Source organism: Lagopus muta, chromosome 2, assembly GCF_023343835.1.
Source record: "Lagopus muta isolate bLagMut1 chromosome 2, bLagMut1 primary, whole genome shotgun sequence".
Lineage (NCBI taxonomy): Eukaryota > Metazoa > Chordata > Aves > Galliformes > Phasianidae > Lagopus > Lagopus muta.
This window is the reverse complement of record NC_064434.1, coordinates 54,683,214-54,744,609: the sequence shown is the minus strand read 5'-3', so window position 1 is coordinate 54,744,609 and position 61,396 is coordinate 54,683,214. Positions and strand designations below refer to the sequence as shown.

The 61,396-nt window shown below is 39.3% G+C and overlaps 1 long non-coding RNA gene across 1 annotated transcript; it reads left to right on the top strand.

Moving 5' to 3' along the window:
* Positions 1–3,416: 3,416 nt before the first annotated feature.
* On the top strand, positions 3,417–55,266 carry LOC125689516 (uncharacterized). The gene is made up of 5 exons (XR_007375317.1): positions 3,417–5,113; positions 13,378–13,513; positions 15,433–15,496; positions 15,606–41,135; positions 44,214–55,266. It is a non-coding gene; the product is annotated as an uncharacterized LOC125689516 (long non-coding RNA).
* The last annotated feature ends 6,130 nt before the right edge of the window (positions 55,267–61,396 follow it).

The window sequence follows — 61,396 nt, the reverse complement described above, 5'->3', positions numbered from 1 at the left end:
CTGTGCTTAATCTTTCTCTTCCTCTTAATATTTGGTAATGAGCAGTGCACTTAAATTCTCTTGCTGTTTTGCTACAAGATATGATTTCTCACTAGTGTTAGTTACTGATATAAATTATTTAATGAGTATAGTTGTGCTTCAGAAACAGCATTTTTAGCTGGGCTTTTATGCTCTTGGACAGAAAAAAGGATCACTTTCTGAGGAAGCAGTTGGAAATATTCTATATTTAAACACCAAAATTGTAAGACTGGAATGTGGAAGAAAATGTCATTGTGTTCTAGCAGTATTTACTCTAATGTCCCATTTGAATTGCCTGTCAACGATACATAGTGAAATCTCACCTCCGACTGAGATACAGCTCAGAAATACCAGCTTGTAAAGAATCCCCGAGGTTTCAAGTAAAACTTTGATGAATAATCCTATGATTGGACTATATTTTTTTTTTTCTGGCATACTTTTTCTCTGTAACATCTACCTGCTTTTATACCAGAAAAGATGAATACTGGTTATCTGCTTTTTGAACTTCATTCAGAGGACTTCCCGTCTTCAAAGCAGTATATCAAATTTAGCTAATTAAGCCTTTGCACATTTTACATCTAGAAGTGTGAAGCACTTTTCAGTTTGCTGCCAAAGCAATTTACAGACAGAATATAATTTAATACCTGCAAGGCATACTCTTCAAAGGCTAGCAAGGTTGGTTTTTTGCCTTGTGCAGCCCTATCCTGAAGGGCTTGGGTAGCCTCATCAGAGAAGACAATCTCTTTGGAGGGGGAGGCTGAAGAATTCCATCTTAGGTAATCCTGCTCATTCCTTCCTTTGGTTGTAATGTGATTTATGTGCCACCAAGCACCCTGGAAAATGCTCACTGCTGGAACTCAGGGCTGAGTTGTTACCTTGGTTGCTGTGCCTCTGATATGTATGAGTTGAAGCGGAGCTGAGATATGAAAAGCAAGAGTGAAAGTTTTCGGTGTGTATTATTGGGAGGACAAACTTCTTTAATTTAGGCTCTATCTGGGTAGCTCTTTTTTTGCTACAGGTGGTTCTTGTAGGTCTATTTGTACCTCAAAACCATAAAGCACAGGTAACAGTATTTATGCACATTCATAGATGTAAAGAAGACAGAATTTAAGTGAGTAGTGAGAGTTAGACTGAGGAAACTCAGAAGAAAAATTACAAAAAAAAAAAAAAAAGGAAATAAAGGTTTTGCAGGTTTTGGTAATTTTTGCCTTTGAAAGTGTTCAAATCAACAGTAAAGTATTACCTGAATACAGAGAAAATGTAAAAGCTGACTTTCTTCCAGGCCTGGGACAGAAAAATCTCTGAAATCCACAGCAATATAGCAATATTCTGAGGTGTATTGAATTTTCAGTTGAACTTCAATGCCTTTAGTGGTGCTGTTTATTTTGCTTAAGGAAGCAGCCACTAAGGGCTGGATTTATACTTCACAGAACTGCCATAGGGATACTGTCAGATTTTGATTGCTTTTGCAAAAGCTCTTTTCCTTGAATCTAAGTCAGATAATTTTGGTGACTAATTCATAGTATTACACTACTTAGTTGTTCTCCTGGTTAAATTTAAGAAATGAGATTGTCCTCAAAGCAGTGACTGTGCATGGACTAATCCCTTCCTGGTTAGAACAGCAGGAGCTTTAGGCATGCCAAATCAGGATTGTGCTCTCTTATCTGGCCTGGAAGTTGCTCAGTGTTTCACAGACCTTGTGTGAAATCTGTTTTCTTTTTGTAGGTGGCACTGAGCAGTTTGTAATATTTTGAAAGTAAGATAGAATCACAATATCTCAAGTCAGAAGCAGCCCACATGGATCACTGAGACTTGGCTACACACATGATTACCTGACACATAGAGGTTTCATTTCTGAGCCTGCAGACCATACAAAATGGAAAAGACCTCCATTTGAAATGATAAGAATGAGAGTAACTCTTATTTCTATGTATGGGAGACTGATCTGTATTTATACATTTTTAATGGGTAAGTGTAAAGGAGGAAAGTATTCTCCAGTTCTAGGAAGGACTTTGCAGTCTTGTCTTCCTCCAACATTAATGGATGTCTCTCTACTGCTAGGGACAGTGCTGCTCTGATTGAAGGAACAGAATCCCATAACTCAGACTGACCCCACAGAACTGGAGGCACTCAGCCTATTCTCATTACTTTTCCTTCGATCATCACTATACGAAGTTTGGCTGAGCACAAATTAAATCTGCAGCTCCAGCTTTTAGCTCTTCACTGAGTGATAATTCTCCACTGCAGGTGAGTGGGGACAAAAGTATAAAGACAGTCATTAGATGTTGTGACCAAAGTATTGCTTAAAGGTGACAGTATTTGCAAGATCAATGTCTGCCTCATTTTCCCCTTTGCTTCCACAAGGTTAATGCAGTTCATGTTTTCAGGCAACGGCCAGAAAGCACAGCTCTGCAGCCTTTCCTCAGGATATATTCAGTGCAGGGTAATCTTTCTAAATACTGTGTCCTGAACTGGGAGGTGGGGGTCACGTTGCCAAACATGGAAATGAGAAACCTTTCCCTGCACTTCTTGTAAACGTCAAAACTAAGTGATGAGCTTTGCAAGAGGTGAGGGGAATCTCCCCATCCTGCTGGTGGACCTTTTGGCACCTCATTGTGCAGCACAAAGCCCGTTCTGCTTTGTGTGATAAAAGGAATGCTTCTATTTCTGCCTCTTGGCACCACTGTCCCCCTGTCACAGGTTCACAGTGATAAAAGGGCTGTCAGCTCCTTAAACTGGGTGGCTGTGGCCGCAACTGCTCTTTGTCCCATTGTTGTAAGGCAGAGGTGGCAGTCCGGGAATGAGGAGTGGCTCTACTTGGTGGCAACTTATTCGTGATGTGTTCCCATCTGTTCTTGAGAAGAAATGTGAGTAGGGTCATAGACTCCTTCCTCAACAACACCCTGATTACCTTGAAATTACAGTTTCCAAAGGGGCACTGCTCTTGTTCTGTGTAATTCAAGATGTATTGCTCTATGCTATTTTTAGGGTGGTACTTTCTATTGTAAAATGTTTCCTCCACCCATAATTCTGAGTTAGATGTGGAGTGGTTACAAAGAAATGCTGGCAAAGCTAACATCCTGGGGGATCTGAATGTGCTCTCCTGCAAATGGAGGCAGATCAGGCCATGACTTCAACTGTAGGGCCTCCTCTCTGCCATGCTAGGGCTGGAGAGAAGAAATTCATTCTCAGTGTGGACAGAAACTGCCAGGAAAAGCACCAGCAGTTGTGTTGTTGCCAAGAACCAGTTGTCTACCTTATCCACTTTGTTTTACTCTAGAGAAAGGCACCAGACAGCATCAGTTTTTGGCTTATGACGCTGCTGTGGTCCACGCCTGCTTCAGTAGCATGGCCAACAGAAGGCTCTGCAGCCTGTGACTAGCTCTGAGGTACTTGGGAAGGCAAAAGAAAATCTCTTTTGTCACTGTGATAGGAATTACATGGGCACACAGGCAATCATTCTATACCGCATGATTGTACTAGGGTCTTTGCAGTCTACGTTTTGAAAAGGAAACTGCTTTAACACCTGAAACACTGTATCTTTTGCTAGAACTTGTGATGGTGGTTAACCACTGAAGTGTGCGTATAAACACTTGTACTTTTCCTCAAATCCCACTATCTGGCAATTTTCCAGAGTACTCTGGGCCTCATTTCATGCTGCTTTAGCTCCTCTGAGAGTTCAGAGGTAGCAGCTTGTAAGTAAACAAAATCCCTGATTTTTTCTACCCTATTGAGAAGCTCCCTGGGAACACAAGCCTGTCTCATAATAAGCACATTTATCCTATAATCCAGTAAAAAAAAACAGTAAATATGAATATTGCTTTCCTATGAGCCCATCATAGTTTACTGTGTCCCCATCCACCTTCAGTCATGTATGGGGTGGTAGGGGTTTGAACCACAGATGGTACCTTTTGGCAGAGTTTCCTTAGCTTACACTGCCATGCTGGCTCGTCTATGTTCTTTGGGGTAGAACAGAAAGGGTCCAACCAGGATGCAAGCACTCCTTTTAATGCCCTGACTTAGACTTTTGTGCCTGCTGGCACTTTTGAAGCTGAATGGACTCACAGGTTCATACTCATCAAAGGCTATAGATGGACAAGGCAAGATGTTAATTCTAGCAGCTTCTTACATCACCTTTTGCAAATACCCGCTTAGCCACCATGTAAACCTGTAGTCTCCAAAGGCCCACTGTCCTCTCTGCATTTAACATCAAAGTATTCCAGGTCCCTCAAACCTTCTTTGCGTGCCTAGAAGTACTGCTACTTTATACTTATATCTTAAAAGAAAATTATACAAAAATTGTATGAATGTCCCTGATAAAATTTTAATTTACTCGTGTTTCCTAAAGGTGAACTGTGACAGAGCAGTAGAGCTCAGTGCACAGAACTCTGATTTTCTTGCTCCTAGGACTGCACGTATCTAACTGGACATAAATGCACTTTTTAATAGAAATCTCTGCAGTTGTCAGAGTAGGAATCCAGACCGGCTCTTCTCCTGTGCTGAGTAGTTTTGTTCAGTTTCTCTAGACTATTAACGTATACTCAGGACCACAGGCTTTGCTTAGGGAGTAGGCATCTAGGAGCAGGGAGTTATTTTGCTTCCACAGCGCAGGACTGTAGGTCTTTGCGTGACTTCTTGAATGTTTTTTTGAAATGTTAAAGCTGAAAGGAGAAAATGGTGTTATTATCAAGGGAAGGGAAGATCACACTTTTCCTATCACTGTGTATCTGATTGCCTGCTCTCTTCTTCCTCTGCCCTGCCCAGACTATGAATAGGAGGTGTTTCCTGCAGGCCAGCTACAGCATCGCTATTAGAAAGCCTCAGCCACAAGTGAAGAATACAGGCCAGACTGAAAGCAATGACTTGCTGGTGACTGATCTCAGCTGATGGGGGAAAAAATGACTCCTCAGTGAACTGGGCTAGCTCCCAGAAAAAGAATCCATTGCTTTGGAAAAGAGATTAATGAAGTACATTCAGCAGATCTGCTGGCCACTGGACAGCAGTTTGTACTGCAGCCACCGGATGAGGCATTTTGTTGTGTCACTGGATTATTTATATCTTCCGTTGACTAGCACATTGGTTTCCCTAAAACAGAGTGAGTGTATGATTTGCTATTTTTTATTCTTTATTAACTTCTAAATATAAATTCAGCCATGAAGGACACGTAGAGCTGACTGATTTGTGTGGGATGGGAGGAGGCAGGGGGAGCTCCCCAGCAGAGATCTCCTCTGCATCCCACCTTTCACAGATTTGTGAACCAGCAATGAATTTTTCTTTCTGCCTGATTGATGTTTATTCAAGGAATACTTTTCCTTAGTTTGCAGAATTAAGACCATTTGGTACCACTCAAGCACCACAAAAATTTTTACCCGTAAAAGCATTTGCAGTGTTGTGCATGTTCCAGATTTTTGCTTGAGCAAGCATATATTCTGATATTTATAACCTTCTTTGGCAGTAAGTAAGTGAGAGGGGAGACCTAAGATTATGGGATATTTTGGTAGTGTTGAACTGCAAAGAGAAAACTTCTTGAACAAAATGTGTTGATAGTTAAGTAAAACTTATTGGGAGAGGGAAGATACCATTTTCTTTCAGTCTTGTATTAAGTTATATGTTCTTATTCAATTTTCTTTGTTTGTTCAAATTTACATGTGCATAAATATAGTGTTTATACCAAAAAAAAAAAAAGGGATGAAACAGTTCTGCTACTTCTGTAGAAGTTGATTGATGTTAATGGTTAATGTTAAAACAAAAGGGAACACTAAGTTTTCATTGTGGTTGTATATGCCCATTTAAACTGTGCTAAGTGTATGGCTGGAGAGCCCCCTTAACTTTAATCCATGATCTATGAAAAATTATGTTCTGAGTCTTTCCTGTGCTGCTACCAAAGGTGTTTTCCAAGCAAAGAATTCTCTGATTTTTATCTGGATAAAGAGGAGATACATGTTTCCATCTCGTATCCCACTGATTTTCATCAGACCACTGGAATCAGTGTCCTCTGCTAAAGACAGTGAAAGACAATGTTTTAAAATCATAAATAATTAGAAATTTAAAATAGTTACCTAAAACTCAACAATTTCTTGAACCATATTCTAGTGTCCAAAATTTTCTTCTTAGATTTTTATCACGTTATTCCTGTACCCTTTAATTTGCCTCTGCAAATTTGAAATAGAAGTACTGAAACTCTAGCAGGAAAGTTGCTTCCATGGGGGACCATGTCCCTGAAGTTTTAGTTTGGTTTTAGAACAGATCCAGATGTGATATAATTTGAAACACCATAGTTTTGGAAAATTGCCTGTAACCTCTAAGTGAAAAATCATAATTTTATTATGTGGTGGCGTTGTTTTTTTTTTTGTTTTTTTTTGTTTTTTTTTTTTTACCCTAGCCTCCCCTGGATGAGATGAGAATTAAACTAGTGTCATTTCAGGGGAAGATATATGATACAGTCATATAAGACTTCACTAGTATAGAATTGGACTCTGGACTATCAGGCTTACAGATTGGCTGGAGAAAGGCAAGCTTATATACTGTAAGTAAAAGAAGCACAGCAGTATGAAAGAGGAATGTAGGGAAAAAGCAATAGACATTTTATCTGCTGAAAACAGAGGAAGACTACAAGTTACAATTGATTTAAAAGAATATGTTTCATTAGCAGAGCTAAAACAGTTTTCCACTCATGTGTGCCCATTTGAAAGCTTTCAAAGATAGCTTAGTTCAGAAGAGTTAAACTGGTGTTTTGGAACCACTGTGAAGTAGAGTTATTAAAATGGTTCAGTCTTTTTACTTATTTATTTTATATTATTAAAAAGGATATTTTCTTCTACATGGAAATCACTGAAGAAAATACTGATCCACCTAGGAAAAGACTATATACAGTGCATACTGTTTTTTCCAGCTATACTCTTGGTATATTTCTTGCTGTTGGGTGTCAAGGAAAGACATCTGACACTCTTCTACCAGGCATGGTCACTGAAAGGGATGAGATAGTTGGAAAGTGCAAAAGCCCAAACACACTCCAGCTCAGTAATAGAGACACACTACTGAGGAAGAGTTTTCCTTCCAAATTCCAGAAAAATGTAGCATTTCTGAAGGAGGCAATTTAGAAAGGCTGAGATTTCTGAATACAGCGAAATAATCTTTGTATGATGTAAGCTTGCCGGTGACATTCAAGCCAGACAATAATTTCTTCTCTCCTATTTTTCATTTATTCTTTCCCACATACCTATTTTTTTTTTTTTTCTTCTGGCTAGCTGAGGTTACTTCTCTGGTTTCATTGGACAAGATGATGCTATTTTTGTTCCACAGGGCTCTGATAGAAACTGAATTCATGTTGTGCACATGCAGTAAACTATAGGCTTATAAGGATGAATTAGATAACCTGATTGTCATTAACATTTGCACAATACAGTCTATTAGGTGTTAAGTTTCAAAGGGGATGAGATTTCCTTACCAAAGTAAAGATGGTAGATTTGTATCATAAGTATTTGCCCCATTGTGTCATCTTTGGGCTAGTGTACAGGAAGGCAATCTCTTGTTTATTCTGCAATGCTAAGCTGTTTGTTAGAGCATGCTGTAGACTCACTGCTTTTGTGCTGCTTATCAGAGCTAATAAAGACTTGGTGCAGTCTGCTGAGCAAACAGAAGGAGCATTAGCTCTTAGTAAAACAATTTAATTCTGAAGCTTTGAATCTTCATTTAACAATCAAAGCACACTGCCTTTCACCAGGAGCACTGCGCTACTGATTGTTGCCATAGCAGCTATATTGTATTAGAAAAATAAGTTTGTATACTGAGTTAACCACAAATTTATTTTTAAACAATATTCTGACTGACCTCAGAGGACAGTTTGAATGTTTTAATTCAAGTATGTGCCTAAATATCTCATTGGAGTCAAACAGTGAAGTCTCAGAGATGCTATTATGCCTTAAGACAAAATCTTCAATTTCGCTGAATTGAGGTGCCTTTTCAATAGTCTGTGCCAATAAAGAATGACAGTCATAATCTGGCATATAAAATAATATCCTGAAGTTAATGATTGCTTCTTTTGGTATTGCATATAGAAACAGTAGGAAATCAGGAGACGTGCTAGAATACAAATGTAAAGCCACAGTTGCCATACATTATATGAAAAATAGTGAAATATTGCACAATTCAAGAAAGAGCATAACAGTTGTTTTCATAGAAAAGTCTTCTTTGTCCTTATCAACTTTGGGCATATGAATAATTTAATCATGGTAAGTAATGTTGTCCTGGGTTTAAGCCATTGATAGTTTGAAAATGATGAAACCCTGCCCAGATGGCCTTGATGAATTAGTGGTCATTGCCTCACATTTTCAAATACCTTTTTCCTAGTACACAGGGTACTTACATACAAGCAAATATTAGCAGTTAATTTGTTCATTATTTGAGCCTAGGATTTCATTGTCTATTACTTCAGAAGTCTCAGTTCATCTTGGCCTTGTCTTCATGCTGAGCTGAATAAGCATTTCTTTATTAGTTCCTGGCTTATCTTTTTTCTGCTCTGTTCACCTGGATCCAACATTTTTCTTCAAAAGTGGATTGAACAGGAAAATACCACTGTTTCTTCTGAAAGTGTTAAATGTAGGCACTTCCAAGTGTAGTACTCTGTAACACTTGTGCAGATTGGTAGCCTGTGCATTTTCATTTTCCCTTGGGTAGAGGGCAATAGAAGGTCCTTCTCAGTATGTAAATTGACTTAAAGCTGGTCTACTGCCCGCCTTAGAAATGTCTAAATGCTCCTGTACGGAAAAAAAATGTCAAGAGATGTACAAACAGGCAGCCTGGCTTTTTGGAAAGTGTTGGGCAAGCAATTTCCCTCAAGATAGGATGCAAGTGCAGCAATAAAGGTACCTATTGGAAAGTGTCTGTTGTGTTGGTAAGAGTCAGGCAACCCAGAGACAAGGAGAGAAAGTGGGAGCTGCTCCTGCTGAGACTTCTGGGAGAAATATTGCTGGATTTCAGTACGGACAGTTGTGCTGGATGAATATGCTTATCTAGAAATAAAACCCGGTTTTCCAAGTAATTTTTTTTTCCTATCAGAAGTCCAATATGTGGGAATTAATTTCTAAAATAAGGATTGGAGTATCAGCTATGATCTAATTTAATAACTTGAGGATATGCAAAGCACCCTACAAATGTTAATGAACTAATCACCCAGCAGACTTCTGGGGTGAGAAAAATGTGATCTCTATGTTACAAATGGGAAACTGGGGCACAGAAAAGATCAAAGATTTAGATTAGCCCTTTAGTTCTGTTCATAATTAATACACTTACCATGTACAAAATTAGCCAGTTAAAAAAAGAAAATGATGTAGAACTGTTAGCTGCAGAAGTCAGGGAAACTATTTTATTAAGCAATTATATAGATCTCCAAACCTTTCACCTCTGAGCATAAATCACGATTTAGGGGCATCAAATCAACTTCTTTTCCTTGTGGCTAATATTATTTTCCATCCTCTTACACTTCTCAGGTGCCAAAATAATGAAGTGGTGATACTGTTTTCGTTACAAAATCCTGAAGAGAACAGAAAAAAAAAACTAATGTGCTCAAAATAAATCTTGACATTACCATGTGTTACATTAAAATTGATTAGATTAAGGATCTTGCACATCATTTTCATGGTCTTTACAGCAGCTTAATTCCACTGCCTTTAGCCTAGTACCTCCTGATTTATACTAGTGTGTGTGAAGTTGGGCTGTACTTGTAATTTGATTCCATGTATGCAGCTTTCAACTGCAATTTTTCACACCCTTCATGAAGGTTACACATAATCCTGGCTGCCACCATCCAAGTGGGAGCTTACCAGAATAGAATAGGGCAAAGGATGACTTTGTGTAGCTCATGGAATCCAGTCTGTAGTTACTTGGTACGGTATTTTTCTTTATGATTACATGACAATGCTGAATAAAGATTTGATCTGAAATATTTCAGCCTTTAGGGTCCTTTTTTTTGTTGTTTGAGAAGCCTTTTCCCCCTTGTTCTCAAAAGACCTTCTAGATACCTTGTGACCATGCAGTTATTAAGGCCCAGTACACAAACTATAGTTTTCCAGAAAGAATTTGCAGTTCAATGGAAAAATGTTTAGTAATGGGATAAAATTAATGTTGCATCAGTGAGGAAAAATGAGATCAAACACAAATGTGCGCTAGTTCCTACCTGGTTATGCATTAGCAATTTTATTTGTCCTGAGATGTTTTCATTTCTAGCTAAAATAATGTGGGATAACAGTTACTGCTAATCCTTTCAAAAATATATTCCTTCCTTACCAGCACTCCCTTTACAATGAGAATTTCCCTGTTTCCCTGGAGATTCTCCTCTCATCCGTGCTGTGGGGTTAATCCTGGAATCCTCATTCAGGGGAAAAAAAAAAAAAAAAAAAAAGAAGCATTAACCTTCCTGGAATATTTCCCCGGGCTTTGAGAAAAGTCTGAGGATCTAGCTTTTAAGTTTATAGGGAATCTTTCCTCTTTCATTTACAATGGTGCTGTATTAGCATGTCTTAGTAATGCTTAACTTCAATGCTTTGACTTTTAATTTGAAACATGGCTATTAGGGTGATAAAGAAAGGTACTGCTAGTTTTCTGGAATGTCCTCAATAGTTTTGAGAGGTATTACATTTCTCCAGTGTTGAGTATTTTAGTGCTCTCCCATTAATTTTTATCTCCAAACATAAAAATGAACTCTTTCTGATGTGAATCGTGAAGAATATGGATATTATATACTCTTTATACATTGATTTTTCAGTTTCTGTTCTGTTATCAGGATATTTCTGTTACCCATTTTGGTTTTATGGTGCTATTTTTGAAGTTATGACTTTATCATTGCAATTTCAAATGGTACATTCAGGACAACTGAGCAAAAATAAACAATCCTGTTCTGATCCTGATTGCATCCGAACCTGCTGCAGTCTCTGATTCTACAGGGCTGGCAGTACTTCCCTTCAAGTGCAGGTTGCATGCTAAGTACATCTTTGTGGGATTCAGTGACTGGTAGGACCAGCTCTCAGCATCCTCTGTTATTCACAGGAAACCCACAGGGAAGATCTAGTTACATATTTCTTGAATTTCAAGTAGGTAGGAACACCCTGGTTAAAGGCATGTTTTTCACTCAAGCTATTATTTTATATATATTAGATGTATACAGTATATCAGATTATCTGTATAAGTATCAGGTAACTACTCCTGCTTTGCTGGTGGAACAACTTATTTGCCGTGGCAAGTACAGCTGTCTTTTAGCCTTCGAACCAGATTAGGACTTCAGTGCCTTGGTTGCTATTTGGTTATCTTATTCCCTTGGCTGGCTGTTTCTTCATTCTGGTCCTCATTTTTCCTGTCTGTAAAGGATGACAATATCAAGACAGACTTGCCTTGAGATAAGAGATATCAAAGCATGCATGCAAAGCTGAAGTCTATGTTAGAAACTTCAACCTTGGAATTTGTCTACTTTCTTTGCTGATAGTCCTCACAATATTTGTGGAAGGTTACTTACTTCAATTTCAAGATTAATGTGCTTTAACCCAGACAAAACAAGCCAAAACTCACTGTCACGTACACACACAAAACAAACCTTGTCTGCTGTGCTATAGGGATACTTGCATCCTTGAACATCCTGTTCTTGTCCTTCTAAGGAGCCATGGACTCTCTTTGTGAAAGAACGGGGAACAAGGGAAAAGAAAGAGTATGACTTACTTCCTCTGGGTTGTACCTTGGAGCAGGAACTGGATCGGCCAAGGAGTGCATTCATACGTGAAACCTGTGCAGTGCTCCTGTGCCAAGGGAATCATAGATTCAATGCAGACTATGGTGGCAATCCCAGATTTGGTATTGTCAAAACTTACTCATCATCTTCTCGGTTGGTAATAACAATTTACTGATGAGGGGAGAGTTGTAGTCCCCACCAACATCTGCTGACAAAATGGGTTGGCCATGTGCTGAACTGTACATGTTGTACAGTTTCACCTGTAAGGACAGATGAAAATCAGCTTTTGAGTTACCATCAGCACCAAAAGATCAATTTTTTTATAAAGTCATCTATGCTGAATAATTCTGCTTTTACTTTACATTAAAAAAAGAGAATTTCTTTCCATTTTGGAGCTTTCTACGTTTGTAGAACAGATATTTTGGAATACAATACCTCTTATAATTAGTTGAGGCAGGTATGCTTCAGTATTGTAAAGCTGCTGACAAACACGAGGATAATCGGCAATATTTGTTATTATTCTCTAGGACTTTAGGATCATCCAGTAACTTCTGAGTCACTGTTGCTTTTTTGTTGGTATTTTTTTAAATTTTTAAAAATTTTTTCATGACTGGTCAGAAAAAATTCTGAGTCCACAAATGAAATGAGCACCAAGGTCTAGGAGGTAAAGGGTAAGAACTGAGTTGCCACTTGCTGAAAAAATTCATGTCTTCCACCCCAGCTGGCAGCCCAGAGGCAGCAGGGGGAAGTGGTGAGGGACAAGGGTCCCACTGATTGTTTTGGGATGGCAATACTGGTTCTGGTGCTGAGCTGCAGCTTTCCTCCACATTCACGCATGCAGCAGCTCTGATGTACTGCAGCCTCTTGGGAGATGTTATTTAGTGCTGCAGCAGCTAATTAAACCCTGGGAAGCAAAGTGCTGGAAAAGTGAACCTCAGCTACATTTGTGAAGCTGCACTGCCTTATTTTGTTTCCCTCCCCTCTCCTCTCCCTTCTCCTCCCCTCATCCCTCCTCTCCCCTCCCCTCCCTTTTTTTTAAGGGTCCCTAAGGCCATATAAGTGTCCTTACCTGCTGTCTTGCCAGAAGCTGGCAAGCTGATGATAAGTTTTGCTCCCCTCCAGCTTGCCCGGGCCAGGCACTGAGGCCTGATGTTGTTCCTTGTTGTACCATTGTTGTACCCCCCCCCCGCAGTGGGCAGTAGAGGGGTGATGGCTTTCATCCCAAAACTTCTGGTGGTTACAGCCAGCTAAGACCCATAGCCCGCAATGGGAACATGCTGCCTGCCAGACTTTCCCCACTATCCCAAGATATAATATAGGGTTTTCTTATCTGGAGGTATGATTTCCTGCTGTGTTTTTTTCCTCCTTCGGGGAAGGCTCACTAGATGGCACTGTGTCCCTGCTGGACAAGCCACCTCTGCTTCTAGGGTAGGTGAAAGGCATCATTGCCTTTGTCTTTATTTTCATCTGTCTGCGTTCAGTCTTTACCAACGGGAGGAGGGGGAATTGGGTATTCATTAATAAAATGTGCTTTAGTACAGTTTCCCATTCCAGCTTCAGGAGCCCTGAATCATTTGCCCAAGGGAATCTCTAGTTAGAGTAATACACTTTATATTACATGATTTTCTACTTTGTTCTTTCAGCGTGCTTCTCTTCCTGTTACCGCCCATGCAGCAGGCTTGGAAGGCATAGAGAAAAGTGGGACTGCAAGTTTAGCGCAAGACTAAACTTTCTCAGATGTGGATGTTGCCTTGCAAGTTTGGAAAACAAATCAAAATAGTAAGTGTGTATGTTTGACTACATGCACATAATTGGCTAAAACACAGCTATCCAATGACATGAGCACATAATGTTGTTCACCAAGTTGTAGTTTCAAGAAATCCTTGCTGTAAATATTTTAATAGAAATATCTTTAAAAAGTGCCTGACCAAAATCAACTTCAGCCACCAATCCTACAGCTCTGGGATGAAAGTCTCATGATGAGAGAGTTGCTTGGGGCAGTTAAAAGTTTCTATACCATTTTAGGATCCACAGATCCATAATTTGGCAGAAAAAGAGAATAAAGTGATGAAAAAAAGGACTAAAAATGCTAAAGGACTAAAAATTAATTGTTTACCTTGGGCTGAAGCCTGAATGAAAAGCTTTTGGTCATTTCCTATTGGCTCCACAAAACCTTAATATACTACTGCTTCTTTCTGCAAGAAGTGTTGCCAAGCAGAAGTACGTGGAAGAAGTGGGTGTTTGAGCTCTTCTTCACAGTGTCAGAGAATTCCTCACTACTGTGTTGTTTTGATTAGTAGCTGACTTAAATGCAGAACAATTACCAAAGGCAAAAATTCCACTGTTGGGGGGCAGACCAATTTATGTAAATTTGTGCAAATCAATGTTACTCAAAAAATGTGATTTGTGGCTTAATGCTATTTAAGTCCATTTTTGGATTGCAAACACCATTTAAAAATAAAGTATGTGAGTTTTAAAATTGAACAGCTTGAAAGGAGAGGGATGCAATTTCCTCTCTTCAATTAAGGAGGTTCATTATGAAGGGGGTTATACATATCAGCCTAAGACAATGAAGGTTGATAGCTGAACTCTAACAGATACTTCACGTTTTCTACCAGTCACTAGGCACGGATTTCTATAGTTACTGTATTTCCCTCTTAAGTTCACAAAAGGATATTCAGTTCTGTGAGATCTTGCTGCAACTGGAGGATGTAGTAATTCTACAGGCTTCATTCCATAGCAATTGTAAATGAATCAAGCACTGGTGCAGCTGTGCATACAGTAGCTATGTGAAGGCAGACATGGAAGTAGGCCCTGTACAATACCTAATGTTATTCTCACCTGAAGCCCCTATACATAATGCCTCCTAGGCTGCAGAATGCTGCAGAAAAAGGTGCTGTGAAGAAAGTGACTTGGTAGTCTCTAAACCTTGAGCATCTCTTGCATCTGCAATGACTTTTAGTGAAGTCTATCTAGTGTTGCACAGACCCATATTTCAAGTCCATGTAATTAATGCAGTTCATTTTCCTTGTCAGTGCAGAACTTGTATAGAACTATGCTCCAGACTCACAAACAAGACAGTCTGGACTAAGGTGGCCTGAGGAAAACACTAGAAGGAAAGAGTAGATGTCATATTCTGAGCTGGGCTAGATGCAGGCAGAATGAATACTGGTTCTGCTCAGTTGGAAAATAAACTCATTTTCAGTGTGTTTGGTTATAGAACACATGGTGAGTAGAAACTCAGGGTGGCAGTATGTGAAGGAGGGGTCTTAGATATCTTGGTGCAGTCATATTCGATGATCCCAATTGGATTCCATGTTATACAACTTGTGAAGATACTTATCTTCCTTGTGTATAAGCAGTTATGTGGTTCGAAGTTAACGTGATCCAATGATGTAATGGACAAAATGAAACAAGAATTGGAACTGACCAAACTTAGCAATGTTGTGAGAGTAATTTTAGACTGGTTATTGAGAGAGAAAACCCAGAGATGTTTAGCCATAAATTATAATAATGCTAGACAGATGAAATTGAAGTGTGCATTAGGGTTTTGTAACTCAAGGGCACTAAGGACAATATTAAAGGTCAAAGTGCAACTTATGTTTCTGAATATCTGCCTGTGGGAACTAAGGTGGGGGACTGTAAACCTAATCCCTGGTGCCTGTAAGTCTTATTACAGGATCTTCTCATTCCTACAGCTGTATGGATCATTGAACAGTTGGAATGGAGTAATCTTCCTTCTCTGCTGATCTGTGACACAAGGTATTATGTTTTCTGAATAACATTTATCATGCAATAGGATCATAAAATGCAAAAAAAATTCTCCAGAACAACCATTTCAATTGCTGGATGAAGTCGTCTTGTGTTCTAGGTCAGTGTTTGTCTCTCCAAGGGTAACTTGTACCAACTGGAGAGCACGTATATGGAATCTTGGTGACATACACATCTGCTACAAAAAGGAGACGTTAATCATCACTTCATTGAGGTACAGCTGAGTTCTATTCATCCTTGAAAAACAAAACAAAAAATTGCTAACCAATGGTAATCACAGACCTGCTGTAGCTATTAACACACAATCTTCACTTGGAGATACAATGTTTCTGTCTCTGTGTACTTGATTATGTAGGTGCACAACTCCATGTGACGTCAGCAGATCAGTGGGCTGAAGCAGATGAATCACCACCTGATGTATCAACATTATTGATGGTTTTGGTATTTTATTTTGGATTAGACTTAATCTGTTTCCCTGACATCTCATACATTGTCTTGAAGGACCACTCACCAGTTCAGTCCTTTTCTCTCTCCACTATGGACTGGGGTGAGCTGTGTAGAGAGAGGAACTTTGCATAGAGAGTCTGGTTTGAATGTGCTAAGGCTACTCTCCAAACCGTACTGCTGGGTGGTAAAATGAAACACTCAGGACAACACTGTACTGCTGCTCTGAACCAGACCAGTAATGTGAGCACAACCTAGTGACCTCGTGTTTTGGGGTCAAACACTTCTGGTATCTTAGCTAGACTGTTTTGTTCTCAAGTCATTACAAACGCAGCAAGGAACTTGTTCCTTTGTCTGCAACATTGTCTAATGAATCACTTAGCTCACTATGGCAGTTAATCTTTTTTTTTTTTCTTTCTAAAATACATGTCATGACACAGTTGTTAGGTTATGTGCCCTCAGGATGTTCTTCATGCTGTTTTTTTAACCTGTTAGAACAGAAAAGAGAAAAAAAAAAAAAGCCACAAAAAAACCAAACCCTTCTCTCTTGAGCCTCTAAACTCACTGGTGATCTTAAATTTGAGTCATACATGCTTGCTTGTTCTTCAGCACTATGCACTGATAATAGTTACTCTTTAATTTAAGGATGGCTAACAACCATGATTTCCTATGCATATTTTCCCTTTGGGTACCAAAAATGAGATGCACATTAGCTGATTTTGGAGAGGCACTAAGTCAATCCAAAACACAAGGGTTGTATTGCTTTAGCCCTCTTGACTATTCCAAACTCAGCACATCTGTTTTTTAAGAATGTAGGTGTGCAAATGAAGAAATGAATTTTGATTTTCTTCAGCAGGTGTCACAGTCACACAGTCTGTGTAAGTTTGAGATAAATCAAATTGTATCCTTGCAGGTGATGGAAAATGTGAAAGAACAAGCAGCAAGTGAAGAGATCAATATCAGTATTTTCAGATTAGGCTGCAAAGTTCTCTTCCTTTTCTCTTCCAGACCACCATGTCATAGACCTTTTCACAGATTGCTCAGGCTTTGTCTTAAATTTATCTGAATTTCTTCTCCTTAGTTTCTCCAGAGTTATTTGAATTTTCCAGGACCTCACTGTTCTGCTGGTTAGACAAACTTGTTTTCCAGTTTAAATTTATTCAGAGTTCTTTTCTAACACATAGGTTTTATGTGATTAACTGAGACATCCAAGACTTCTGTTCTATTGGTAGTTTCCAAATATTGTTTCTCGAATTTGGTGGAAGGCTATCATTATTTTATTAACTAATTTAAATTTGTCAAGTTGTTTACCCAACTTCTTTCTCTGGAATTCAAGGGCACTCAGTTTCTCTATGATGATGTTCTGGTCTTCCTCTTCATTAATGACATCTCCTAGTTTTGTCAGCAGTAAATTTCATTATTATTTTTTGATATCAAAATCACTGATAAAAACATTGAGGAAATATTAATCAAAGACCAGTGACCAAATTATTAACTCTTCTCTGACTCAACTTGTCTGCCCTGTGTTGGCTGTAGGTGCATGCAAGTTCCTCATTAATGCAGTAATTCTCCTTATCAATGTAGCAATTCTTCTCTTCCCCAGTCAAACCACTGATTTTCTGGACAGCACTGTATCACACACTTTGCTAAATTAGATCCAATGTATTTACACAGAATCAGTTGCTGCAGTGGGAAGGAACCTCTGAAGATTATCTAGTTCAAATCTCTCTTCAATGCTGGGTTATCTCACATTTAGAGGAAAAAAAAAAGTCTAGTCTGGTGTGCACTTGCCAAATGAAAGTTGCACTTTATCCAGATTTGGTTTTGTCTTTCCATCTTTAACAAGTTTCTGATGGGACATGTACCTTCACCTTGGTGAAATGCCTTGGTATGTATGTGTTAGGGGGAAAAAAAAGTGCTTCTTGTTACAAGGGAAAAACTCTAGTAGGCTACTGTTGAATCAAATCTGTAGGATGTAGTTTGATTGATAAGAATCTGTAGTATGTTACTGGATTTTTTTTTCCTGCCCATTAGATGTCAACGGAAAAAATATGTGTATTTTTGACAAGTGCTATTCCTTGGTATCATTGCCTGTATACAATTTTGTTGTTTTAATTTTCCTTTCTACTGCAAATGATAGCTTTGCATTTACAGACCTTGAAGCTACCTCACAGTACTCTCTTGGCAGTCCAGTTTTGAGGTAAAAGCATCAAGTAACATACCCAAGGTGAAGGATGGGATACTCTCTTCTTTCAGCTGCTCTGGCTCCCACTGTCCCATGGGTGCACTTTAGGGTGTTAGATGTGGTGCTAAATAGTTTGAGAGCAGAACCACATTTCCAAAGCTGAACCCTTTTCTTGATTCTTGATTAAAAAAAAAATAAAAATTTGGGAGGAGAGTAGTAGGAGGAAGAGTGGATAGGGAGCTGTCAGCTGTAATACACTTTTTCTGAAATTCATTTTCTACTCTGAACTTGATGCAGATGGGGTTTCCAGGGTTCTAACACTTCAGGCACATCAGCAGTTGCTAGCTTTCAGGACAGGATGCAGCCCCCTCCTTACTTTCTAAACCAGCACTCCAATCCACCCACCTTCCCTTTCCAACCTTAGTTTCTTTGTGCTTGGGAACTGCTGAATCATGGCCTGAACCTCTGATTGATCACCTGAGGCAAGCAATGAGTCAGCCACAGGAGCACAGCTGAAGGCAATTCACCTGTACTGCCAGAAGGTGTGGAGCCTGGCTCCACCTCTCCTAGACCCACTTAAGAGCTGACTACCAGTAGGGAAGGATCTCTCCTGGAGATCTAGTCTGCTGGAGTTTTATAAGCGAGCCTAGGGTATGGGTAAGCTTTTTTTATCTAGTCTCTTTCTGTTATTATAATCTGCTTTACATAACTCTCTTGTGTATTTTGTAGCTGTAACATCTTAGTATTCATTGATTATACACCTTGCTTCTACACATACATTTTAAGCCACAACTCGCTCCCTCACTCCTGTTTCTTCCCCCTCATTTCCTATCTGACAAAATGGGGACTCCAGTCCTATCCCTCTTCTTTCTTAATTGCTCTTCTTCTTTAACCTCTGGGGTAACCAGCCTATGACTAGCCCTTTTTCTATCCAAGCCCAGTGCTCCCTTCCTCATCCTACAGAGATCCATTTACATTGGAGTTACAGGTATAGTTGTGTTGAGTGCTAATTGTATTAGCATCTCATCACACTCTGGGAGCCATGAGGGATTCACCCACACAGACATTATTAAGAATATCTGCTGCCACCCGCCGTGCAAATTCCCCTGGAAGAGATTTCTGTATGCCTTGAAGTCAGGAATCTCTGATCTTGATGTAGGACTTGTGGGACTGTTGTGAAAAGAGAAGGCCTGAGTTTTTAGGTGTGACAGGTATATGTCGTGAGCGTGGAGTTGGGAGAGGAATGTCTGTACATAAGATGCAAGAATGTGAACTGGTCATCCATGGTATTTTAGTGTCTGTAATGTTTTGCTCCCTATCTTATGAAAGAATCATAGAATGGCCTGGATTGAAAAGGACCACAGTGATCATATAGTTTCAACCCTCCTGCTATTTGCAGGGTGGCCAACCACCAGACCAGGCTGCCCAGAGCTGCATCCAGCCTGGCCTTAAATGCCTCCAGGGATAGAGCATCCATAACCTCCTTGGGTGACCAGTTCTAGTGTGTAACCACCTTCTGTGTGAAAAACTTCCTCCTAATATCTAACCTAAACATCCCCTATCTCAGTTTAAGATGTCCTCTTGTCCTATCACTGTTCACCCTCGTAAGCAATCTTTCTCCCTCCTGTTTACATGCTTCTTATCAATTTTGAACATGAAGCATTCACTTTTGCTTCAAATTAACTGCGAGTACAAAGTAAATTTCACTGAAGACAATTTAATCATTTACAGATATGCTTGAAATGATCATTTTTCTGTCAGCATCAACAGCTATCTTTATTATAGCTACTTTCTTGTTTTTATAGTATAGCAATATTTCCTTTTCTTTCTGAAATATTTGAAGAATGGCATTTCTGACAGATCCCAAGTAGCTGGAAATTGTTCATATAACTTACTGAAACTAATTTGAGTATGCTTAGAATGGGTCAATTAAACAGTTGATGGAAAATTTGAGTAATAAATTGATCGTTGTTGATTCTGTTATGTTAGTATGCTCTTTATGCCATTGCTACCCCCACAGATAAAACTGCTAATGCGCTTCTAATACTCAAGAGGCATGCTTCCCTGATAAGTCAGTCTTTCATAAACAAAGCAGTGTGAATCATGCAGAAAACTCGTGGAAACCTGTGGCCTGTTATAGGATAAGATTGACTGGAAAAGCTTTCAGGCATACTGGTAAAGCATGCTCAGATAGCAAGGAAACACGATTTTTCGGATCAGTCTTTGTAAAAGCTCTATCAGTATGTATTCACAGAACTTTTTATAAGGAGGATGTGTCAGTACCTTATTTATAGGCACATTTTAAAGGTAAGTACTTGTTTTTCCCACTGGTAACATATTCAGCAGGCATGAAAGAAAGAGGCAGAAGCATTTTAAAAGATAAAGATGGATGATCCAGGCAGTTGGAGTCATGTAAGTGTTGACCAAGGTGAGCTAAATGAATCTCACCTCTCCTCAGAGCTTTGTCCTTTGGGAAGGTGGGAGACACATTTTTTCCTGCTCTTGCCTTTCCATCTTTGTCAATATTGTCTATTTACACTGATGTGTCTTTGGAAGAGAGAGGTCTGGATCCAATCCATTAAGATTGCATAAGACCTCAGTTGATGTTCAGAGAGGTAGGGGTAGGCCTCCATATCATGCATTGTATCTTTATAAACTGAACATAAAGGAAGTCTAACTTAGATGACACAATATTTAAGTTTGCTTGAGCTGGGCAGTCAGTTGCTCTATGTGGAGCACTGAACTCTCTAAGAACATCTGTACCACAAATTATTGTTATGACTGTCTTACCTCCCAGGATACATGCTGGATTTACTTTATTTTAGGCTTCACTGTTGATTAAAGGCCTTAAATGATATAAATACATTTTGATTGAGTTCAGAAGTGGAATCTCTCCCTGCCTTTCTGCCACACTCTTTGTGAATCTGACACTGCAACAGAGGGTAATATTATCTTTCTTTAATGATACGTGTCTCAGAGTTGCTTAATAGAAAACAGGGCCTTTTGCAATTTTTAATCTCTTTGTTGGTCCAGAATAAAAATTCTTGGCACCTAACCACGGCCTGTGACAATTTCTACTCCTTCAGATTAACCTAACCATTTAATTTCCTTACTCAATTTTAATGCCTTCCAAATTATATAACTCTTGCAGTCACCTCCTACTTTAGATCCAGTTTGGCCAAGCTAAACACACTTAATGATTTTAATCTTTCTGCATAAATCAATCTCTCATTTTGCATACTGAGGTTATATCAGTTGGACAAGATGAAGGAAGCTCATGTCATAGATTAACATTCCCACCCTGTGTGTGCTTGCCTTCTTGCCAGATGGCTGAGAAAAGAGATTTTGATCATATTGCTCGATAAAAGCAGTCTTGGTTGGTCAGGACAGGAATACTTCTTACTTCCTTTCAGAAATATATAAAGCCCAGTAGTGGGGTAGTCCAGCAGCTGGAATGTACTAATAAAGGCATGAATGTCTAAATTTCTGTCCCTGCTTCACATTCTTTCACCTTTACTCCACTACTGTTGGAAAGCTACTTAGGATAAGGTACTCAAAAGTTCTTGTACCCAGATTTTCTCTTCAGCACCGTAAGATCTGGCTCCTGCATGGTTGCTCCAGGGAAAGCGTGGGTCTCCAAAGGTATGTGCAGAAGCAGCCATCTCCAGAGAGGCAGCCATGAGGAAATATACAGAGAAATTTTAAGCACCAGCCTAGAGGTGAGTCTAATGTACTTCATAGGATTGTTATCTGTGGATGCTTTCCTCTGAAAGGGTTTAATTTCTCAAATGCAAAGGTGGGGAATTGAAACAGATTTGTGGGTAGCTGAACTGAAAACGTCCAAGGTGCTGGAGGGAGGGATTCATTGCTTTCCTCCACTTAACTGAGAACAAAGACTAGAAGGTTTTCTCATCCTGGGGAGAAACCATAGCCATGCATGATTCTTCCCAACCCCTTTATTGGGGCAGGTGCCTCTTGGATTATTGGTTGGTTAGGGCTTAGCTCTGGTGTAATCGCCAGGAACTGCCAGAGCATGAATGGTGCCTTGAGAGTATCCTCAGAATTCAACGGCCCCCTGGTATAATTAGATCTTGAGTGAACATTACTGATAATCAAGGCAGATATGGGTTTATGTGGCTGCTGAGCAGCCATCTTGAGCCATTCCTTAGGATGAAGGAGTACCTCTGCAGAATGCGCAGGAGAGTGAGGGCCCAACCACTCTACATCAGCTCACCTGGCAGATGGTGATAACAGTGCTGGACTGACATGCAGGGTGCTGCAAGGATTATTAATAGATTAAAAGATTGTACGGTGGTCAGAGGTGTGTGATGGGGGCTTTGTAAGAAGTTCAGATCAATAAAGGCTTGGCAGTACGAAACCTGGCTTAAGCAATGCAATATTCATGCTGTACTGAAAGCATCATCTATCTCTTCATAGCTGAAAAGACCCAAATCATTTTTGTTTTGCAGTTCTTGTAACAGAAGCATTTACATCTAGCTAAAATAACTTTTGTTTTCATTCTTTATTCTACTTTTTTTTTTTGTTTGTTTAATGGCAAAATCGTATTTAGATATTGGATTTATAAAATTCAGGTTTCCCTTTTTCTTCGTGGGACAAAAAGTAGTACGAATTAGCCAGCTTTTAAAAAATTCTTTAGTGCTTTTTTTTTTTTTTTTTTGTCCACACTGATATTCCTTTCCAGCATGGAATGTTCACCTGCAGTGCTCATTGTTTACTTAATGCCATCTGATAAATCGGTAGGAGCTGGCTTAAGCGCTTTGGTTTCTGTCTCTCATTTTCTCATCCTAACAAGTGATGTGAGGAGAACTGTTACAGTCCACAGAAAGCTTACGGAGTAGACTGTGGTTGTTTTGTTTTATAGAGTGATGCTGTTATTAAGCATCTGACTTTTGTGTCATATCTGTTTATATGGTAAAGTGTAGTTCAAATCCCATCTTGGTTCCTGGTTACAATGATTTTCTTTTCAGCTTTGCATCAGTATTTAAGAAGGAGAATTAAGGTAATATTAAAAACACAAAGTATGTAGTTTGTAAAGTTGACAAACTTTGATTAAGATCAAAATATGGACTTCTCTCTTTTTCCCTGATATAATCTGAAAATCATTATAGAATGCTGAATGCTTGTTCTAGTGCTCTTCCTTGTAACTTTTACTTATTCTAATTCTTAAGGCCTCAAAGTCTTGTGTTTGTTCTCTGTCATTCATTAGCACATGTGGGATTGGAATCTGTGGGATTACTCTGTTAAAAACAGAATATTTTCATCTCCAGAGATGTCAAGCTTGTGAGAGTGTTGATTTATGTTAATGTCATATGTTGAAGGAGATGGATGAGAAATATTACTTTTCTCTTTTCAATTAATGATCAATTGCATGGACAGCATTTATATACTCTATGCTTGCTTTGCTTCATCTGCTGTGCCCAGGCATCGCTTGCATTTAGTGGCTCTCTGCTGGTTGGGCACTGGGTAGCGTATTTTTCATGGCACAAGTCAAATTCAATTTAAATTGTTCTTTTTAACCCTGAGGTGATGTCTTCAAACACCTCTAACTAATTATTTTTCTGGTTCTTTCAACAGCATGTCTACAGACAAACAGAGCTTGTTTGCCTTAATAGTGTATGACATGACTGTGTGGTTTTATTTCACCTTGCATATTGCCCATTGCATTTTAATTTCCATCTGGAGGAGCGGAACTTGTCTTTGCAGATCTTTGTAACAAGGATTACAGTGGTATGAGGCAAAATGAGAAATGTGCTCAGTGCTTGAGCTGCATTCTGTTGGGAGGTAACTTGCTCCCAAGTAGAATGCTTTCTACTTGATGCATACAGTGATGTCTCTCATTTTCAGCACAGTACTTTGCTCTTAAAAATTAAAAAGGAGACCTGGAAAGTGGTATGAAACATAAAATAAGCTGAGCTGGTCATCTGGGCTATCTTTAAATAGGACTGTATGGAGAAATAGACCAAGAAGGAGAATCTGATAGGCAACTGGGAGCTTAAGCTTCCAAAGTGATGGCAAGGAAACTGAGAACTTGAGATCTGGTGAGTGAGTTGGTGTTTATTGTAGTAAAATGCCCCAGAAGCTGAGAAGCTGGAACCCTTGACATCCTTAGACACCCAGTAGGAGGAGTGGCGGGACAGCAGTGAAGTTTCTGAGAAATGTCTGCTTTTCAGTACAGGTTAGCTCAAAAATCTTGGTTTTGACTAGTTAGTAGTTACCAATGAAAATCTGTTTTATTGTGAATTTCCTAATGAAGTCCAGTGGAATTATTGGCATGGTAATATATGAACAAGTTCCTGAAAAGGGTAAAAGTACAGATAATGTCTAGAAAAGGCTATATTAAACTCTGCCATTCATTTGATGTACATCCTGAAGAGTGAAAATTACTAGAGTTGATTACTCCCATGAATGTATCTCTGTTGAATGAACCTGCTCAAATGTCTTTTTCTTTTCTGTTGCTTTCTCTCTGTTTTAAATTACACAGACTTAAATGAAGCTGCAATGGGTTTTACCCGTAAGTTCCTCTGCTTTTCTTTTTGGTCATGGATTGAACTCCTAGTCTCCTGTGACACTGTTGTATACACAGTTGTATCCTTCATTTTAACTGTTACTTATTGGGATCAGAGCGTCTTCTATTTGTCCTTTCTAGAACAGGCAGTAGTGGAAGAGTGCTATAATGCCACTATAGAGCCTACTTTTTAACTGAAGTGACATTTGGCATATGTATCCATATGTACCCATACATATCCTTATAACCATATAATCCTGGATGTGTCTTTACGTAGCAAAAGTTCACCTTCAGACGCAAGTATTATTGGCAGAGACTGTTAGAGATTAATTTAATAATCAGATTCATTCTCCCCTATTAAAATGATGCTTAGATATTGGATGACATAAACTTTCTTTCCCATATGATCTTAATTTTCATAGTAAGTCACCTGGGATTTGCAGAGTCCTATTAAGATGTGCTAAGAAGCTCCTTGAGTCCTGCCTGGCAGAAACCTGGAGCTGCCTAAGGAACCTTCCAGTAAATTGGCTATGTAAAAACATCAGAGAAGAATCTAACACTGAAGAAACTGGCTTATTACAGCTCTTTTGCTTTAGGGTGGATGGGGTTTTTCCTTTTTTTTTCCCTTTTTTTTTTTTTCTCCTGATGACTCCCCTGGGTGAATAGGAGACTGAAAAAGAAGCATGAGCTCAAACCGTGACTAGACCTAATCTTTCCAAGGAGCAGATGGTCACAGCTTTGCATCTTCCCTCCTCTGCACCAAATGGAGTGTGGGGACAATGTTTGGAGATGCTGCAATTTAAAGCAGAAGACTGTTATTTCAGATCTGCAATGTGATTTTTCAGTAGTACAGCTCTGGAACTGAGCAGATTCTAGGGTATTACAGATGCCAAACGACTTTCCAAGAGTCAGAAAACAAAGCAGCAACTGTGTTACCACAACTACGGCACAACTGATACCTTTTGAAAAGCCACTGGTACTAAAGAACCTGCCCTTGTTAAGGAGATTTTAAAACTCACCTCTTGAGTCTTTCAACATATGGTGCTCAGCAGAGCTTAAAAGGTTAAGAGCTACCCAAACAAAATATTCACTGTCCAGTAGCCCAGGAGCTCATTATCCTTAAGTACTGCAGTGTTTATAAGCGTGCTGAGGAGGCAAAGGACATGAAACGTACTTCTACCTTCAGAAGGGGAATTAATGTATTACCATTCATTCCTTTTAAAGATAATATTGCTTATTTAGGAAGTGCTAAAGTACATGATGTCTTTACTGATTAAATTTCCTGTGTAAGCAAAATGTTCATAAAGTTACATAACTGCATTTTTCTTCCTACTTCATTGCTGGCAGCTTCAGTACAGGCTTTGCTCTGTCATCACCTCTGAGAGATCTGATAGCAAGGAGAAAAAAAGCAGAGGGAGAGCAGGGGAATTGCAGATTGAGGAGTGATGCTGTTACTGCAAATCCTTCATTCAAACTCCCATGAATTTTTCTTCCTTCCTTCCTCTTGCATCCCATAACAGACCTAGGTTCTCTGTGGCCTTATGCTTCCCACCTCATTAGTGGGTCATTAGTGCTGCTCTGACGCAACAAAGTTCTAGAAGTCATTTCCCTCTGAGCCTGTATGAACTGAGCCAGAAACTGAGACCACCTTAAAACACCCTGAGTGATGATTAGAAAGTCAAGCCCCGAAGCTGTTATTAGGGAACATTCAGTCTAGAAATTAGAAATGGTAAGGAATATGTATGAGGAGAGATTTCTTTGAAAGGCTCTAAAAGCATCTTTGTCTGCCAAAAGTATTCCGTAAACAATTTGTTGTCTTGCGTTTATGAGTCGCTGGAGGGGAGGAGATGCGAATCTGCTGCATGGATCTGCAAGCAGTGAGGAGTGACAAGTGCGTCACACTCTATTTGTTCTGTGATATGCATACAAACTATGTTGAAAACCTTTTGCCCCAGGAATCAGAAAAAGTCGTTCTTAGGCCCCATTCTGCCTCTTAAGGAATCAGAAACAGTCCTCTTTCAGCAGATACAGAAGGTGTCAGTCTTCTATTCAGTCTAAGCTTTTCTCTGAAGTGCAGCTTGTCTTGGTTTTGGCAGCAATTAGCATTTTGTCTCAGTGTACATGGGGGACTTGCTCCAGATGATTTACAAACATCAGGAGAAAGAAGGGAGTTGATGCTGTTTTTGAGTTCCCACCAGCTCTTCTTTTTTGTTGCAGAGTAATAAAACGGGTGTTTTTTTTTTCCCGATGAGCACAAATACTTGTCCAAAATAACTTAAATTATTTATGAACTTGACTCCATTCAAACATTTCTTTTTAAGGCACCATGTGAAAGCTCTTATTTCTTCCATGAAGGATATTTATCATCAGCTCTGCGAATGTTTTGGTGGACCAAAGGGTGGAGTATTCTGTTTTGCTTGTTTGGATTGTGAAACAGGAATATCTGTAACGTGACAGGGCATGAAAGAGGGTGAAATGAATTAAGGCTCTTCTTTAATGAATGGACTTTTGTTTATAACAAATACAATAAATAAACTGTGGTAAATCCACTTTCAGTAAATCCAAAGGATGGTTGATGCATATATTTCATAGGGATGTGTGGTGGCAGACTAGAACTGGTGATATATCATTCCAGATGGGCTTTTTCTTTTTTCTTGATACGTCATTCCAGATGGAATTCTAGATTCCGCAGATGAGTCTTTTTGTTATCATATTTCGGCTGAAAGAACTGCTGTGCTGTAGAGCTGATGTGATATGTACTGTTGTTTAATCTGACTATGCCAGCTCAGAACCTGGAAAGACAAGTATATTCTCAAGCTGGATGCTTCAGGAGTTGTCTAACCAATGTCAATCACTTAGTCTTTAACATAAAGGGGATAGGTTTCTTCCTGCAAAATTACTTGCTAAACTGGATTGGAGTAAATGGACCACTGGATATTCCATGCTGAGTGTGGAAGTCCTGAGCAGGCATTTACCAATAAAACATATGATTATGGCCAATGCTTTATTCAAAGATTTGTATTTATTTAGCTGAGGAGTCCCTTTAGGCAAATGTTGTGGATGACTGTCCCTTAAAATTTAAATCATAAATTAAGGTATCACCACAATCTACCATCAAGAGAAAATGAAAGGGATCTGTATCCAAATATGATGGAAATTGTGACTACTTGCCTCTCTAAGTATTTGAAAACATTGAATTTTGCCAAGAAAATTGTGCCAAAAATACAGGTTATTAGAGAGCAAAAGCTGTAAGAAAGCACAGGCATTACAATGGATCATTTTGCTTTAACGATCTTTCCAGGAAGTACAGCTTTTGAGCGGAAACTTACTATTTGTTGTATAGGGGCTTACAAACCCACTTGGGTCAGAACCTCATGGACACCTAGCCATCTAATTTCTTGTGATGATGCAAGTTTATGTCACTTTTTGTTTTCAGATGCATCTCAAAGAGTACTAATAGTGTCAGTGGGTCAGCTTGCAAGGGAGAAGTTCAAGGTGGCTGATGCACTCTGTGTGTTTCTGTTAATGTCAGAAAATGCTGGAGTTGAACTCTATAATTCCAATCCCCAAATAAATATCTGGTATTTCTGATTGCCATTGAGTTCCTCATAAAATCCCATACGTACAGTGCTATTCAATATCTGGGATCCCTGATTCCCAGAAAGTTCCTTTGAAACACGCTGCTAGCCAGGGTAAGTATTTCTGTGGGATATGTGGCAAGAATAGTGCTAAGATATCTGTGGACAGATTTTACTGTTGAAAGTATGATTGGTGATCCCTTTCTACCAGATTTTGTATTAACTTGATGGTAGGCATCCAGTTCCAGCTGCAGGCACTGACTCATACCTGTAGAAATACCTCTCACTGATAGTTCATGTGCTCAGTGAGGCAACAAACTGCAAATGAACTCAAAATCATCAATCAAAATGACTTCGCTAACTTGTTCCTAACTTTGATTGACCCTACATTTTCAGGGCTGAGAATGCAAAATGCAAGCTCTGTAGCTCAGGGTTTAAAGTTTGGATCAGATAAGACATACTGTTCCTTTGCTTTCACATAGAGGAATATAATTATAGCCAAATCTCTACTGTGAAAACATAGTGAGGTAGAACATGAAGTTCTTGCATGTGTAAGCATAAACCCCATCTTCTATAGGTTTTTTGACCTAATCAAGCAGGCAACTGAAAGTTTTCAAGAATGAGAAAGTGGGAACATAGCCGAAGAGAATGTCCCTTGTCATTTTTTAAAGGACACTCAGAATTTTTACCCTAGCATTTGCACAGCTCTTTTTGGGCATAATAGCAGATCTACCTAACGTAACTGTAGAAAAGATTTAGCAAAACTTCCCATTCTAGTCTGATCAGGATGCAGACAGGCACTTAAGGTCATTGGCCTGATCCACCTTGCTGCTAACAGTACCCATTTTGAGATCAAAGGTGTCCTCGTGCCCGCAAGCTCACAGGGCTCCCCAGTTCCCAGCAGATAAGCATTGGCTGGCTTTCTTTTTCAGATTGGCTTGTGCAAATGTACCACTCATGACTCCCACATACAATTGGAGTGAAATAGACTGTTGGAAGGTGCAGTGATCCATCTTGAGCACAGAGCCCCTCTGTTGTGCAGAACATAATGAGCACTTGAACATGCATAAGTTATGCATAGCTCTGCTCCCATCCAGCCTATGGGACGCAGGTTTATGTAGCAGCGAACATAGCCAGCAGTGTGCCCAGGTAGCCAAGCAGGTTAGTGGCATCCTGGTTTGAATGTATAGTGTGAGAAATAGGGTAAGGAGGGTGGAAATGAGACTCCTTTCCACAACTACTGTCATCACACTGTGCTCTGAGCTGAGCTGCCATGGATGATGTAACTGAGACAATCCCAAAATACGGAATTTCTACTTTATAAAAAGTCAATTGACCTTTGACTTTTTGAAGACCTTGATCTGCTTTACAGTTGATACTGACAGGGTAAATTGATAGAACTAAGGTAACTTTGCTCATAGTTGTTACAGAAGGCAAACAATTGTGTGGAAAATGGCCTCTTGTGATGTTGCATCATCCTGTGGTGACTTACTGGTAGTCACTGTGAACTTGTTGCTTTGGCTAATCTGCTGAGCAGCCCTAACAGAAACAAAGATGTCCTTCTTATTCTTATGTGTATTTTTTCTTTTAAGTGCATGGAAATGGAATTGAAAAAATCATCAATGTATTTTTAAGGATATTACCAGTGTATGTAGAGGAAAAAAAAGCTTTTTGAACCGAAGTTCTGGATTTTCTAGGATTTCCATTGCATTTTAAGAAATGGAGGTAAAAGTGTTCAACATAATACAAATTTCTAGTCAAATAAAATGTATGATGCTGCAAGGTTAGGGTTTTATTGTTATTTTTAAAATTAAAGTAGAAATCGATCTCAGTCAGAAATCATTTTTACTGTCTTCTTGTACGGTTTGTAATAGGGAAGTAAATCTGCAGGAATAAATTGGGCTGTTCTTCTGCTTCATTAGGACTTGTGAATATCACACTTGATTATGATCTCGGCCCTTGCTCTTGCTGCACCATCGTCAGTCACAAACTCAGGCAGACAGGTGATCAAATTCTTTAAAGGCATGGAACTAACGTGGAAAATGACCCACTGCACCCAGAGCCAGTATCCTGGGCAGTCAAAAGACTGACACAATATTCACTGGTGGAAAGTTTCTTTCAGTTGTTTTTATGAAGCTCTGAACTTGCTGGTCTTTTGCTTCTCTCTTTCAGTTCTAACCCCAGTGGGCTTTTTTAGTTGCCTCTGTGGCTCAAGTGCCTTTCAGGAAAGCAAAATGGTGGCTTAATACAATGCCTCCAAATAGTAGGTTCAGGACACTAAATTAAAGAAATTGGTTTGAAATAATATCTTTGCATTCAGACAGTTGCCCATGAAGGTGCAGGCAAATACATTGTCTATGAGTCCTCCATGTGAATGATAATGGCTTAGGATTCCATGTGGATATAAACCAGGTTATAAGTCGACAGCTTACTCACATTCAAGCCCTGCTTGATACATACCAAGAGAAACCTACTTAGATCTTCTTGGAAAGTAGATGTCCCCTTTTGTGGCAGCTGGTAAGATTCTGAAACATTCTTTTATTTCTTGCTGAGAGAAAACCAAGCTTTTTCAAAGATGTTCACCAAACTGAGTTGTGTGAACGTGTCACATTTCATCAAAATTGGAACTGTTTGGGAAGGATTACATGAGTCTGTTCTCATGCACTTTCTCTTCCTCTCTCTTTTACATTTTTCCCTACTCCACCCTCCTCCCTCCTTCCTGTCAAAATAGTGAGTGACCACTTCTGTTTTGCCAAAAGGGCAAAATTCAATAAAGTAAAAAATTTGGCTGTCTCTAAATATGTTCTTTCCTGTACAGCTTAGCATCAGGACAAAAATACCTCCCCTGCTGCCCATGAGCAGCAGTAATGACTAAAGTATTATACAACAAAAAATATTCCTGTTAAAACTACTGTAGTAGTTAAAACTACTATATTTTTGGGGCTATAGAGGCAGGCAGCAGTATCCTTTCCTTGCCCTCTCTCCTACCCCTGTACCACACCAAATCAAAGGCCAGTGTAGCTGGAGCTTGTGAATCCCAGCGCCTCCTTCCTTGGCTGTGTATCCTCTTGATGAGAGATGATCATTTTAGGCAGGAACAATGTAGGGCAATCTGTTTTCAGATTTTCTAAATATTTCCCAACTTCCATTGCATGCTGTTGTCTTCACACTGCAAACTCATGCCAAGAACTCCCCAACAGCATTCTTCTCTGGCTTCCCAAATTACTTGGAGAACAAATAAACCTTTCCCTGAGTCACTGATTTCTGCAAGAAAGCATTTATGTTTATTATATATGAAGGAAGAATCACTTGACTGCACATTTTACAGCTTGCTGCTTTCCAGTGAAAGCCAAAAATAAGGAGATCTTTGACAGCACAGAACTGCTTCCTCCTCTGCATATTTCTAGCTGTGAACAATACTTCTTGCTTCCCTGAGCAGCCAGGGTACTGGCTGGAATTGCCTAGCAATTTCTATCCTCGTCAAGCCCGTAGAGCTCTAGGACACGTTATGGCTTCTGTAACTGGTTTTAGTGCTTGGCTGAAAAGCTTTTAATGTAATAAACACTGTGTATGTGGTCCAATTGCACAGGATGATAGGTTCTTCTGTATTTCATTGATCCATTCTGAAATTAGTACTGGAACAATTTAGGAGACTCTAGAATCAAATAGGAGAGGACTTCTTTTGACCATTAAAAAAACACTTAGTAATTAAGTTTGGACCATAGAAATTTTCAGTACTTGTCATCAGAAGTACTTGAGGTGATCACAGTATGTGTTAACATTTGAAATGCTTACAGCATCAGTAAAAGTTTTCCCTGCCCTATCTGTGTGCCTTTGCGTCTGGTGTGGCTACATTCTGAGCACACATAACCCTGATTGCCTCCAATTTTCTCCGCACTGCTCTAGCAGATATGGACATTTATATTTCTGTGCATTTTTTCCTCTGGGTCAATTCATCACTACTTTATCTGTTGGTAAAGAGCTATTAGAGCCGGTGTCCCACCATTTGGTGTTTGTGTTACAGCTCTCCCACTTTTCATCAAGCTGTTCCAGAACAGAAAGCACAATTCAGTGATTAAAGCAAAGAAGGGTGGTTAATAGACAATGATTCTGTTTATCAAAAGGGCGTCAGAAGCTGCCACATAGCCATGCTGTAGACCATTACTCAGCCCTGTGGTGTGGCTCAGGATGCAAGTGCTCAACATCAGGAAAAACAGAGTGAATTTCCTTTCCACTCAAAATTTTGTGTGCCTGAAAGGTCATCTGATCTTTTGTCTCCTAGGTATATTGCCTGATTTAAATCACATGCTGCCTCTCCTAACAGCATTACTTATATTTTTGTGATAGTTTTACAGAGTGAACACAGTGAGATTGGTGTACATTCTGAGGTGTGGAGAGTTCATTTACCTTTAGATTTGAAATCACATTACCACAGCCTAGTGCCCAAAATCTGAACAACTAAACTAATATGCTCTAATACAGGCACCCAGATTCTGATGCTAAAAGGCATCTGATAATTTTCATAGGCTTCTACTGCCTAATGTCAGCCAAAATGTCTGCTGTTTTCCTATTGCTTAGTACAAATGGGCTATCACAAATCTTAATTTGCCATCCTTACAAAATGTGTCAGTGTACTTACTGTTACACTGATATGAAACATCATCTCCTTTGTTTTAGAATAGTTGTTTTTTAGAATTATCTTTTCAAGGTGAAATGGCTGTACTTTGCTTCATGTTTGTCTGCTTGATCCCAATAGAAGCTGAAGAATCGTATTTCTGACTGTTCTTTGTGTAGGTTGGGTGTGAGGTTAGCAGAGGCTGCATTTCGGTCTGCACTGTCTGCTGATGCATTATTTTGTGCTCTGGATGATCCTACACCAGTTGTTCTGCTTTGCTGCAGCAGTGAGTAGCCCAAGTTTAAGTCCAAGGAGCAGAAACTTTATATCTGCATTTGGATCTGCTCCTATCTGCTCTAACCAAGTATGTGATAGCCTTTTAACAGAGTACACTGCAGGTTTCTCCCCTGCGTTAGCCAGTATATGGCTGTGGACGCTGTGGGCCATGAAAGCAAATCCTCTTGAGAAAGCCTACTGCTAAACTCACTCAGTAACTCTTCAGAGGAGCATGAACACTGTTTTTACAGCTGAATCTCATGCAAGGCTTAAACTATGGGCCATGGGTCTAAGAGATGGCTCCCTACCGTATGTTTTTGTTGCACAGAACAAGGTCAAATCTTTCCAAGATTGGTGTTATGTAACTAAAAGCCTGCACAGTGCTTTAGAAAAACAAAAGAATCTCCATTATTATAAGCACACGAGCTAAAGTAAATATAGTACAGTTCAACAGTTGATTTGGAAATTTTCACTGTTTCCATAGTTCTAAAGCCCAGGAATTTGAATAATTTTTGAAGAAATTAAGCAACTGTAGCTACAGTGGGCAACCTCATGCAGTAGAAAACTGACCATTCAGAAGAGCAATTTTTGTGTTGCAAAAGAACTTAATTTTCTGCTTGCTGTCTCCTTCGAGAAACCTGCACACTCAGTACTTGTGCAGTCCTGTCGGGGAGCGATCGATATGCAGCTGCATTTTGTGCACGGTTCTGGAATTTTGTTCTCCCACTCACCCCTTGGCATTTCACAATGAGCTTTCTTGTGCTGAAGCAAGGACGGCCTCCACAGAACATGTGTTTCTTCATCACGTGGAATTATCAGATCCGGTCCTTTTTCTAATCAGCTGAGCTTTTCAGTGTGTACCGGGTGTCAGGCAAACAGAGTGGCTCACAAAATCAGCTCAGGTGACTCTTTAAGGAGGCTTCTAGTGTCTGTAATTTGATGCTTGTGTTTTCCTTTCTTTGAAGCACACCTCACTTCCCCACTTACCAAGCAGCACCATGGCACCAGTTCTGTACAAAAATGAGGTTACGCTCCTTTATCAGCAGTGAGTGCAGTTTCATTTCAACATTCATGCCACAGAAAGCTGTGCAGGAATATATAGGTTGAACACCTGCAAGACAACATGAGGACTTAGGGAGCGGGTAGTGTGGCTCACTTGTTTGATGTGGGAGTTGGGCACATCTAGCCCTGGCAGACAGTGCCTAAGCATATGCAGACTGGTAGAGCTCTGCTAAATTCAGGGGTACTGCATCAATTTCTAAAATATGAGCACAGTGACTAGCAAAATTCCTTTTCTTGAGAGGGCATTTCCTAGCCATTAAATGCCAAATTATCCAGATTAAAAAAATCTTGGTTTGCTTCCTGTGTTGCTGTGGGTAGTTAATGAGCAATGGTATGTGGCTGCACCACCCTCTGGGGTTTAATCTCTATCTCACATTAATAGTTACACCATAGAGGTCCACTGGATGGAGAATATTCCCTTTCAAAAATCCTTCTTACACCTCTGTAAACAGGCTGCACCTCTGTAAACAGTTTACTAGAGAAATTAGGTGAGAAAGGAGGCATAACAGAGCAACTGGTTCAGCTCTTTGAAATTTTGGGAGGGCTGTGACACAGTCTGCTTTGCTGAAGAGACAGAGGTACAGGACTTGTGTCCTGCAGGCTGCCAGTAATGTGGCCTCACCGTGGACTGTTTCAGTCTCCCATTAGGGAGTCTTGTGCACAGGGACTGTGCTGCTGCAGGGGCTGACAGCTGGGGCATGGGCCTGGCTAAGATCTGCTCCCTGTGCTGGTTAAAGCCAGTCTGGAGATGCTCACTGCTGGGCAGTGTCCTGAAGTCTGAATGAGTTAAATATAGGAATAACAGATGGAAGAATAGAGGCAGAAGAGGGAACCCGAGGTGACGAGAAGACAATACTGGTGAGAAGCACTGTTTTTACCAGTTTCAGTCAGTTTTCCCCACTTCTCCACTAAAATTCTGTTTGGAAAACAACCTTTTTTTCTTCTCCTGCTGGGCTTGTGATTACAAATAAAAATGTAAGCATGTATGTGGCCCTCTTGAATCACATTTTCTGCATAGCTTTATTGAATTGGTATCTTCCATACAAGGCAAGGTCTTTTCAGAAATCTCTTTTGTCACTAATGTTTTCCATAAGCCTGCTGCCAGCATTCAAAAGTCAGTGTTGAAATAATGGAGAAAAATGGCAGTGCCAAGCAGCATGCTGTGTTCCTGGAAACCATGGGTTAAAAAGAGAAGTTTTTTGGCAGCTGATTGAAATCTAAGCAGCATTTTTCCGGTGTGTTATTTCCCCCATTTGTTCTCTCTTCACTAATATTTAACAGGCTTTTATTGATTACAGAGGCAGATTTGTACTGTAGGTGGAAATGTAAGGTTACTTTTTTGTCCAGTAATTGGTGGCTATATGTGTATCTGTGTATAATAAATGTTTCACAAATCAGTGCTGGAAGAAATCACATCCTGGCACAGTTAGCTGTAAAGGCAGAATAGCATTAGTCATTCTTAAAAATATACATCTCAAAATCTAGGTAAATTCTCCATGGAGACGTGTAGAAAGTCCCCACTGCTGCTGCCTAACAATTGCATCTGAGCCTAGTCATAAACTCAGCTTCACAAGTGTTGTCAGCTCCCTCTGGGTCTGCAGTCAGGTCAGCCATCTCTCCCCTGGTAAAGTGAGAGTGCTTCAGATCTTATCTGCAGCAAGTCTCTTTCACGTTCAGCTGACAGCTGCAGATCTGCTTTGGCTTGGGTTATTTGGACTTCCATCCTTAGGGAGCACTGTAAGTTCCCACATGTCCCCCTGCTTCCCTGTTTAAGTCCCTCAGGCACCATTCCCTGCAGAGTTTTGATTGTGTGTGCAATGAAACTCTCATTTCCCAGCTGGGCACAGACCTCTAGGATTTTTTACAGATCTCTAGCTGAGATTTTTAGTGAAATGGAGAAGACTAATGAAGCTGATATAAATTTGTTAATTTATAAAATTTTCACACAGTTCATTTCTTTTTGACTGATCTATTCCTTGAAATAATTATTAATTTGCTGTTTCAACTTATTTCACCGTTCACTCCTTTTTTCTTTTTTCATTTTCCTGCCATTGTTACAGTTGCTTCTGCTAAGCTTCTTGTGTCCTCATGAGCTTTTGCAGAAAGCTCCATTTCCATACTCCATGATTCCCTTAATTCTACACCTAAGTGAAAGTGTGTAATTCTCACAACATGAAGGGTGACAGAAGTCTCATCCTCAGTTAGCCCCTGCCTGAATTTGTAACCTAATTCTACAACATGTTTAAAAACACACGTGCTGTTCCCTGCCTGACAGGCCTGCTATTGCCTATGGGCTTGGCTAGCTACTGGCATGTTTTCTTCAGCAAAAGTTGCTATCAATACTTCTCTTGATATTGTCAAAATGCTGTATGCCAATGTTGGTGATGTTATCAAAGAAAAGTGAAATCTCATTGAAATGCAGTACTAGGTTTGTTTGGTAAAACTTATCTTCCTTTTGCACTCTATTTACATTGTTAATAATAAACTTTTGCTCCATTTCTGCCATAACTTTGACTGAAATGTTCCAATTGTTGTTAAGTGTGTTACCTCCTTAATTTGTTTTTTTTTACTACTCATACAAAGCTAATGTACTTTCTGAAATTTTGTGAAATTTAATTCACAACTAGCATCTCATTTAGCTCTTGGCCTTTTTTTTCTTTTTTTTTTTTTTTTTTTTTTTTTTTTTTTTTTTTTTTTTTTTTTTTTTTTGGTATGAATCACCTTAAACTACTGATGCGAGAATATTTCTCTACTTTCTTGATTTCTGGCTTTCTTGCTTTCCTACTTCTTTGTTATAAATTGATTGGAAAGATTTCATCATTACCAGTCAGCTTGCTCCTGATTTTCTTCAATGTTGGGAAGTTAGCTCTTTGGACACAAATTAGAAATGCTATAGATTGTCACTTTTTCTGAGTTCCTATGATTTGTACACAACACCTTTTTATGAAGACATCACAAGTGGTAGGGAGAGGAAATGGACAATTCCCCTATATGCTGTATCTGAGCTTCTCCCTGGACACTGCTTCAGCCTCTCTTACCAACACCTCTCTTTTTTTCGCTCCTTCTCCAGTCCCACTAGGATGTCAATGCTGAAAAGTTCAAGGTGCACTGATGGTGTTCACCTCTGCAGACAGCAGGTCTGCCACTGACAAATGTCACACTGTGCTTCCCAGCAGTCCAGGGCCAAAGGTGGACTGCAGTAGGCAACATGAGCATTTAGGACAAGACATCAAATGCCTTCCACGAGTAGGAAATTTAAAACATGTTGGTAATCATTGGTGTTCATAGTTATAACCAATATTGAATTCCTTCAGCAACCGTCTATGTCCTCTCTTTCATTGTTCTTTATTTCCGTTGCAAATAGCTTGCAACAATAAAAATGAAGAAATGCCAAATTTGTGTGGCTCTTCAAAAAAAATTCTTGCCTTGAAATTAAGTTCAGTTGAAAACTCTGATCATCCTCTCCAGATTTTGTGCAGGCCAGATGGGCTAGTGCTGTCCTTTGCTGTGAAGATGTCCTTACTGTGTGTTGCTTTTCTTTCCTCATGAGAGGAAGAAATAGATCAAAATCTTCATGTCTCCCTCCTGTTTTGCAGAAACTTCCTCCACTGCCTTCTTAGTGTGGAATCCCTCAAGGCCATATGTGTAATGATCTATTAACTGATGTTAGCCAATATCTTGGTCTCAAAATTCATTGCTTTCTTTCCTTACAGTTCTGTCCTCAGGTTCTTCAGGCTTTTCTTCCTTTCTCACTAACAAGTGTTCATTATTTCTCCTTTAAACCCCAGAGCATCCCCTGGTGGATTTTTGTATCTTTTAATTTCCTGGAAGGATATGAAGGGTCTAAAACTAAAAGCTTTGCTTGCTCTTATCCAGGAGATTACAGAAGGGAATTGGATAAAAGCGAAGGTTGAATACTCAGTGCTTTGCCATCATCATCAGCAGTGTACATTTGGTAGAAAATAGCATTCTCCTTAGGCAGTGGGGTTTCAAAACATTTCCCAGGCATTAGAAATTCAGGAATGAAATTCTTTAGACATTATTCTCTGCGGCCTGAAGTTCCTTTTTATTTTGCTGGAGACGGAAAAGGGAAATAGAGTATTTGGACTCCCCAACTGACATATAATCATTAAAGAAACAGGGACTGTCCTTATCACATGCCTTTTCCTTCATTGTTGCTCAGACATTATCTAGACATTGACTATCCTATAGCTCACCAACAGAACTTGCAACCTACTCTTGTCAACTATGTGTAACATTTAAAGGTTTCTGAATACTTTGGTATCTGAACATTTAATATGCCTGAGCTGGTTTTCCTTGCCTGCTGCCATGGGAAAAATCCGGTGTGTTGGAAGAGCAAGACAGAATTACAGGTCAGACTCTTGTTTATCCTGCAGTGAGCTGGTCAGAAGAATAGTAATGGATGGTTTTTGAGAATAAGATACTGACCAATACCAGAGAATAAATCACAGTTTTTTTCAGGCACACCAGGTGTTGCCTGAGACACTGTGAACCTCTTTCAGTCCTCTGGAAGACTGAAGGAAACCTCAGGGGAAGTACTTTAAGCTTTGAGAATTCACTGAGCCCTGCTTGAAAGGAGCTGAAGGAAAATCAGTGCTGGTTGCAGTGTTGTGGGAAGCTGCAAGCAGGGAGCTGTATCCTGCCCAGCAACGGGGCTGGTTGTGTATGCTGCTCTTTTAGATGATGGATGGTGGGAAGCTGGGTTTAACACAGACATCACAGTTACTCTGGCCTTTTGAAAATTCATCACTGTGAACACTGTTGATACTAATTATTCTGTAGAAATTGCAGTGAGTAACCTTGTAAGACTGTTGGATTGTGTTTACAACTGAGAAGGACTGCCTAAAGGATAAAGATGTATCTTTCTTTTTCCACAACACTGATTGAACTCTGATAAAACATGTTTTCACTTGTTTCTTCGATGTACCCTTACACCATGAGATGAATAAATTACACAGTAGGAAGTAAATGAGAAGATTTTATACTGATAACTGTGTGCATGCTTCAGTTTTCCCTAGTGTTTTGCTTTGCCATAATCCCTGCTTTAAAATAAATGAGCACAGTTGTACATCTCTACTCTCCCACAGTATAAAACAGATCTTTTCCAGAAGAACTTTTCTTTTTCTATTAAGTTTCATCTTCATCCTTCCTTTGGAAATGCCTTTGGAAATACAGAATTATACTAAAATTTCTCATGGTCATAGATAAAATAATGCTAAACATATGTACCTATACTTTTAGCTGTAGGTGGAAAAGTCAGTGCTCAACCACAGAATTTCACTAGCCTTTTGCTTACTTTGCTTTCTCCTATTAAATGTTATTGATTTCAGTTTGCATCTCCTAATGACTATTATGCCAGGGACAGAACTGGGTGACAGTGAAATCCAGTTCTATGCTCCTGCTGATAATGAAAATGTGCTAGTAGCAGACCAGATTGCTTAAATTACTGCTAGTCTGAGTATAAACTTCATGAGCTGCCTGCCGGGAAGGCAATCAGCACTAATGGAGTGACTGAGCCTGTCTTGCTCCTGCTGCCATCATATTGTCATGGTGGAGCTTTGCTGTTTGCTTCCAGCTGGGATAGGAAGGAAAAGCCAGAGGACCTGGCAAGCTCCAATGAAAGGTGAGTATTGTCAGATAAAGAACATTAGGAGAAGAACTCATTTTTTGAGTTTTGAGCTCTGTACCTTACATCAGCTCCTGTCATACCTCTGTGATGGAGAGCTGGGCACAATGTAGGGTCTTCAGCACTGACGACAGAAGGAGTATGGCAAAGTTTCAATTACTTGTTTTTGCTAATGGTTTTGTTTCTCAAGGAAAATAATGACAAAAAGCCAAATTCTTCCAGTAGTCTACACACATGTTCACCTTACAGGCCAATTAACAGGCAAATATTTTAGCTTCATTACTTTATGCAGCATGTTAGAGGCTTTAATGCCTTACTGATGTTTTAATCATAGTTCCCTCTGTACAACCTTCGACTTATGAGCACAGTTAACTACATAAAAATTTTAAATTTGCAAAATCAGGCTTGGGGATTAAAAGGCAGGACTGTCAGCCATGTCCCTGAGGATTGTCTTATTTTTGTAAATCTGCCTGGAGGGGTTTCAAAAGCTTCTTTTCTTTCTTATCTTCACTTGCAAACCTAGTGATCGTTTTGATTTTTTTTTTATGCTTGAGTTTATAAACTCCCAGACTTCCAGAAAAGAGAGTTTCTTTAAAACCACGTGTCCTCAGTAATAATAATTTATAGGAGGAAAATGTAGAAAGCCTGTGATCCAGAAGCAGAATTGGTTTTCTTTTCAGCGCTCTCTCACTGTCAAACATTACACATAAAAAATTAATCCCTATAATTTCAGTTGTTCCTATGGAACTAGAATTTTAACTAGCGACCAAGTATTTCTACAATGCCTACTCATAACGCAGTTCAGTGACCCGCTTATGATCAGGTTAACTATCCTTATGCTTCCTAATTGCATTCAAGGACAATCTGTGGTGAAAGTCAGCCCTTCACAAAAAGCTGGCAGCTTCATCTCTTCTGGGAGAAGGAGCCAGGCTCTGATGGTCACTTCCTGTCAGCCATCTGCTAGCAGCACAACATGCCATCTAGCATTGCCTATGGAAATGTATATGCATGTGTGCAAGCACATGACATGCACAAACAAATAGATCTGCACATAAACTGGATAGAATTATCCTTGTAAGGTTTATTCTCTGAGGCTATTGCCTCAGAACAACTTTATGTTTGATCACAGGCATTTGAACTGTCTGAGCAAAGCAGAGCGACGCTGCGTGGCACCACTTTGTGCACATTGCCCTACCTGCTTTCCCTGCATGCCCCTCCAGCGTGCCTCCCATAGAGAAGGAGGTGGAAGGCTTGCCTGGCTGCCAAGGGCACAGTGCTCCAGAAGAGCTAGTCAAGGGTAAGTCTGGCTTGATTGGAGATTTCTTTTTCACCACTTTCTGATGTTTGATGAATGAGACAGTGTGTGAATGTGAAAAAGTTTACCTTTTTTTTTTAAAGAGAGATCATCCTTGTTGCTATACTAAAACACACTTTTATTCTTGAAAGTGACAAGTTTTATTTATTTTCTCATTACAAGATAAATTTATTTCAAATAATCTTCTTTTTACTGACCCAATATGAAAAGACAGATGTGCACAAAGTAGTGGATATTGAATATCATTGACTGATAGCAGTTTCCTGGTGTAAATGTGCAGTAGCTTTGAAAAAGCATCTATTGTGAGATTAAATGTGGTCAGAATCAAGCAGCTTTATCTGTGTCTATTAAAAAAGATGAATAGACAGTGCCTCCCTCTCTGTGAATCAAACACAGAGGAGCTGAACAGCATAAATCTCAGCCACCGTGAAGAGCCAGGGAGGGGAGGAAACGTTTCTTTCACCCTACGGTTCAGTTTTGCTAATTTTATTTAAAACCTCGGTCATAAAATAACAATAAAGAAAAAATACGCTGTAGTGTGTTTAGGGAAATTAATTCTGCCAGGAACCAACATTAGAATTTCAATTGTAACATGAGGAGCTGTTTCAGACCTTTTCAAAAGGATTAGCAGTTGTAGCATTCATAAAGTGAGATGACTTCAATATTCAATACTGACTGACATCCAGCCAATAACAGACCAGAAGCCATTTTCAGCAGAGTGTTTGTGCAGGCTTACAGCAGTCCTTTGCCTCCTCCACTGAGAAAACTGCTGGGCTCCCAGCAGCTATGTCAGTAAAACCAAATTAAATGTACCTGTGACCACTTTCTGGCATCAAGATCAGTTTGACATTGCTTGTGTCTAAATTATACCCTCTTGTACCTCCAAGGTAGAGTGGCTGCAAAACTTCCTGGTAGTGGCCCCTGGCCTGTAGCAATTCTTAGACCATGCCTATGACTTGCTCCCAGGGAGTGCAACTGCGGAGAGTGGTTGTTATCCCAAATCAAGCTGTGGATGGCATTAATAATTACACTGACGCAGTCCAGTTTCAGTGGATGAGAATTCCTCTGATTAATTTGATAGCATAGGCTTAAAAATATATTTTAAAAAATTCGATCACTCTGGGATGTGCTGGACCACAGCCCAGTCCTGTGGTAATAGTTCATCCAGCAGAGATACCTGTAAAATGCCAGAGCTTTAAGGGCAGTGTTGTAGTTACACTAAACATATGGTACTACATTTGTACTGGTATAACTGGGAGAAGAGGAGGGACTGAGGAAATGTGGGATCTTTGAGTCTCGTTTGAGATGTTTCCTATTTTTTCTCATGAATTTGAACAGTACCATTAGTATAAAGTGCTTAATGTTAAAACAAAATGTTTAACAGCAATAGCTTAATGAATATTCTAAATACAGAAGTTTTGTGAGTTGTATCTTGCAAGAGAGAATAGTGCATAAAAGAATCTCATTTCTGCATCTTCAGTTTTGTATTGAGACTTCAACACTGAAGTCTTTATAGATTTTTGTACTCTCTGAATGGTCATCTTGACTTAAAGTTCAGTTTGCCTCCTTTTTTAATGGCAGAATGATGGGAAGTAGTTGAAGAGGAGCAACATAAAGAATTAAAAGCCTTTCTCCTCTTTGAGGCTGAATCATGGGGATTTTTTTCTTCTTTTAAATAAGGAGAAGACCAGGGTCATTTAGCACTTGGATACAAAAACAACAGCTCCCAATATTTCCAAATAATTACTAGTCAGCCTTCCTACAGAGAAACAACAATATCTCTGTTATCTCATTTCTGAGGATTGCACTTGGAATAATAACCTCAAAATGAGAACCAGAAGCAGCCCAGAATGTGTATTTTTCCTCACAGATTGTGCTCAGGGACTGACTCTTTAATGCATGAATAGAGAAATGCAACAGCATTCTATTTTACTGCATACCTTTGTTTTACAAGGACACCAAAAGAGCATAATATGACACAACAGTAAAGTCTTTCTGTGATCTTCATTATCATAAAGTTGCTGCTTACATCAATATTATGGTATTAAAAAAAAGGGAAAATACATGAGCCACATACCCATATGGAGATTTGACAGCTTGGTAGGAACTGATTCTAGCAGGCATAATGCCCATCCTTAGAGCTGATGGCAGAAATACTGGGGAGTATCATGCATCAACCCTTCTTCATCAAATAACCAGAGATCTGACTATCAGAAAACTACTGTGTCATCATCCTATGCTCAGACAATCATATTCTTTCTTTTGCCTGATTAAGTGTGAAAAAAAAAGAAGAAAAAAAAGAAAAAAAGAAGAAAAACCTGATATTTGTCATAGCTGATATTTTCCATGAAATGTTGTAGTGTATTCAGAAGAAAATCAGCATGTATATTCAAATCTCTACTCTTCTGATAAGACATGAGCTTGTGTTTGAAGGTACTCTGCTACAGCACTGACAGGTAGTACCTTCCCCAGAGATTGTAGATCCACCATTCCTAATGCAGAGCTTGAACTTTGAGTGATGCAGAGTTGTTCTGACTGTGGATGACTTCAGTAGAATTTGAGAAGTGTGGCATCTTCTAGGAAAAGATTCAGACATTTTATCTGCAACACCAGCTCACTTTGCCTACTGAAGAAGCTTGTTGGAGTCTGTGCTCGCTCCCTCCTGCTCTGTGGAGGGACTCTTAGATGTGAAGGAGAGGGGTTGCAAACGTGTCTCGTTTGGTGCAGATATTGGATGTAGCTGGGAAAGTTTTTTACTGTAGTTCTGACCCTGAAGACTGGAGAGCTCTTGAGGTACTCGGCATCAGATCCATACTTTGATAAAGTAGCTATTTCTGGATCCATTCTCCTCACTTGAAAATACGTGAACCAAGCTCTTTTCTCTCATTACTGGGAGAACTCTTTCCTTACTCCAACAGCTATTTCATGACTTTCTGCTTGCTCTGGGGTCTGATGGTGTGGTGGGAAAGGTGATTGTCAATGTGGTTATGCTGTTGGCAGAATATGCCCTCCCTAGCATGGAGTGCTGCATGGGTGGTAAGACACTTTCTTCTCTTCCAGTCAAGGGGTCTGTGTGACTTGCATGAGCAGATCAGGAAGATCCTTGGTGGACAGATGCTGTAGAAAGTACTCACGTGAGAAAACTGGGCTTTGAATCCTGCCTAATGTTGCCCTATGCCTAACAGATTGTCTAAATACATAAATGGCTTTTTGTCCATGCAATAATTATAGCCATTAGCAAGGGATGGGCAATTATGGTAAGTAACATAATTATCTCAAATTCAGAGGTGAATGCATGTGACAGTAGAGAAGCAGTAGGATATTTAGTATTTGTCTAGAAGAAAACAGACAACCGAGAAATAAATTAGCAGTGAAATGCAAAGAGAAACTTTAATGCAAAAATATCTGTAATGTTTCACAAAAGCCCAGTGGCTCTCCAACCCATGATTATCATGGGTATAATGGTTTCATACATAACTAAGTCTGGCTGCACACAGTGGAATTGATTTTACCTTGTATGTATCTGCTCACTTTCCTTCAGTAAAAAACTCTCCCTTTTGAACAGAAGAGAAAAGGGAGAGCATGAGCTGTTGCAGTTTTTCCTCACAATTTGCACTCTCTTATGAAATCTGCATTATAGCAGCCCAGATAGCAAGCAAGAAATGGGTGCTTATACCAGTGTACTGTTCCTTGTTAAAAAGACAGACTCTCTAGGAGGGTTGTAATACAGGAAGTTCAGAGCAAAGAATAGTAAATAAAATGTTTCCTGATTGGATGTGTTGTCTTTGGTTGCTATAACTTGTTACTGGTTTGTTTTTTTCTCAAAGGTAGAAATTCACTTCCACAGTTTTTGCAAAGATATTTGGCCAATCTTTCTCCTTGTATAAGGAATTTTTTCTATGCATCTCTCTTCTTTATGATGGGATGACATCTGCTCCATACTCATCCAAACCCACTAAGTCCCCTCTGCACTGGTATCAGGGAATGACATTACTGGCAGTGGATGCTGAGCATTAGGGTAGGAAATGAAGCTGGCTCAGGATGAAGAGGTTGTGATGTATGAATGGATGTTACAGGACTCAAGTGAGGCAACATCTGGACCTGGATTAAAAGAGCAGTTTAATTACTCAGCACCATTCAAATGAACCATTAAAAGACAGACAGTACTGAAATAAAAGGAAAAATCGCTGTGCAGAAAAATTAAGCTTTTATACCACTAGTCTGTTTTGCCATCGACAGTGCTGCTTCATTCCTCAGAGGATTTTGTCAGCCAGTGCCATACGACTTGTCATCACTTGTCAGCCTTCTTAGGCTGAGGTATGGGCAGACATGGCAGCATGGAGCTCTCTAATTGGCTCGTGAGAAGCTTAGTTAATGGCTGCAGTGTAGGCATACCTTCATTTTGATTCCCAGAGGCATGTAAAATGCTCTGCAAAACATGCAATTGACTTTTGCATAGAAAATGATTTCCTTTCTTGATATACTTCAATGAAAACCTTGTTTCAGTTTAGGCTTTCCCACAACAAACTTCAAGCTAACTGTACAACTTGTGGGCCAGAATGGACATTTTCAACCTACAATAATTCAGCAGACAAATTTTAAGGCCCATAAATGTTTTGTTAGCTGAAGTCATGTTGCTTTTTTTAGAGAACTTCAACTTAACTGGATGAGTCTCTTGACTTGTGAACAGCCAGTAAGATTCCATAATCTTTATGTGCTTCTGGGAGCTGAATGAAAGCACCAGGTGTACATCATTGGTGAGTCAGTACTAGTGGAAAGTAATTAATAATGGTAAGTGAACAATTTAAAACCTACTGTTAAGAGATGCTCAAAAGAAAATAGTACAGTTCTTCACTATAGAGGCTCAAAGAACTGCAGTTGCTACTGACAGATGAGCTTTGCTCCAGGATCCTCTTAAACATCCGTGTAAAAAATGGTGGACCCAGTTGCAATGTTTTTAGGAATTAAAAGACTGAATTAGACAGATACCATTGTCCAATAGTATGAGAAGTACAGAAGCATTGCATAAACAGCCAGGGGTCAGCTTCATTCCTTCTTTTTATTTGAATTGCATAGCTCAGGAAACTCAGCAATGTGGAATTCATCCCTTCTATTGATAGACTTGACTGAATAAAACTTATGGTATGTATGAACTTGCTTCTTCTTACATGTGACAAAGCACAGGTTAGAAATCAATTAATACTGTGATGTATTTACACATTACATTTGCCCCCCTTCAGCTGTTTCCCTAAAATATAATGTGTACATCAACTTTGTACTGTCAGAAGAGAATTACTGGGCTATAGATTCAGACTTGAAGAAAGCAAATATCCTGGAAATGTTGTGTTTGTAGAGGAGCGCCACCATTCTCCTTGAATAGGATCAACAGCAGGAAAAGGTGGGGTCCAGCTTGAGATGTCTATAAGCCCCTGTGTCTGCTGAGAGCTGAGTCTTCAAAGTCATCAGCATTGATCAACAAGGCTAGAAGATACACATATTTGGAGCTGAGGCAGGTAATGCTGTTAACTTCAAGATGCTGGTAAAACTTATGTTAGAAACCTTCCCATTACAACACCTGAATTCAGATTCTACTGAAGTGTAGGGAAGTTCAAATTTCTGGTAGCTTCTCAACTTTTCATCTTTAGAAAATAGATAAGCCAACACCAATATCCAGAATCAGTTATTTTAAAGGACTGTAGATTGAATGAAATCTTTATGGACTAGGCTAGTCTTTATACCCAGGAGCAAAGCTGTATCATTAGGTTATCACGAACAGGACTGAGCCTGAGCACAGATAAAGGACTGACGTAAACCCTCAGATGAATGAAAGCATGTAGAGCTTTCTGAATTAAAAACAGAAATAAAAATGGGTCAATGAAAATAGTTATCCAAGCTAGAAGAAGGGCTAAACACAGGGGATTAAGCAGGCTGGAGAGGCTACGGATGTGTGACCCAGTCAAGTGTGACAGACCCTGCAGCTGCTATTACTGGAAATGAGCTACAGCTGTGCCAAACTCCATGGGCAAAGCAAGGAAGGGAGGTTCCTGAAAAAGTTACTGGGTGCAAACTCGCACAGCTTTTTTGCTGTCCATGTTTTCTGGTTTGCCTGTTTGCTGTTTTTCGATTAACCTCTCCCTTGCATATAAGAGTTCAGCAATTGTCTGAAGACTGAAGCCATGGTACCTGTAGCCTGTCACCATGCAGTTAAGTAGGTGTTGAGAGATGGTGGCATGTGAAGTATGCAACACAGAGGTGAACAGAGATAAAACCTCAGTAAATTGCCATAAGATGCACTAACATGAAGAACCGTGAAGAGCAGCATAGGGTTAAGAGTATACAGATTCCTCTGATATCCTCACAGTATCATTTGACTTTGCTTCTGCGCTGCCTATCTATTAGGTGTTCTCTTCCTTGAAGCATAGTTTTGTGATTATTCAGTGCTATTAAACACATTTAACTGGTGATCTTTGGGCCTGTACTTGCCCCTGATGGAAAAAAAAAGTATCCAGTGATTGCACAGATTCCTAATGGTAGTTTAAGGTAAAAAAAAACCAAACAAACAAACAAAAAAAAGTTTTCTGATTTTTCCGTTTTTTAATCTACTAAATGTTTAATGTGAAATATGTAGTCATTTCTGGAATCAGACTCCATTTGGTTTCTTCCCTGTCGACTTTGGCTGACCTTCTTACCTGCTCATCTTTTTGTTCCTGTCTGCAGAGTGGCTCAGACTGTAGGCCATGTGAAATTAATTCTATTTTAATTTGCATTGCTTGCAGCCCAAGTTGTGAATTGGAGTCTCCTGGGTGCCTGTGAACAAAGCAGCAGGCATGGGGATGCCTTACTTGGGAAAGGAAGTCCCAGGTGGGAGTGAGAGCTAGCCCTGTGCAAGCAGGGTTGTTGGTCCTGCTGGTTTGCTCAAGGCCAGAATGAGGAGCACATGTGCTGAGTTATTCTGCAAAAGTTAGTGTGCCATGCTTAACACCCTCCTCTCTTTGTGGACTCATTTTTAAGTTTAGCATGTGGGGGTCTTAGACCATTGGATTTTCCTTGCTTTGAGTGTAAGTCATGACAAAAATGAAGTGAGTGCAGAATGCATGGCTTCTCATGTCAGAGAGGGATATTTGCTCTTCTATAGACTGCTGTCTATTGAATGAAAGGTTGAAATGGAGGGCAGGTTTGCTCAATGCAACTTTTCAGCTAACTTTTGATTAATTCCCACCTTGAGTGCCTAAGGCCACAGTCCATATTACTCTGTGTTTATTTGTGGCTTATGTTTACGGCTTAAGTGACAAAGTTTGATTCATCTGTCTGGTTGGCAGAAAATATCTTGCAAATATAAGGTTGAAGTACAGGCATTCCTTTGCACTCTGCCCAGAAGTGGTTAATTTCCACAGTTCTTTTCAGAGATGCTACATTATGCCTGTTCAGTGGAACAGGTGTAATCAGGAAGACATTTTAATATGCAATAACTGCTGCTGAGGAAAGTAATATTTGCTCTTATATTAAACCAGGTAGGTATGTTCTGAGCCATAGCAACAAGCCCTTTTAAGCATGTCTAATGACTGTCAGTGGCATGATGTCCAGGAAATGGTAATGTTTGCTCAAAGGCAGTCACATTTCTTCATCTCTCTGATTTTGCCATAGTTTTTCTAATGCACGCATAATTACACTGTACTTACTGATAAAAACTATTTGCAGACAGAACAACCTGTAATCATAGCAATTGCTGGTCATTGTGACTTAAAACTTCTACAAACTTTGAGGCAGTACAGTAGAGAGGAACAACTTGAATAAATTGAGTACAGGCTAAATTTGATTTTGTATTGGCCATGGAGAAAGAAAGAAACTGTGTGAATATTTCACAGCAAATATCTCAGGCTGCTGCAGCTTGCTGACAGGCACTTCCCTTCCACCACCTGCACTTTTCCATTCCAATTTCAGAGCTTGAGCTGTGCTTTTGCCTCTGTGCTGGTCTCATAGAGGGCATATTGGCAGCTGCCAGGACTTGAGATGGCTTGGTAGCCCTCTGCAAGGATTATGAAAAAGTGAACATTTTAATACATGTACCCAACGATACCAGTTTCCTTAAAGGCTTTCCCGACCAGCTCATGTCAGCCCTGATTTGTGCTAAGAACTTCTTTATTTTAGGTATGAAGGTACATGTCTCCTTTTAGATCGTGCACATTTTTAGTGAGAAGGAAAGGTGTGAAGGGATGTCCTTGTGTTCAGTGGGGCTCTCCCGTCACCGCTGATGCACTGGAAACAGTCCTTGGCAAGACAAATTTTTACTCCTAGGTAATAAAAAGTCACATTGAGAGCACTGTCACAGCTTTTAGTTAGTACAATTCCTGATACAGCCAAAACCTTTCTCTGGAGCAGATCCTCTGGTCCCTCCTCATGATGAGGGTGTAGCCTTATGCAGGATTGCATCCAAATTCAGTGAGAGATTTTCCATTGCCTGCAGTGGCCTCTGAAAGGGGCCCAAGGGTGAAATCAATGATGTTTCTTGCTCCACAGTCCCAAGAGCACAAACAAATTCTACTGAAGTGTGTATGAGACATCTGCATCCTGTGGGAGCACACTCAATGTTGCACTGACAAAAGAGCTCAGCTAATAAAGTGGCAGGCTCCTTGCTGTATGAGTGATAATAGCAAAAACATTCCTGAAGCAGATCTTACCCTTCTTCAAATGAAATTTTTGTGTACTGAATATCCGGAGGTACGAATTAAATGCTAACAGATTATTAATTTATGAAGCAGCCTTGGAGGATTTATGCTGCAAGGCTCTCTGGGTTCTAAACTGGTTACTCTTGGCACCCTGGCTTGTCTGAGCCATTTCTGTCAAAAAATGCCTTCATATGGCTGCTGAGATTGCTTTAGAATTGATTATGTAGTTCAATATAGCCAAAATAAATAAAATATTTTAAAATTTCAATAACAGTAGGATTGACATTTGCAAGAGCAATGAAAAGCCAAGGGAAAATCTGATATTGGGCAAGACAGCTCTCATGTCCAACCTGGGAGCTCTCCCCAGGCTGCAGATAAGTGCTGGTGCCTCACGTGTTCACGCTGCAGAAGCAGGCAGCTTCAATGTGACTAAGAGGAACAGCAAGCACAGCTTTCTGCCTTGCTGTGTGCCTGCAAAGAAAATTTCTACAGCAGTTATGTAGTTGAGTAAATTTATTTTATGAAATACTTATGAGATGTGATTTAACTGCACTGACATTGAAAAATAACTCCTGTTCTTTCCCTTGTTTTATGTAAGAGGGAGTTTTGAGGCAGATATATTTTTGCATGGTGCAGCTTTTTTTTTTCTTAATGGTCATTTCCTAATCAGGACTCATGTGCCCCTATCTCTTAAGAGTTCCAGAATCTTGGAAAGTCCACAGTACTTCAAAAGCTTGATTTTTCCTTAGTGACACCAAGGGAATGTAGGAAAAATCTAAAATCCCCCAGATTAGAAAGTATCCTAGGAATACACATTTTTCTGACTGGTCCTTGTCATCAGATGTCTTTATCTTCAGCTGCAGTTCTCTGAGAGATACTGGGGTTTGCAAGTTGCAGAGAAATGTCTTAGTTCAATTGCACAGTCTTGACAGTTAGGGATTTGGAATTTGCTTCAAGTCTTCACGAAAAATCTTTCTAGCAATTTAACCTTTATCTAAAAACATTTCCTCAGAAGGAATTACAAAGGGATTTAGGACTGAATTCATAAATAAATTAGCAGTCGTGATCAGAAGTCTCCTTCACAGTTGCTCATAGACATGGGATTTAATTTTACATTTTGTACCAAAAAGCTGTCTAAGCTGACTAAGAAAGGTGCTTCCCAGCTGCTGGGAGGACTTGGCCTTGCTTGTATGGTGTGACTGATTCATAGCTCAGGGTGAGAGACTTCTGCACTTAACTGTGGCAGGACAAGTCGGAGCTCCTGCAGCCATCTCAAAGCTTCTCCAAATGGAGGCAAATCTCTTTGTTTCCCCAAAGATGGATGTATGGGGCTGAGCTGAAGGTACAAGACAAGGGATTTTAGAAGAAAGATGTGGGAACATCTCTAAAAAATCTATCTTAGCATGAATTCTTTTTAGGCAGTGCGATGGGAGAGAGCTTAGATCACTATTCTGTTACATGGCTTAGTAGATGTGTTTTGGTATCTCATCTTGACAGTTGGACTTGACAACCTAGGAGGTCTTTTCCAGCCAAAATAATTCTGTGATTCTATAATTTCCAGGGCAATAACAGAAAAACCTGTTTTTTCTGGGCCCTGGAAAAAGTGAACTAGAATACAGCCAGTTACTTATCCTGTCATTATGGTTACTGGTACAACCACCTGGACCTATGAATAGTCGTAGAGCTCACCTGTGCTACTCTGCTAGCATCTTGCAGTCAAAATTAGCAAATGCCACACTTCTGCTTGACAGGCTAGTTTCTTTCTCAAGTCCTTTTCATTCTTCTTGGTTTGGACACCCTTAGTACAACAAATAAACAAAATACCTAATCACAATGGTGCTGGTATGTTCTGTATTGTGCCTGCTGACAGCTGGAAATGGAACTGAAACCACTCTCCCATTCTGCACAGTGGATTAAAACAGCAGGCAATAAAATTAGTCATGCTCATCACGAGGCTGGTGTTTAATTAATGACCTAGCAGCAAAAGGCTCCCAGCTGATCATTACAACAGCTTCTAGAGATTCCTTCAGCACAGTTTGCTGTGTAAGACTATTGACATGCAGACAGTGTGCAAACTGACTGGGAAAAATGAAGTGGTGTCAAGAATGTTTTGGCTGTATTAACTCTGAATATGTCCTTGCTGCCCTGGGATTTTGGTCTAAAACACAATATTGTTTGAAGGTAGTCTGTAGCTTTCAATAACAAATTCCAATAAAAGGAAAGGAATAGAATACTAGCAGCCAATAGTTGTAATTTGAAAGAAGACTGCAAAAAATATATTTTGCTTGCTTATTTTAAAGGTAGAATTTAAGGAATTTAAATTTTGTTCTTAAGTCCTAAAGATAATCAGAGAAAGCCTTGTATACCCACTGGCTGATTTATTAGAAAATTAGATCAGCATGCTGCCAAATATTCAGATTTTGGACATGTTTTCATATTGATTCTTGTGATGAAAATCACAGATGTATCAAGGACACATCCCACAGTATTTATCTGCACCTGATATGTAATGAGTTCCTTACCTCTGCATCTTAAAGGAATGCTATTTTTCTCTGGTAAAAATTAAAAATCTCCTTCCCATTACAGAGGTACAGAGGTAGAGGATTTGGGAAACTAAACTTATGGGATTCTGACCTTCTTAGTCTTATACTCTTTGTTGGAGGACTGACTCACAATCATAGCAATAAATTTAGCATTATTTTATTCGATTTAGAGCCCTTGCTTCAGAAATAGAGATGATGTCTTAGTATTATTCTCTAAAGAGAATCTAGCCTTATGCTGAAAGTATGACATTTTTTCTTTTATTTATTTTTTTGAATTGACAATGTGAAACATTTGTACAATAAGGAGAAATATTTCATTGAAAGGCCTTTTCATTACCTGCTGCTCAGCAGTTTGCATTTATGCACATTCATTTTTAACACCTCCATTTTCAAGTTAGAATAGAGTTGTTGGATTGAGAGTTATTCTGCTTCAGGAGGACTCATATCCTTCTGAATAGCAACAGAAGTAAAGCACAGAGAAACCCAGGTGCCAACCTAAGCTTTGTTCAATAAATACAGCTCACAGTCAGCACTATATACCCTGTTTCTGAAAACCAGGCCATGGATTATCCAATTAAATGCTCACCTTTGAAAGTTAAGATGATTATTCCATCTTCTAGTTCTTAAAAAAACTCGAGGGAACTGCTTTTCTTGGTAGCTCAGTCGTGCCTTCATTTCTCCTGAGTCAGGAGTTGTGTGAAGCTGACTGAAACAGACATTTTCCACTTGTCTTGTCAATTCCATTAGGAGCTTTAGCCCCCTAGAGGGAATCAATGCACGAATTAACCAAAGATTTATGAATCCCCAAAGGGATAATTTAAGGCTGTATTATGGTACAGTGGATTTTAATTCTAGCTGAGAAAATTTGCTCCTCTAACTTTCATATTTGATTTTCTTCTTGTCAGAATATACAAGAATTAGATGATTTTTCACCCCCCCCCCTCACCCCCCCACTCACCCCCCCACTCCATAAAAGGCCTCCCAGAAAACTTCCTTCAGGGATTATAAAGAAAATTACAAATGGATTTGGATGATTTTATTTCAAAATCTATATTGAAAGAACAAGTGATATTCTTTAATGTCAAATTTTAAAGATAGGAAAACTACCTGCTAGCATCAAGCATGAGGGTTCAGTGAGTAGAGCAGCTTGTCATCTGGTGTAAATCAGCACTACTGTATTGAAGGAGACAAGCTCAGTTGAGCCATATTGTTTACAGTAAATGAAAACCTATCCTACTATTTCTCAGTGCCATTAGGCAGGCTGAGAAATGATCAGATGGCATTCAGGCACAGAATGAATCTAACTCTTCCTCCAATCCCATGCTCTGGTTTGCTACCTTGTTGTCTCTTAATTTCTGTTTCCTTTTAGGAGCTGCTAACTTTGCTGTTATTGCTTCCTTTCTGCCTCCGCTGCTTTTACATTCTTTGGATGAGCCCTTAGGGACACAGTATTTTTGTTAAGTTTTCTGATCTTATAGTAAACCCCCATCTTAGCCTTTGTTTATCAATTATTTGATATTCATTTACATAATGTGATTTTGATCACATGGAATTTGTTTAGCATTTGGTGAGTGTTCCACATCTAATTACTACCACATGTTATAATTCACTGTCAAGTGAATGAGCCTTTCAAATATAACAATGCAGAAATAACTAATGGGACCCTGCTGAGCCTAATTTGTTTGGAAAAAACTGGAATTGAAAGACTTGAGAAAGGGAACTGGCTTTCTAGCCAATTAAATGGCACATACAGCGTTGGCTCTCCTTACATCAGGCTGTTAGGATGAGATGCTTAGGATGACAGTTTCAAGAACAGCAGAGAAGGAATGGCAAAGCATTGGATTTTTGCTGCTTTGTACACTGTCACCCATTTCCAGTCTGGCAAATACTTCATGAAACTTTATTCAAGTGAAAATTGGAAGACTGGTATTTGTGATTAACTGGACAGGGATGATGACTAGGATTATCATTACTATTGTTCATAGAGCATTTTACAGACAGTAATGAAATAATTGCCTCAGAAACCTGATTGCACGCACTCAGTATTCAAATAAAGGGGAGAACTGAACGGTGGCTTCTTCCACTCATCTCATGTGTTCTGTTGACCCACAAGAAAATCTGTTCTCTCTGACTTTAACTTGTTTAGTCAGTCTGCATTTTTACAGTGGAAGAGCTATCCTTCATAGACCTTTAAATAGATATGTAAGAAGTTCAAGAGAAAATAGTATTATGTCAATCAGGAGGGAATGTTAGAGGAAATTATTGGGTGAGAAGGAAAACATGGAACAAAAGTTTTGGAAAACATGGCAAAGAAGTTTGGTGGCATACATGACTGGAAAGAAGGAGCTATTGCAAAAGAGATGGAAAGCAGGAAACATGAGAAAGACTGTGAAGATAATCAGAAAGAAAAACATAGTCTGGTGAAAGACTTTTCTAGAGAAATTATGGAAGACTGTTAAGGACTCCTATACACACAGGATTTTAGTATCTATATGAGAAACACAATCTGAATATGGAGATGCTAGACGAAGAGGAATTGGCAGCAGATTACAGGAGAAATAATCAGAATTTGAATATGCTGCTCTTTATCATGGAAACACCGTGAAATACCAGTACGACACAGGCATTATTCTGAAGAATTCTGAAGCATAGAATCAAATCTGGTGTCTGCCAACCTTGGATGTACCTTGATTTTTGAACCATTATGGCAGTGCTCTTTGAAGCTTTGAACAACTTCCAGCAGTAATGCGGAAACAAACATACCAAAAACATACAGGAAATGCATAACAAGAGCAAAGATTTAAATATTCTTGTGTTTTCCTTTTAAGATGTCATAATTAAAGCTGCTCCTTTGGCTGAAAAGAAAAAAAAAAAGGCAAGCTGACAATTTCTTTTTAAGATTTGGATGCAAATACCTAAAAGGCATACACATTGACTTTGATTCATCCTAACAGTGTTTGGACAAATAATCAAGACTGCTCCCTCACAAGGAGCTCTCTCCACAGCTACAGGAGACTGATAAATACTTCCAGAGTCTGATTCAAATCCTCAATTCAGCAGTGAGCTGAAGAAAAGCTGTAAGGATTCACTGTTTTCATGGAAGGTAGACCTCAAGGCGAATGCAAAGCTGTCTCCTTTTGCAGCACCATCTCTATGCAACTGTTGAGCACAGCAGTCCATGATATATTGAACTTTATTCTTCTTGCAGCTATTATATTTTTATGTAAGTTTGCTGTGCAATTCAAATCTCAAATGGTGAGAGAGCCAGCCTCAAACTACTTCATGGAACAAACATAGCTGACAGTTACAACTTAATGCCAGAGAGGCTGGAAATTCTTCATCCTTACAGAGTTTGAAAGCATGGCTTGACAAGACCTTTACTTTAAGAGTGGACTAGATGACTTCCAGAGGTTCTCTCCAGTCCAAATTTTTCAGTGATTTTATGATTCCAGTAAAGATGTATTTGCTGAACAGTGCCAGTAACTTCCACATCTATTTCTGATTTTGGAACATACTTGAATGGAAATAAAAATAGCTTTTAAGTTAGCTGGTTTTTGAGTTGCTTAGCCTAAGTCTTTGGGATAAAAAATCCAGATTTTTTTCTTTTTTTGTTTGTTTTTAAAGAAAATCATAGAATTATAGAGTTGTAGAATGTCTTGGGCTGAAACGAACCATAATGATCATGTAATTTCAACCCCCCTGCTATGTGCAGGGTGGCCAACCACTAGACCAGGCTGCCCAGAGCCACATCCAGCTTGGCCTTGAATGCCTCCAGGGATGGAGCATCCTCAACCTCCTTGGGCAACCTGCTCCAATTTCACCACCCTCTGTGTGAAGAACTTCCTCCTGTTATTTAACCTAAACCTCCCTGTCTCAGTTTAAAACCATTCCCCCTTGTCCTAACACTATCCACCCTTAAACCATTGTACTCTCTTCTGTTTATGCGCTCCCTTCTAATACTGGAAGGCCAAAAGTCTTTCCCTGCAGGACTGCTCTCAGTTTGTATAAATACCTGGGATTGACCTCACCGAAGTGCCAATCATTAATTTTCAGTTAATTTTTTTGAGCATGAATCTTGGAAAACAATTTCCTGTAAAAGACTCCCTAGTGATAAGATTTCATTAATTGTTCTCATTCCCGAATCAGAAACACGATGTGGGCTTTGAATAGGACAACAAAGTGCTGTTAATGATTAAAGCCTGTCCCAACAAGTTTCTGAGCTTCTCTGACAACAGAATCAAGCAAATGGTTTTTCACAGAAAGAAAAATTAGGGGATGCAGTGTATTTTGGCAGCAAGAGTCAAAGACTCCTTACTTCACCATACCTACTAATACCCAAGGCAATGTGGTTGATTTTACATAAACACAGGTTCTGTCCCAGGCAGACTGATGATAGCAGGTTTCTGCTTACCACCTTCATGACTTCAAAACTTCATGGGAGCCCTCAGTGTTTGAGCATGATTCTTTTGGTGCTGCCATTGTTATGTGCTTCCCACACACTGCAGCCAGCAGCCCTTAAATTTATTTTTTTTTGTGTAAAACCCACACACTCTTATTGTCATCAAGAACAATGCACACATCAGGCACTTACATGTTCTGGTTCATGCAACTAGGAAATGACCAGAATCAGACAGTATTATGGCTATTAGCAGCAGCAGCAGTAATGCTTCTCGTTGCATCAGATTCTTTTTTTTTTTCCTTTCCTTGACATACATAGCCAATACAGATGTTTGAATGTATAAAAATATCAAATTAGTTCATCTATCAATTGCCATTAGTTGCGTTCAGGAACATAGTTAGCATTCCTTAACATTGAACATATTTGTTGCTTCTCATAGTTGAGCCAAGAGTACAGAACTTATATAAGGTATCTGAAGCAGTCCTCAAATCAACATAGAATGTAAAAGAGACATTTTTTATTAGTAATAGCTGATAATAGCTGCAGGAACTTTGCTGATTCTATAGGAATGGATTTCCAAAGAAAATGCAAATTTAAATTCATAAATTTTGTGTTTAGTCACTTATACTTGAATGTACAAACTTATCAACCTCTTGCCTTGTCACCACATCTGAAAGTATAGCCATATAACTTATTGAGTCCTTGTCTGGTTCTGTACTAACCAACTCTGACCTACCTACGTGAATTAAATAAGCAAATATACAGGCTCATCAACCTGTCTAGTACGAAGTGAAGTGGTGGTCACTGTCTGCTATGTTTTCTCTCTTGATTATATCTAGTAAATTCAGTGTGAACTAAGAGCATCCAATAATTGGTACGTTCCTCCTGCAACTTGGTTCACTGTCATATCACATGTTTTTTGACAAATGAGAGCAGGTATACCAAATCAAAGAAGAAATTAGCCCTAGTTCTTCTTGATAGCCTGTGACACAGGCTCCTCTGCAGCTTTCTGCCACAAGAAGATACCTTAAGCTGATTTGTTCTCCAAGGAGAGAAGCAGCATAACCAGAATCCCATTATTCTGTCTGTGTAACATCTTGAACATTTTGTCATTAACTTTTTCCCTTCCCCTATAAATAAGAATGTCAGAACTAGCCAATAAAAATGATAATTTGGAGAGGCTTGGGACAGTAAGACCAGACATGGTGTTATTACTTTGAAGTTCATCTAGATGAATTATGACCTAATCTAGATAAGTTTCATAGCAGAAAAGTGATTAGCAAATTCATTATCTATAGCTTTTTCAGCTGTATGTTCAAAGCTACCAGGAAATATGCACAAAAGTCTTTCAAAATCTCCCCATCATTTTTCTCTTGTTGATTTCATTTTCTTGGCATCTCATCAAGTGTGACTCAGTCTTTTCTCTTTTGGAGTAAAAAAAAATATCACTGATGGGGATGCTTGAGCTACCTTCTACCTGCAATTCAGGTTGGAAATAATAGAGTATGTATACAGAGCATTAGCAACTTGGTTAATTTTGTTAGTGCAAACCTTACCTCAGTCACATCTCCCCAAGACAGAATTTTTCCCCAGAATGCTGACATGTTCAGTAAAATTTTTGATCTTTGTGGACTGAGTATGTGATGCTAGAGTCCCAAATCAGACATTTTCAGCTTTTTGATAAGTATCTTTTTTTTAAAACTCTGCCCACATTAACACTTGCCCTGCATTGTATGGTGATGCTATTCAATCCTTCAGTGTGAGCCAGAATTAAAGGCATATCTCTCCTCGTTCTCCATGTCCCCCATTCTTTGGTTCCCTTTTAACATTGTTTTGGGCTCACTGTATACTAAGGGGAGAATACAGCAGGACAGGTGTGATGCTTTAGTAGGAAAAACACTCGGATTTTCAAATCCCCTTTCTTAGAAAAAAGGTGCTTTCTGACTTATGAGTGACCTTCATTATGACTGATGGTCCATACTGAATGATAGCCCATGAAAATAGATTGTTGTCATTAGTAATTCTGGACTGTAGTTCAGTGGCAGAGAAAGGTCTTGGAAACTACCATCTTACTGAGTCATAGAATCATTAAAGTTAGAACAGACCTCTAAGATCATCTAGTCCAATTGTCCACGTGCCACCAATATTGCCCAGTAAATCATGTCCCTAAGTATGACATCTGCTCTTTCCTGCAACACCTCCAGGGGAGTAAAGCTTAATCTGTTTGGAAGATCTTCCTCAAAATTCAGTCAAGATGGATGCTTATTAGCATAATATACCTAAAAGTTGCTGTATAATTTTCATCTCCTGCATTCTTTCAAAGTTCTGAAAAGTAAGGGCAAATTGCTACCAACTCAGATGGCATCTTTCACTTATTTTTTGCTGATGCATATAACTTCCTCAGGCATACGGAGATGAGTTCCTATTCCTCCATAATAAGACTTTCACATTTTCCTCTCAAAGGTAAGCATAATGACTGTCTGGGAAATGGAAATCTCATGATTTACAAAATAAGGTTCAAGAAAAGCAACAGATTTGGGTCTCCACTTCCCCATTCTGCCAGTGCTGGTCAGAACAGAGGCTATCTGCAAAGGGGCTCACAGGACTTGTTGACTCAGAAACAGGCTTCTGGATTTTCCTTACTTCATATTGCTTCTTTCACAACTGGACTGATAACTTCTATGAACCTGGCTGATGAGAGATGATTTTTTTCATATGAATCACTGAAATCTCTTCACCTGCTAACAACTCTGGATGTCTGCTGACTTCAAGGTGAGTCAGTAACTAAGAACAAAATGTTCTGGTTCCCCTCCCATAGGACCCTTGCATTCCTCTTTCCTCTGTGTAATGTGCAGTTAGGCATAGAAGTACTTTTACAATTAGTAGTACTGCACATCAAATGCCAATCAGAGCAGGTATATTTATTACTACATACAGTTGCTTTAAAAGGCAAATTATAGTTTGTGTAGTTCTCACTGACCTCAAAGCCACTGCTTGTTAGTAATGCATGTGTTTAATATGTGAAACAAGTTCAGTAGCATATAATTTGGATGACACGTAAATCTTGTTTTTATATGAGAACTAAAGTAATTCAAATGGTTCCTTTCACTGGAGCTTCTCATACACTATCTTGTCTATCCAGGAAATCTAATCCTTAGGAGATTTACAGTGTTTAAGGTGGTTTCCAGGTTTTTATTGAACAGATCTGTGAAAAAAAAAAAAAATAGTGGTCTCATTTGATCGTAAAAATATGCCTTAATTTTTACATTAGCATCAAGACAGGATTCAATGGAAAATTAACCACAGCTTTTGAGTCTAATACTCTATCCATGTAGGGAAAAATATTTTTGTCATTTGTGCAATGTAATCTGGAGTAGATTGGTATGCAATAAGATCTTTAGGATATGCCTATAGTTTCTTTTTTTCAGCTAGTCTGAAGCTCTCATGTCTGGGTTAAGTAAGGGTAAGACTGGAGTATAGATATGCTGTCACTTTAGCATCATTTATTTGAAACTATCTGCTGGACATGTTGGTAAATTAAAGAAAACAGAACTGCAGTGCCAAATGCCACATCTTAATCTGAGTGTCACTGGTCCTCACCATGTCCCTTCAGAAGTCTCCAGCTCCAGTTCTTCAGTTGTTTCAGTCCATGGCCTTTTCTCAAGAACAGCTGGGATTTATGTCACTTCCTTATGTGACCAAGCCATTAGGAATCATATGAATGTAATCTTTATTTCTTTCTTTATTTTTTTTTTCTCAGTTGGTCAGAAGTGAGACCTTCTCAAAATATTGAAGCTTGTTCTTTTAAACAAAAAGGTGGTGCAAGATGAATAGCAGAAGCCTTTGGTTCTACTCTGCCTTGTTTACCATAGAAATCAAATTCTGGGTCTCCAGTGGAGAAAAACTGTTGTGTCAAAGAAAAAGATACAGTGGAACATACTAAAAACTCTTCCTACCAAAACTATTTTTTGTGAATTTAAAAATATGTCATTTTTTCAGCTATTCTGTCTTTAAGTACCATAAATTTCATGCAGCTGTAGTCGTAGCAATATTCAGAGCTCATCTTGCGCATTTTTCCCTTTGTCTCAGATAGTTTAAAAGCAGAGTGACTACAATTACTGCCATTTTACAGATGGAAGAGATGGAGCATGTAAGAAGCATGTGAGTAATGGCCTTTAATCCTGGATACCTGAAATTAAAATCAGCATGAAAAATGGCAGAATTATGTGTTCACAAGCCTCTAAGCTCTTCTTTTCTGCTTTTATCGACTAATACATCTTCCCTTCTACAATGCCATGCTCTTGGAAGGGAAGCAAAGGAGCTCAGTCTATGGGAGAAGCATAACCTTTCTCTGTCTTGGTGTGCCATGCCTTCTCTGTTTCTGAAGTGAATCAGAACCTGGGGAGAGATGCTGAGCAGCCACCTAAAAATCATTTGCTTCTGCTGGTTATGCAGTATCTGGCAACTGCAATGGGTAGCTGGAAAGCTTTTTCTAATATCTCTTCTGCTTGTTTCCTGAGTATTTTTCCAAAGCAGCTTAGTTGTATGCAATAAACTCTCATTTCCTAATGCCAGTCACTGAAAGCGTATGCCAGGGGATCACTGTAAAACCTTATTACTTTGTCCAGTCACATC